General features: G+C 33.2%; 3 protein-coding genes and 1 pseudogene across 3 annotated transcripts; 3 read left to right on the top strand and 1 right to left on the bottom strand.

Moving 5' to 3' along the window:
• Positions 1 to 22,186: 22,186 nt before the first annotated feature.
• Positions 22,187 to 24,256, bottom strand: LOC120178143 (glycosyltransferase BC10-like). The gene is made up of 2 exons (XM_039184086.1): positions 23,558 to 24,256; positions 22,187 to 22,891 (listed from the first exon to the last, which is right to left on the bottom strand). The coding sequence occupies exons 1-2, from the start codon at positions 24,080 to 24,082 to the stop codon at positions 22,247 to 22,249; spliced, it is 1,170 nt and encodes a 389-aa protein (XP_039040017.1). The 5' UTR covers positions 24,083 to 24,256; the 3' UTR covers positions 22,187 to 22,246.
• Positions 24,257 to 35,493: 11,237 nt separating this feature from the next.
• Positions 35,494 to 36,353, top strand: LOC120178088 (aquaporin SIP1-1-like). The gene has a single exon (XM_039184038.1). It carries the CDS (start codon positions 35,566 to 35,568, stop codon positions 36,292 to 36,294), a length of 729 nt encoding a protein of 242 aa, XP_039039969.1. The 5' UTR covers positions 35,494 to 35,565; the 3' UTR covers positions 36,295 to 36,353.
• Positions 36,354 to 47,752: 11,399 nt separating this feature from the next.
• LOC120178245 lies at positions 47,753 to 51,100 on the top strand (annotated as a pseudogene).
• Positions 51,101 to 63,567: 12,467 nt separating this feature from the next.
• Positions 63,568 to 64,507, top strand: LOC120178148 (zinc finger protein GIS3-like). Its single transcript, XM_039184088.1, has one exon. It carries the CDS (start codon positions 63,729 to 63,731, stop codon positions 64,443 to 64,445), a length of 717 nt encoding a protein of 238 aa, XP_039040019.1. The 5' UTR covers positions 63,568 to 63,728; the 3' UTR covers positions 64,446 to 64,507.
• The last annotated feature ends 7,582 nt before the right edge of the window (positions 64,508 to 72,089 follow it).

The raw sequence follows: 72,089 nt of genomic DNA, 5'->3' as shown, positions 1-72,089 counted from the left end.
TAATTGATATTAGAGTTTGACTCATTAAATTGTCTAACAACCTTGAGACGATCCTTGAAGAAGCTCTATCCATTTTTGACACAACCGAGAAGATGACTTCCACCTCTGGCTCGTTCCACATGGAAGACTCCTAACTAATCGAGAAGCCTCCATACTTCAATGGAGCTAACTACCGTCATTGGAAGAAATTAATGAATCTATTCATTCAATTCAATGATCTTGATCCATGGGAGATGATCAAGAACAACCACTTTTCTCCTAAGAAGAAAATGAATGAGTGAAGTGAACAAGAACAGAATAAAACTCAACTAAATGCCAAGGCCATGCACATTTTGTTTTGTGCATTTGGACCTGATGTATATGAAGGAAGTTCTTCATGTTCTAATGCCAAGGAGCTTTGGAATAAGCTCGAAGAGATCCATGGAAACAAGAAAGAAGAACCAACAAAGGTAGTGTGCTTAATGGCTTTTGAAGAGCCCAAGGTATCTTCTAACTCTAGCGAATATAATTCATATTCTTTTAATGAGTTACAAGATGCATACGATGAATTATTTTTGGAGTTGGAGACCATGAACTCCAAATACAAGAAAATAATTTCAAAACTAAAAGTTGAAAATGATTTTCTTTCGAAAGCAAAAGTTGATTTTGAAAAACAAAATGAAATTTTGAAAAAAGAAAATCTTGATTTAAAAGTTAAACTTGAATGTTTAACAGAAGAAAAAGAAATCATTTTAAATAATCCATCTAGCTTCATAATGAAAAAAATGCTCACATTGTCACAAGGAACATACTTGTCCTTTAAAGAAAAGAAAACGATTTAAAATTAGACAAGTATGAGTTCCTAAGGGAACAAGAGACTTTTGCACTAACATTCAAGGATCCAAAGAAATTTAGATACCAAAATCCAAATAAATGTCTCTTGTAGGTGCGTGGGAGCAATGGTGATGAAAGTGAAGATATTCAAATGCTCTAGCCACACTTGATATGGAATGAGTAACCTCTAAGGTTATTTTGATTATCTTGCATAATTAGTTGCTCATTTGGTTTAAGCATGCAAGAGTTTTGATTTTAAATGATTTTACGTTTTCTATCTCATGTATGTTCAAAAGTGTTGTGATGAACATTTTCTAAAGTTTTAATATTTTTCATAAATGTTTGTTTATCATAATGAATTTTGGTTAAAATTGGTTTTAATGTTTTGTTTTTACCAATTTTAATTTTTGACCTTAATTTAAATGTTTATGCATGTGATTTTATTGACTATGATATCTCTCTAACAATTGATGTCAATATTGAATGCATACATTTTGACATGTTTTATGCATATGATCTATAATGTCCTATTTATGATATTGTATAAAGTAGTTAGATTTGGATATATTGAATTTCTTGTGCTACTAACTTGCTTGTTCATTTTTTTTGAAATTCAATGTCTTTTAAGTTTCATGTTTTTAAAGTCAAAATTTTTGTTTGGAATGCATTTGTTGTGGAGGAACTTTCGATTTTTCAAATGATTTTAATGCTAAGATTCTCTACTTACTCTCTATTGTTATTTTAGAACCTTAAAGCTTCAATTATTTTTTATATAACAAAAATGGGAGAAGTATAGGTTTGAAAATTCAATTTCAAAAATGAAAAATGGGAGCTTTAATATTTTCCAAAATATTTCGCTTTTTCATTAAATGTTTTATTAAGGAGGAGTTTTGCCAAAAAAAAAACCATTTTTCAAAGGTTTTTTTATATCAAAAAGGGGGAGATTGTATAACTTATATTTTGATTTAACAAATAACGACAAAATATTTTTGGACTAAATTGAATTTATTCAAAGTATTCAAAAATAATTCAAAGTCCAATTAAAAGTTAAAAATATGTTTTTAAATGTTTTTCAAACTTAGTCGAACCTTTTCAAAACATACTCGATCTTTTTCACGCTTTAAAGTCATGTTTTCAAGTTTCTCTGGCTCAAAGGATCGATCCCTTTTTAGAGGTTTTCTTGTGTACAATTCTTTTCCTTTGTAAAGGGGTTTTGGTTCTAGCTAAGCCTTTGAAAAGCTAGAGAGTTTGTAAAGGTTATCTCTTTGTCCTTGAAAAATAAAGAACAACTTAGTGGATTTGTTGGAAAATCCTAAGTGAGGAGCTTAGGTAGTGGATGTAGACTTCATTGAGGAAGTTGTGTAACATCCTCAATACCGGGTTAGTGATCAAATTGTAAAGTTTCATAATTTGATGACTAAAATAGAAGAATGAAATAGCTCTATGATTATTAGATGCATATGATGAAGGTTATTTTGTAATTGTTAAAGGAAATAAAGGGTAAAATGGTCATTTGATCATTTAAGGAATTATATACACGTGGGAAGAGAGCTATCTGGAAGCTTTCTTCTTCTTGCCTTCTCTTCTTCACGTGGGGCTAGCTTCAAAAGGTAAGTTCTTTGTTTGTAAATGAATTGTTGATTTTAAGGTTGGGTTTTGATTATTAGATGATAACTAAGCTTAAGGAAAGCTTAAATCATCTTAAAAACAAATGATGGAGAGGTTAAGAGAGATTAAAGATTTGGAGTTTTTATATGAAATTTTGGAAAGGAATTGATAAGTAGAATTTGAAGTTAAATTTGACTTGTCAATGGTTAAATTAAGAGATTTGGAGTGTTAGAATTGGAATTAGAACACATTGAAAATTTGGTATGATTTTTGAATCTCATATGGAAGATAGGATTTTGAGGTTTAAGATGAAATAAATGAATATAGATTGGTTTAAGTATGTATACTAGAGTTAAGAATGAAAAGGGGATGATATATGAAGGGTTTGAGTGGAAATGAAGTAATTTTCGGGTTGAAAATATGATTTCTGGGCAAGGGGAATCGGTACCCATTCAAGGGGAACCGATACCCCTTCAAACGACAGAATTCCAGAATGTCTTGAGGGAATCGATACCCCCATGGTAGGGAACCGATTCCCCCTAAAGAAAAATGTTAATATTGGTTTAATAAGTTCGTTTAAGTTGCTAGTATTCAATTACAAGGTGTAGGTATCTAATGATTACCTCGAAATGTACATTTATGTAGATTCTACGCATAAAGAATTCCGGAACGTTTGGCAAGTAAGATCGATCAAGGGGAAAGATAAGAGATTGGAATTGACTAGTGAGGCCAGGTGAGTGCATATTAATTAGTTTATGGTGCTAAATGGAAACAAGACTTGCGACAAGTCTATTTCCTCTGTTAGAATGCATGAATATATGATTATACGTATATGAATGACATGAATTGTATGTATGCATGATTATATGTGTTAACATGCTTTTGAATGTAATGTTATGAGAAGTATGTGCTATGTAATGTATATATATGAACATATGTGAAACTGAACTATGTGACTGCATGATAAAGATATGAGCCATATGACATGATATATGTGAACATGAGAAAACAAAGTATAAGATATGAACTATGTGATCCTATGAGAATATGAAAAGAAGCTATGTGACTACAAGTATATGTTATGAGATAAGATCTATGTGATTGCATGCAACATATGATATTAGATATATGTTTACACATACATGTAGTATGTGACAGAAAAGAAGGAACATGTGGTTATGAGATCAATGATTACACGTACATGTGATACGTGACTGAAAAGAAAAGATATGTGGTTATAAGAGAAAGAATATGAATAAGTAATGTGAACTGTTATAAATGATAATGCCCATGTTATGTGATATGAGAGCTAGGGGTATAGTTGGCATGCCAAGGGTCGAGGGTTACCTATGTTCTTCGGAACATATGGACTGTTTACCTATGTTCTTCGGAACATATGGACTGTTTACCTATGTTCTTCGGAACATATGGACTGTTTACCTATGTCCTTCGGGACATATGGACTGATTACCTAGGTTCTTCGGAATCTATGGACTGGTCCTTCGGGACATTGATCGAGCTGTGGTGACAGCATATGTGTGCACAACCTCAATGTACTCACATACCTTAAGTTCTCACTAGTGTACATGGGCTAATAAAGTGATTAAACAAGCATACTGAATGTGATATGTATACGATGGGGTTATAAGTGGTTTGAAATGTGTTACGTGAACCATATGATGTTGTGTGTGTATAGTGTTGATTGAAAAGGTTAACAATAAAAGTATGTGATTACATGATAAACTGTTAATGATGAATTATGTGTCTGTATGTATTTACTGTAATTAATCTGATATGATTTTATATGATACGAAGAATGCATGGAATTGCTATAACATGATAGAAAAGAACATGCATGTATCGATATGTTTTAAAGTGCATATAAGTCGTTATGCCTCACTAAGTCTTCGACTTAGCGTGTGATTGTTTCACGCGTAGGTTCGAGAAGAGTAAAGAGTAATGCGGAGCAAGACAGGTCAGTTTTCCTTACCAAATGTCAGATCAGAAAATGTATGTACTGTTTACAGAGTGTAGTTGGCATGTATTCTAAAGATATAAATGGTATGAACTCTGATATCTGTTGTAAACGCTTTGAAATAAATTAAATGTTATCAAAGTTTTAAATTACCCACTATTTTATACGAATGAATGTTTAAAAAGTCAATGTGACACTTCGGACTCGTATCCGGGTCGGATACGGGTTGGGGGTGTTACATTTAATGGTATCAGAGCCAAGGTTTAGCGATTCTCGGCATAAACCGAAGTCCAAAGTGTCATAAAAGGTGTACATGCCAACATAGATTGAAAAATTTCTGATCTGATTGTGTAAGGAGTATGTTGTCTTGCTAATAGAATAAGAATAGTTTAATACAGTAGAAATACGATCGTAATAATTTCAAAGTAAGTGAAAGGTGATATTCCTGATTGTGATAGCTATTCACTTGCCCTGGCCAGGCAGGATGAAGAGCGTACACCTCAGGAAATGCCTAGTAAGATCAAAAGTTGATTTCAGAAAGCTGAAATCATATCTGAATAATGATAGAAAGTTTTCATCGTTTGAAATCGGAAAAACGATATAGATTATTATGTGGATAAGATAGAATATGGTGAACGGGTGTCACCATAAGAATGTTAAAAGATCTAAGGACGTGATGAGTACGTATAGAAGAACTTAAGGATAAGTGCATCAGTGACAAGTGTATAAGATGTATAAGTCAGAGCTTATAAGTTCAAAATGAAGGAATAACATTGTGTATAAGCAAGAGCGTTTATATGATAAGGGTTTGCAGTTAAGACGGAAAAGTTAGCGTTAGCTAACGAGAATATGCGATGGGAATGTACTGGAATTATAAGATTATAAGATATTGTCAGGATATGAGAACCAAATCCGTAATGGATCTGGATACAGTTGCATATTTGGATCATAGTAATGTGGTATAGTAAAGGAAAAGGAAGTAAGAATTTGTATTTTAAGTAAAGCTGAGGATTGATAAGAAGAGTTGAGAATATGTATATCGATGATCAGATTATAGGACACAGGAAGTCAGAATGTTGAGTTTGAGTAAAAGAAATTTCAGGATGTATGAGAATAGAGGTGAAATTGATAAGTTGAGTAAGCGAATGTTAAGATAATTTAGATTGGAAAGAATGTATATGATTGGTATAAGAGGGCTTGTGCCCTAGACTGAACCAAAGTTATTATCTAGCTGTCAGAGTAAAGGTGCTAGAGTTATAAGATTGGAGGAAAGATATAGTGGAGTTAATTGATTATGATATGAATTTGAATATAATTGTATATTCTGAGCAGATAGCTATGATGTAGAAACAGAGATAAGTATTTGCATGGAACCTTCAGGAAGGAAAATACAAGTATAAGAAATGAAAGGGATTGATTTAAAAGAATCAGATACGATAAATATGGAAGTACAGAGGACAGTTTTGATATAGAGTGATGAGATGAATGTTATTGTCAACGTGATGAGTGACATTATATGGAATTTTAGAAAGATCAAAGGAAAAATGCATAATCGAATGAGAGAAAAGACAACAATGGATTGGTATTACTGGTTATTGCTTATATGATAAACAACAGAAGATGAAGGTATAAACGAAAAAGATAGTCGAAAAACTAAGGGATTGAAAAGTAAGTTTCTGATGATGACAAGAAAGAATAAGTCAGGGAAGCAACATAAGAACATTAGAAGATATGTTCCTATTAAGATGTGCAGTGAAAATTCGAGGACGAATTTTCTTATAAGGAGGGGAGATTTGTAACATCCTCAATACCGGGTTAGTGATCAAATTGTAAAGTTTCATAATTTGATGACTAAAATAGAAGAATGAAATAGCTCTATGTTATTAGATGCATATGATGAAGGTTATTTTGTAATTGTTAAAGGAAATAAAGGGTAAAATGGTCATTTGATCATTTAAGGAATTATATACACGTGGGAAGAGAGCTATCTGGAAGCTTTCTTCTTCTTGCCTTCTCTTCTTCACGTGGGGCTAGCTTCAAAAGGTAAGTTCTTTGTTTGTAAATGAATGTTGATTTTAAGGTTGGGTTTTGATTATTAGATGATACTAAGCTTAAGGAAAGCTTAAATCATCTTAAAAACAAATGATGGAGAGGTTAAGAGAGATTAAAGATTTGGAGTTTTTATATGAAATTTTGGAAAGGAATTGATAAGTAGAATTTGAAGTTAAATTTGACTTGTCAATGGTTAAATTAAGAGATTGGAGTGTTAGAATTGGAATTAGAACACATTGAAAATTTGGTATGATTTTTGAATCTCATATGGAAGATAGGATTTTGAGGTTTAAGATGAAATAAATGAATATAGATTGTTTAAGTATGTATACTAGAGTTAAGAATGAAAAGGGGATGATATATGAAGGGTTTGAGTGGAAATGAAGTAATTTTCGGGTTGAAAATATGATTTCTGGGCAAGGGGAATCGGTACCCATTCAAGGGGAACCGATACCCCTTCAAACGACAGAATTCCAGAATGTCTTGAGGGAATCGATACCCCCATGGTAGGGAACCGATTCCCCCTAAAGAAAAATGTTAATATTGGTTTAATAAGTTCGTTTAAGTTGCTAGTATTCAATTACAAGGTGTAGGTATCTAATGATTACCTCGAAATGTACATTTATGTAGATTCTACGCATAAAGAATTCCGGAACGTTTGGCAAGTAAGATCGATCAAGGGGAAAGATAAGAGATTGGAATTGACTAGTGAGGACAGGTGAGTGCATATTAATTAGTTTATGGTGCTAAATGGAAACAAGACTTGCGACAAGTCTATTTCCTCTGTTAGAATGCATGAATATATGATTATACGTATATGAATGACATGAATTGTATGTATGCATGATTATGTGTTAACATGCTTTTGAATGTAATGTTATGAGAAGTATGTGCTATGTAATGTATATATATGAACATATGTGAAACTGAACTATGTGACTGCATGATAAAGATATGAGCCATATGACATGATATATGTGAACATGAGAACAAAGTATAAGATATGAACTATGTGATCCTATGAGAATATGAAAAGAAGCTATGTGACTACAAGTATATGTTATGAGATAAGATCATGTGATTGCATGCAACATATGATATTAGATATATGTTTACACATACATGTAGTATGTGACAGAAAAGAAGGAACATGTGGTTATGAGATCAATGATTACACGTACATGTGATACGTGACTGAAAAGAAAGATATGTGGTTATAAGAGAAGAATATGAATAAGTAATGTGAACTGTTATAAATGATAATGCCCATGTTATGTGATATGAGAGCTAGGGGTATAGTTGGCATGCCAAGGGTCGAGGGTTACCTATGTTCTTCGGAACATATGGACTGTTTACCTATGTTCTTCGAACATATGGACTGTTTCCTATGTTCTTCGGAACATATGGACTGTTTACCTATGTCCTTCGGGACATATGGACTGATTACCTAGGTTCTTCGGAATCTATGGACTGGTCCTTCGGGACATTGATCGAGCTGTGGTGACAGCATATGTGTGCACAACCTCAATGTACTCACATACCTTAGTTCTCACTAGTGTACATGGGCTAATAAAGTGATTAAACAAGCATACTGAATGTGATATGTATACGATGGGGTTATAAGTGGTTTGAAATGTGTTACGTGAACCATATGATGTGTGTGTGTATAGTGTTGATTGAAAAGGTTAACAATAAAAGTATGTGATTACATGATAAACTGTTAATGATGAATTATGTGTCTGTATGTATTTACTGTAATTAATCTGATATGATTTTATATGATACGAAGATGCATGGAATTGCTATAACATGATAAAAACATGCATGTATCGATATATGTTTTAAAGTGCATTATAAGTTGTTATGCCTCACTAAGTCTCGACTTAGCGTGATTGTTTCACGCGTAGGTTCGAGAAGAGTAAAGAGTAATGCGGAGCAAGACAGGTCATTTTTCCTTACCAATGTCAGATCAGAAAATGTATGTACTGTTTACAGAGTGTAGTTGGCATGTAGTCTAAAGATATAAATGGTATGAACTCTGATATCTGTTGTAAACGCTTTGAAATAAATTAAATGTTATCAAAGTTTTAAATTACCCACTATTTTATACGAATGAATGTTTAAAAAGTCAATGTGACACTTCGGACTCGTATCCGGGTCGGATACGGGTTGGGGGTGTTACAAGTTGAACCACTATAAATCATTATGCAATTTTTCCTATCATTATACTCCTTACTCCCTAAATCTCAAAAAGCCAATTCACCCCCTCTTGGCATATTTCGGTTGAACGAACGAGCTTCAACAAACCCAACACTAACACACGGAAGAAAATCAAGACAAAATAAAACAAAACCCACCAACCCCTAAGAAAAAATTTCCCAAGCAATACAAAACTACTAGTTTACATAATCAAGACTATCAATGCACTTCCAACTAAATTGAATACCAACAACCTCCCTAATTACGTGCAAAACAACATCAGTAGAGCGAGCTCAGCTTTGGAAAACCCTTCAATTCTCTTCATACCAGACAAAATATAAATGTGCACTTCAAACAAATTTCAAAATGCAAGAAATCAAGGATTTACCTTTAAGAAAAGATAGAAACCATTGAACTTCTCGATCTCAAGTCATGACATGTCGTGTTAAACTATACATGTGCAAAACACCTTCCCAAATAGCCTTCGAAAAAGAACAAGATAAGAAAAGGTTGTCCCTTATCTCCAAGTGGTAAAAAAAACACAATAGTCATCCACAGCAACACCCTACTACAACAATTGATCCTTAATGGAAATCCTCCCCGGACAACAAGCCAAGCAATAATTGTTGCGGAAGACGGGATAATTTGAGAAAATAAAAATTGAAGATAAAAGAGACATAAAATTTACGTGGAAACCCCCTGAATAATATAGGGTAAAAACCACGGGCAACGGTAGAAGAATTTCACTATGAGAAAATAGGAATTACAACTTCTCTCAATCGACCAAGGAGAAAACAATGATAATTCTCTCTTGATAAAAAGGAGAAAACAACTCTCAAGAAACTCTCTAAATTCTCTCTAGTATTGGAAGAAAGCTAGAATGCTTTGGGATGATATTGAAGCTAAATGAGCTAGGGTATTTATAGTTGAAGTTGTAAGGACTAATTTATAAATACCCTAAATTACAATGACTAAAAATGAGATTTTACCATTGCTGAAAATTCAACAATAACTGCTGCCCCCCTTTTTTTCAAGCAGCACCGAAAGTTGCATTTATTATGCACACTTTCGGTGCATAGTCAACAATCTCCCACTTGAAGATTTGATTGGAACAATCATATCTTCACACCATTCTTTCTACCTTGTACCATCATGTTGCTTACGTCTCTAACAGGCCACAAGATGATTGACACCAGGTAAATTTATCAGCATTGATCGCCTTCGTCATGAAATCTGCTATATTGTCTTTGGTATGGATCTTCTGCATATCTACCGTTCCTTCTTCCACCTTTTCACGAATGAAATGATACTGAACTCGTATGTTCTTTGTCCTTGAATGAAATGTTGGATTCCTTGCTAGATGCAAGGCGCTTTGACTGTCACAAAATAGAGAGAGACATACTCTTGATTGTGCCCAAGCCAACCAAATTGCCTCTTTACTGGCTTGTGTAGCTGCTACATATTCTGTTTCTGTTGTGGATATAGCCATAATTGACTGCAACTTAGAAACCCAGCTTACAGCTCCACCAGCAACTTTGAACACATATCATGTAGTAGATTTGCTTTTATCCAAATCCCCTGCATAGTCAGAATCTACATACCCATTGATTAGTAAGTTTGATCATCCGTAACATAATGCAATATTTGAGGTCCCTTTGATGTATCTCATGATCCTCTTTATTGTATTCCAATGCTCTTTGCCTGGATTCACCATGTACCGACTAACCACTCCCACTGCTTGTGCAATGTCTGGTCTTGTGCATATCATAGCGAACATTAAACTTCCCACTGCTGATGCATACGGTACTCGAGACATCTCCATCCTCTCTTCTTCACTGTTAGGGCTCATACTGGAGGATAATTTGAAGTTAATAGGAAGAGGTGTAGAAATTGGCTTACAATCTTGCATGCTGAATCGTGACAAGATCTTCTTAAAGTAATTCTTTTATGAAAGCCAAATCTTCCTATTACTTCTGTCTCAGTGAATTTGTATCCCTAGAATCTTGTTTGCTGATCCCAAGTCCTTCATTTCAAATTCCCTAGCCAGTTGTGCCTTCAATTCTTCAATATGATCTTTGTTGGGTCCTGCAAACCAATATGTCATCCACATACAATAGCAATATAACAAAATCTTTATCACCAGGCCTCTTGAAATAAGCACAAGGGTCTGCATTAAGTCTGTTGTATCCAAGACACATAATGAAGGAATCAAATCTCTTATACCAACACCTCGGCGCTTGCTTTAGACCGTACAAAGATTTGTTCAACCTGCAAACCAATTTCTTCTTTTCTTCTTCTTCAAAACCTACAGGCTGGAGCATATAAATCTCTTCTTCAAGATTTCCATGAAGAAAAGTTGTTTTAACATCTAGCTGCTCTAGATGTAAGTTCAATGTAGCACACATTGCCAAAACTACTCGAACTGTTGTTAGTCGAACCACAGGAGAAAATATTTTATTGAAATCAATACCTTTTTTTTGAGCATATCCTTTGACCACCAGTCTTGCACGATACCTCTCAACTTGATCGTCACCATTTCGCTTGATTTTGAAGACCCATTTGTTACCAATTGGCGTCCTTCCTTGTTGTAGTGGCACAAGGTCCCATGTATTATTTTTATGAAGGGCTTCAATTTCTTCTTGCATCGCCATCATCCACAGTGAAGCATCTGAGCTGTTTATTGCCTCTTGGTATGTTGATGGCTCACCGTCCTTTGTTAAAAGGCAGTATGCAATATTACCTTCTATAACATAATCTTAGTGCCAATTGGGACGTCTTCTCACACGATCTGATTGACGAGTTGTTGGAGCTTCAGAACTCTCTGGTTCTTGTTCATCATGTGCTGGTTCTGCTTCAGAAAAATCTCTTTGTTCAAACTCTTTTTCCACATGTATCTGAGTAGTCTCTGACTTTTCAGCGCTATCATCGTCTTCTTTTCTTTGTAGTTTATCTTCTATAAAGATAACATCTCTGCTGATGATCACTTTGCGGGCAGTGGGATCCCACAAGCGATACCTCTTTACTCCATCAGCATACCCCAAGAATTTGTATTTCCTGGATTTTGGATCCAACTTTGAAATTTCTTGGGAGTTGTACATCACATACACAATACTTCCAAATACATGGAGGTTTGAATAATCAGCTGGTTTACCAGTCCACATCTCCATTGGTGTCTTCAGCTCTATTGCAGTTGATGGAGCTCGATTCACTAAATAACAGGCGGTATTGACTGCTTCTGCCCAGAATGATTTTTCTAGGCATACATCCCTCAACATTGCTCTTGTTCTTTCTAACAAGGTTCTGTTCATCCGCTCTGCCACTCCATTTTATTGAGGAGTGTTCGCCACTGTGAACTGTCTTTTGATGCCTTCTTTCCTGTAAAAGTCATCAAATTCTTCGCTTGTGTATTCTCCTCCATTATCTGTTCTGAAACACTTGATCTTATTTCCAGAATCAAGTTCCACCCGCGCTTTGAAGTTTTTGAAAGTTGAAAACACGTCCGACTTCTTTTTAATATGGTACACCCAACATCTCCTAGAATAGTCATCAATAAATGAGACAAAATATTTTGCTCTGCCTAGGGATGTAACTGGTGCTTTCCATACGTCAGAGTGAATCAATTCTAGAACATTTTTGCCTCTAGAATTTGATGTGTTGAATTTCAACCAATGCTGCTTACTTGTTATGCAATGCTCACACAAATGACGTGATACCTTTATTAAGCCTGAAAGTAGCTTTTGCTCCTTTCATTTCTTGCTCTGACATGTGTCCAAGTTTCTGATGCCATAGCATTGTAGAATCTAAACTACATGAGGCAACAGAGGCTTCTGCTTCTAGCAAAGTCTCTCCCTTCAGTATGTACAAGTTTGCTGCTATCTTTTCACCTTTTAGCACCATAAGTGCTCCACGGAACACCTTCATGATTCCTTTACGTGTGTTTCAATCTTGCTTGCATTATTATCCAACAATCCGTAGGATAATAAATTTTTCTTCAGGCCTTTCACGTGCCGCACATCTCGAACAACTTTAATTGTTCCATCATACATCTTCAATTTGATGGTTCCCACGCCAATGATCTCTAAGGCATGATCATTGCAACTATACACAGATCCTCCTGAGACATGTTCATAATGATGGAACCATTCTCTTCTTGAGGTCATGTGATATGTTGCTCCCGAATCAATGAGCCATATGTCTGCATATATCTTTCTACCTTCCACGGTGGTTGACGCTTCACAGCATAGAGCATCTCCATCATCTGAAGTGTTTGCAGTATTGCCTTGTGGATTGGAGTTTTTATTTAGACTCCAACAATCCTTCTTCAAGTGACCCTTCTTTCCACAGTTGTAGCACTTTAAATTCTTCTTGCTTCTCGACTTCGATCTACCATGTTTGTGACTGCTGCTTTGGCCACGTTCAGTTGATCTCCCTCTCATCGTTGTCAACGCCTCTGCTTGTTGCAGATTTACTTGTCTGTCTTCCTTGTTCTTAAGCCGATTTTCTTCTTGTAGAACAGCAGCTGCAACGTCATCGAAGACTAGACTGGTGACATTACTGTTTGTCAAGTTGATGATGAGTTGATCATACGAATCTGGTAGACTTTAAAGTAGAAGTTCAACACGTTTTTGTTCTCCTATTGTACATCTTAAGGATGTAAGCTGAGAAAATAACGTGTTCAGTGTGTTTAAGTGCTCCGTCACTGAAGTAGATTCTGACATCCGGAGAGTATACAATTTCCTCTTAAGGAAAATTTTATTGTGCAACGATGTGGCCTCGTACAATTTGGTGAGATGATCCCATATCTCCTTAGCTGTCTTCTTCTCCTCGATGCTTGACAATACTTCATCTGCTAATGCTAGATGAAAGTTTGCCATAGCATTCCCATCCATCTCGTTCCATTTGTTGTCATCTATGAAATCCACCGGTCTTTCACTGATAGCTGCTAGACAACCGTCTTTCCTCAGGATAACCTTCATCTTCAATTTCCACAATGAGAAATTTCTCCCATTGAATTTTTCAATATCAAATTTCGTTGTCATAGCTTCTTTTACGGATAGCTTCCACTATTTCACTATCGTGAATAGTTCTATGGAACCTTCAAAGAATGGGTAATACCTTCTTACTTTCTTATGTTGGAGGATCCACCTTTTGGTGGCAACCACAAAGACAATAAGCAGATATTACACACTCTAATCTGGCTCGGATACCAATTGTTGCGGAAGACGGCTATCGGATAGAGCAAAAATGAAACTGATAATTTGAGAAAATAAAAAATTGAAGATAAAAGAGACACAAAATTTACGTGGAAAACCCCTGAATAATATAGGGTAAAAACCACGGGCAACGGTAGAAGAATTTCACTATGAGAAAATAGGAATTACAACTTCTCTCAATCGACCAAGGAGAAAACAATGATAATTCTCTCTTGATAAAAAGGAGAAAACAACTCTCAAGAAACTCTCTAAATTCTCTCTAGTATTGGAAGAAAGCTAGAATGCTTTGGGATGATATTGAAGCTAAATGAGCTAGTGTAACATCCCAAAATACGGGTAAGTGACCAAAATTGTAAAATTTCATAATATGGTGATTAAAGTATAATAGTTTAATAGTTTAATGATTTGTCAGAAATATTTCCTAAAAGTTTATTGTAATTATCTAAAGAGTTAAAGGGCAAATTGGTCATTAGACTTGAAAATATAATTAAATGATATATATATATGGATAAGGATGGAGATTTTTCCAGAAAAATCTCTTCTCTCTTTTCCTTCTTCATTTTTCTCTTCACGTGTGAAGCCAAGCAAAAGGTAAGTTGTCTCTTGAGTTGATTATGTGCTGAAATTTAAGTTTAGTTTTGATTATTAGATGCTAAGTAAGATTAAGGAAGGATTAATTTGCTTTAAAACAACAAAATGAAGAGTTTATGAGGATTTAAAGATTAGGAGTTTTGGAATGAAATATTGAAATAAAGTGTATATTGAGAATTGAAAGTTGAATTTGACTTGTAATCAAGTTAATTAAGGGATAGGAAGTGTTAGAATAGGAATTTGAACATGTTGCAAAACTAGTAGAATTTTTGTAATTACATAGGAATGACTATATTTGAAGTTAAAGAAGTGATTATGGAATAAAAATAAGTTTAAGTATGTGTATTAATGTTAGGAGTATTAAGGGAGGTAAAATAGGAAGGTTAGAATTGAAAATTGATGATTTTCGAGCTTAGAATGCAATTTCTGGGTAGAGGGAACCGATACCCTATGAATGGGAATCGATTCCCCTTCTTGAACGAAAAATTTCCAGAATGTTAAGGGGGTACCGATTCCCCTGGGGGGGGTATCGATTCCCCCCTAAATAAAAATTCAGAATTTAATTTATTAAACCGGTTTAAGTTATTAACATCAAGTTTAAAGTTTAGGCTTCTGATAGTTGTTTTGAAATGATATATTTATGTAGATATTGAGCCTAAACAAGTTCCGGAATAATCGAATCAAAGCAAGGCTAAGGTGAGTGCAATTTAAATTGTACTTATGTGATTGATCAAACATTGGCTTGCGATGAGTCAATGATAGAGTTACTATGGTAAGAAGTAACTTATATAATGTTATGTGATTACTCTGTATGCATTAGTACATAGAAATGGATGTTATGTTTATATGTTACATGATTTACATGCTTACATGAAAATGCAACATATGATATTAGATATGTGTTTACACATACATTTGGTATGTGATAAGAAGAGAATGAACATGTGATTATGAGATCAAGGATTACACGTATATGTGATACGTGACTGAAAAGAAACGGTATGTTTATAAGAGTAAGAATATGAATAAGTAATGTGAACGGTCATAAATGATAATGCCCATGTTATGTGATATGAGAGCTAGGGGTATAGTTGGCATGCCAAGGGTCGAGGGTTACCTATGTTCTTCGGGACATATGGACTGTTTACCTATGTTCTTCGGGACATATGGACTGTTTACCTATGTTCTTCGGGACATATGGACTGTTTACCTATGTTCTTCGGGACATATGGACTGTTTACCTAGGTTCTTCGGAATCTATGGACTGGTCCTTCGGGACATTGATCGAGCTGTTGTGACAGCATAGTGGTGCACAACCTCAATGTACTCACATACCTTGAGTTCTCAAAAGTATACATGGGCTAATACATGGTCTTTACAGAGAGTAAATAAATAAATTGATTTGCTACTATGTATGTTTTGTTGTGAAGTAGTATATGTGTTCCATGGTATGTAGAGAAATGTTCGATATATGTATTATATGATAAAAGGTACTAAAAGTACTTATATTATCTCAGGTTATCATGTATACTGAATTATATGTGACTCGATTGAATTCATAGATTGAATGTTTATATTTATGAGAAATGCATTATTGTTATTATGTTTTTGCTTCACTAAGTCTATGACTTAGCGTGTAAGTGATTTACACGTAGGTACTGAGAAGCAGAAGGATCAAAGCTAAGTTCAAAGTAACAACATATCTCTGCCCAAAGACCAGATCAGAAGTAAATTACACAGTATGTATTATTATGATAAATAGGTTGGCATGTAAATAAAGTAGGCAAATTAGGTAGTATGCTCTGATCGAGTTTTGTAATCTGTTAAACATATATATATAAGTACGAATGCAAAGAAATGAACTGTTAAATGTTTTACGAGTGTTATGTACAATTTACGAAAAATCACTGTAGCAGGTTACTGTATTACTGTTCATACCGTATTTCACCGTTCATAAATACGTTTTATCTCAAACTTTTATTCAACACACAATTGAATAATATTTGACTGTATTTTCTTAATATAAATTCAAATGTTCAATACTTTTACAAGAGTAAAGGTTTTGAAAATGTCAATGTGACATCTCGGACCCGTATTCAAGTCGGGTACGGGTTGGGGTGTTACATTTAATGGTATCAGAGCTACGGTTTAGCCGATTCTCGGCATAAACAAGAGTCTAGGGTGTCTTATAATGTATACATGCCAACAAAATAGTGAAAACTTCTGATCTGGTATAGTAGTGAGTATGTTGTTTTGCTAATAGAACGATATGTTTATTCTTAATAGATGTCCGGACATGATAGTTATAGAAGTCAAGCGGGAGATGATCGGCCCGCTGAGAGCAGTAATTCACCTGCCCTGGCCAGGCAAGGTGAAGAACAGACACCTTCTGGAGTGCCTGTAACTGATCAAGATGTGTTCTTTAGAACATTAGATGCGGTATTGACGCGTTATCAACCTCCTGTTACTTCAACTCCAAGAATGAATGTTGCAAAGGAGTTGAAGGGTTTAGGAGCTACAGAGTTTAAAGGTGAAGCCGAAGAAGGTCTGTTGCTGCGGACCTTTGGCTTAATGATGTAAAAATTATGTTAGATGGACTCCGCTGTTCTAATGTAGAGAAGTTAGATGGAGTGGTCTCCTTGCTTCGTGGGCAAGCGAGAATTTGGTGGACAAATGTCACTTTGAGAATGACCAATGATCAAGTGACATGGTCTTTGTTCTTAGAAGAATTTAAGCATAAGTATATAGGGGATCAATTTATCCGTCAAATGAAGCAAGAATTTTTGAATCTGAAACAGATGAATCACAGTGTATGAGTACGAGTGCGAGTTTAATAAGTTAAGTCGTTTTGCGGCTGAGTTGATTCCAACAGAGAAGGATGTGTGTGAGTGGTTTGTAGAGGGCTTGCACCCAAGGTTGAAAGAAATGCTAATAGTATTGAACTTGTCCTCATTTCAAGAAATAGTAAATCGTGCTAAAGCTCTAGAGAGAGCTCAGAATGAAAGGTTTGGGGATCAAAGAACCCAATCATCTAAAAGAACTGGGGCTTTATCGAGTTCTGCACCACCCAAGAGGGGTAGAGATTCTGGTACTCAGTCTCAGGCAAGGTCTGGAGGGGTAGAATCCTCCGTTAGAGAATCAAATCAGGGGAAAGTTAGACAGACCCAATCAGTAGGATTTGGTGAGGACAGAACCCAACAGAGACATTGTCAGACTTGTGGAAAATATCATGGTGGAATATGTAGGGTAGAATCCGGAGCTTGTTTCCGATGTGGTGAAATGGGACATTTTGTGAGAGATTGCCCATTGGGGAAAGGAGAACCAGTACAGTCGGAACGATCTGTTATGATACCTGGGAGAGGGAGAAGGAGAGGAAGAGGTAGGAGCCAATCTGAATCTTCTACTCAACAAGAAATACGCTCCACTGCTCGAATGTATAATATCAATACCAATGAAGATTTTGATGATCCGGAGATAATAGCATGTATCTTTCTAGTGTGAAATAAATACATTATGATAATGATTGATTTAGGCTTGCATGTTTATATATTAGTAGTAAATTGGTGAAAGAATTGAGAATTCAATTAGAAGTTATTTATAGTAATATGACAGTGACAAATATATTAGGGTACAGTGTGTGGATAAGTAAGATATATGGAAAGTGTCCCATTATAATTCGGAGAATTTAATTTCTTACTAAATTGATGAATTGTTATTCAATGAATTTGAAGTAAGATTGGAAATAAACCAGTAGTATAATGTTAGAGGATTTATATCGTTCTGAAATAGAATAGTTTCTTTGCTGCATTGATAAAATAAGGTATAGAGGGATGATTCTTATAAGGAGAATATTAAAAGATCGAATGATGCAGAATATTGTTATAGGAAAGTTTAAGAATATGTACGTCAGTGATTTACATTATAGATGGATTATTGGTATGGAGTGATGAGACTAGAGGTTACTGTCTATATAATGAGTTATATTATATGGATTTTAAGAAAGGTTAAAGTAAAATGCATTGGAGATGTGTAGACAATATCTTATCTCCTGGTGTAAGGAAAATTCGAGGACGAATTTTCTTAAGGGGGGAAGATTTGTAACATCCCAAAATACGGGTAAGTGACCAAAATTGTAAAATTTCATAATATGGTGATTAAAGTATAATAGTTTAATAGTTTAATGATTTGTCAGAAATATTTCCTAAAAGTTTATTGTAATTATCTAAAGAGTTAAAGGGCAAATTGGTCATTAGACTTGAAAATATAATTAAATGATATATATATATGGATAAGGATGGAGATTTTTCCAGAAAAATCTCTTCTCTCTTTTCCTTCTTCATTTTTCTCTTCACGTGTGAAGCCAAGCAAAAGGTAAGTTGTCTCTTGAGTTGATTATGTGCTGAAATTTAAGTTTAGTTTTGATTATTAGATGCTAAGTAAGATTAAGGAAGGATTAATTTGCTTTAAAACAACAAAATGAAGAGTTTATGAGGATTTAAAGATTAGGAGTTTTGGAATGAAATATTGAAATAAAGTGTATATTGAGAATTGAAAGTTGAATTTGACTTGTAATCAAGTTAATTAAGGGATAGGAAGTGTTAGAATAGGAATTTGAACATGTTGCAAAACTAGTAGAATTTTTGTAATTACATAGGAATGACTATATTTGAAGTTAAAGAAGTGATTATGGAATAGAAATAAGTTTAAGTATGTGTATTAATGTTAGGAGTATTAAGGGAGGTAAAATAGGAAGGTTAGAATTGAAAATTGATGATTTTCGAGCTTAGAATGCAATTTCTGGGTAGAGGGAACCGATACCCTATGAATGGGAATCGATTCCCCTTCTTGAACGAAAAATTTCCAGAATGTTAAGGGGGTACCGATTCCCCTGGGGGGGGGGTATCGATTCCCCCCTAAATAAAAATTCAGAATTCAATTTATTAAACCGGTTTAAGTTATTAACATCAAGTTTAAAGTTTAGGCTTCTGATAGTTGTTTTGAAATGATATATTTATGTAGATATTGAGCCTAAACAAGTTCCGGAATAATCGAATCAAAGCAAGGCTAAGGTGAGTGCAATTTAAATTGTACTTATGTGATTGATCAAACATTGGCTTGCGATGAGTCAATGATAGAGTTACTATGGTAAGAAGTAACTTATATAATGTTATGTGATTACTCTGTATGCATTAGTACATAGAAATGGATGTTATGTTTATATGTTACATGATTTACATGCTTACATGAAAATGCAACATATGATATTAGATATGTGTTTACACATACATTTGGTATGTGATAAGAAGAGAATGAACATGTGATTATGAGATCAAGGATTACACGTATATGTGATACGTGACTGAAAAGAAACGGTATGTGTTTATAAGAGTAAGAATATGAATAAGTAATGTGAACGGTCATAAATGATAATGCCCATGTTATGTGATATGAGAGCTAGGGGTATAGTTGGCATGCCAAGGGTCGAGGGTTACCTATGTTCTTCGGGACATATGGACTGTTTACCTATGTTCTTCGGGACATATGGACTGTTTACCTATGTTCTTCGGGACATATGGACTGTTTACCTAGGTTCTTCGGAATCTATGGACTGGTCCTTCGGGACATTGATCGAGCTGTTGTGACAGCATAGTGGTGCACAACCTCAATGTACTCACATACCTTGAGTTCTCAAAAGTATACATGGGCTAATACATGGTCTTTACAGAGAGTAAATAAATAAATTGATTTGCTACTATGTATGTTTTGTTGTGAAGTAGTATATGTGTTCCATGGTATGTAGAGAAATGTTCGATATATGTATTTATATGATAAAAAGGTACTAAAAGTACTTATATTATCTCAGGTTATCATGTATACTGAATTATATGCGACTCGATTGAATTCATAGATTGAATGTTTATATTTATGAGAAATGCATTATTGTTATTATGTTTTTGCTTCACTAAGTCTATGACTTAGCGTGTAAGTGATTTACACGTAGGTACTGAGAAGCAGAAGGATCAAAGCTAAGTTCAAAGTAACAACATATCTCTGCCCAAAGACCAGATCAGAAGTAAATTACACAGTATGTATTATTATGATAAATAGGTTGGCATGTAAATAAAGTAGGCAAATTAGGTAGTATGCTCTGATCGAGTTTTGTAATCTGTTAAACATATATATATAAGTACGAATGCAAAGAAATGAACTGTTAAATGTTTTACGAGTGTTATGTACAATTTACGAAAAATCACTGTAGTAGGTTACTGTATTACTGTTCATACCGTATTTCACCGTTCATAAATACGTTTTATCTCAAACTTTTATTCAACACACAATTGAATAATATTTGACTGTATTTTCTTAATATAAATTCAAATGTTCAGTACTTTTACAAGAGTAAAGGTTTTGAAAATGTCAATGTGACATCTCGGACCCGTATTCAAGTCGGGTACGGGTTGGGGTGTTACAGCTAGGGTATTTATAGTTGAAGTTTTAAGGACTAATTTGTAAATACCCTAAATTACAATGGCTAAAAATAAGATTTTACCATTGCTGAAAATTCAACAATAGCTGCTGTCCCCCCTTTTTTTCAAGCAGCACCGAAAGTTGCATTTATTATGCACACTTTCGGTGCATAGTCAACAATAATAGCATGCCTGGGAATATGAAGGGGAAACCAAATCAACCTATGCCATAAAACCACCTCCCCTTTGGAACGAGCCTCAGACCATAACAAAGAAGTGGTAACTACTCCCCAATTAGTCACAGACTCAAGCAAAGGGGAAGCCTCCTTACTCAAATTGAGTATCTTCTTCACACACCAACTAAAATGACTCTTAACGACTGCTTGTCACACATAGACACCCTTCAGGACATGGGCTTGTATCCAAGCAACCCACAATGAGCCTTATCCTAATAAGATACTTCTTATGATGGAAAAAAGACATGCCTTGTTCCAAATCTTCAACTCTCTCAACCCAAGCCCTCCCCTCGACTTAGGGGAACAAGTCTGCCGTCAGTTGACCTTAGCCCCAGCAATAAAAGAGTCAGCCCCCTTCCAAAAGAACTGTGCATATAGTTGCTCAATAATTTTGATGACAAACCGAGGCAACACAAGCTGCCCACACTAGTAATTGGTCCCACTAAACAAGACAACTCAGATGAGTTACCACCTACCTACGTAACTAAGATTAAGATTACATCAATGCCCAATCTAACTCTAATATATGCAATGAGATGATATTTAATTTAACCAAATTTTATTACAAGTAATGGGCATTATTTTTCATTTAGGTCTAAGTATTTTTCTTTATTTTTATTAGATAATTTATGGTATATGAGTATTTTTTTAGTTGGATTTGATTTTAGAACATTAATAAACTAATTTATTTCATTCATTAAGCTCATCAGTTCTTTAGAATGTGTTTAGAAGTTACAATATAATTATATGAGAAACATAATTACCACCATATTAACTTAATGATAAATATTTTTATATCTCTTATTAATAATTTATTTTTTAAAAAAGGTTTCATAAATTTATCTCTCCTAAAAGTTTATAAGTTAAAGTTACACTAAAAACAAACACGCTTTTGCTATAAAAGTTGAGAAGTGCATGAAAGAAAACCCCTTTTGAGACTTTGAACTTTCTCTGCTTATAATATTCATTTTGCATTGTGCATTAAAAATAAATGCTGTGCTAAATTTGTAGTCAAAAGGGTTCTTTTTAGTTCTTTCTGGGTTTGATACAAAAATGAATAAAGAATAGTTATCCAATTGTATGAATAATATATTATTCATGGAACTGCATAACTTTAGGCGCAAACTTCATCAACCTGTACAAAGCATCGGGCGAGAACTTTCTGGCGAACAAGTGACACACATTTGTTGTGTTCCCATTGTACTCGCATTGGCTTTGGCTCCTCAATCTCTCCAAAAATTCAACCGTCACATTTGTCCTTATGAACTTGGCTGGATGAGGCCCTCCTTTCGACCAATCAACCCATGTTAATGTTCTGTTGGAATTCTTGTTCCCGAATTTCGTGGTTATAAACGTCGGCAGATAATGCTCATCGGCATAGCATGCACCCCTGCAATACTTTTGGAACACCGGGAAATATACCTGGTCCGACACAACTTCGAGTGCGAGGTCTCGGTCCATCTCGAACCATTGGGCTCCTTTCCTCCATTGATGAAGCGTGACCTGAGGTCTCATTCTCCGATTGTAACGACCTCGGCCGACAGGGCCTGGTAAATCGTACGATTCCACGAAACTACGGGAGGAGTTGATGAGGTAAGAGTAGACGGTGGAGAAGTTAAAGAGCGGAATACATGCTTCAGATAGAAGAACGAATCTTTGGTTCGAGAAATCGAGGAATGCATTGGCTAGAAGCCGGCGCTCGGCTTCAATCATGTTCACATTGCCCCATTCAACTTCCTGTATGACGATCACCGGGTCATTGTTACAACCAGGACATAACTGTAGGTAAATGGACATGAAAATGAAAGTGGCAAGACAAAAGTGGAACCTAATTTGGCTGTCCTGTAATGCCTTTAATGCAGGGCATCTACCTTTCAATGTTGTACTTATTACGTATGCACATGGTCCTTTAAATGATCGTGAGCCATCAAATTCAGGGGATCAATGAATCTTCTCTCTTTATTTTAAGTACAAAAGGAGATTAAAGTCAACAAAATTTAAAACCTTTTTGGATTAAACCAAGACATTGTGAATCTGTTTTGGACAAAGAGAAAGAATGAGAATTCATTGCCGGCCAAAAGGATTTCATATTTGTTTTATCAATCCAAAAGTATTTTTATATTCATTTAAGAGTCCGACCCGATTCGACAACAAATATAATAGAGGCTTGTATGATTACCAAGACTAATAATTACTTAACGAAACAAATATTATTTATGATACAATCTTTATTATTATAATATTAATGGACTGTTAGCAATAAACAAATAACTTCTATGATGTTCTCCTAGGGCAGGATTCATTATGAGACTTAGCAACTGTGAATGCAATTGCAGATATGAATATATTATATGTTTGACATAAATGAATAAAAACAAATGAGAAGAGAATTAAAAATCTGACCTGGCTGGGAATTCTTCTGCCATGGAACACTGATCCCTCAGGCTCTGATAGATTAAAAGATGGATCCGAGTGCACATAGATAGAATACAGCCCTTGATGCCCTTTGAAGAATTTCTCCCACAATGGAGCCAATGTAACAGGCCCTTTCGTCAAGAACATGAAAGCCACCTTAGGAACTCGATCGAACGGATACTGCCCGATCCGAGGAGACATTGAAGCCCTCCATAGAAGCTCTTTATCGTCCATGTCGTGCATCGCATTCGGCGGCACGAGGAATTCCGTTAATCCAACACGCGAGGCTGTTTCATTAATCGGCGGAGGCGGCTGCGCCGGTCTCGAAGTGGAAGGCAACTGTGTGATGTGAAGAGCAAAAGAATAGTTCTTGAGTTGAAAACTGAGAATGACTCCGAGAGAGAGGCCACAACCGAATAACAAGAAACAAGAAAGGATATTGAAGAAATGCATTTGCGCATTGAAGAGCTTCCAGAATGAGATTACATGATTATTGCTGTTTTCACCCTTCATTTTCCTTTTTTTTATTAAAAAAAACAGGGTGTTTATTTCAGAATGAAACTCAGCTATATATATATATATATATGAAGAAACTGGAAGAAAGACTTGTTAAGGAGAAAAGGGATTTTTCATCTGTCACTCAAAAAACAGTTCTTTTCTTCGAGGACAAGAGATGCCAAATGCCAAAAAGGAAATTCCAGGAGAGATTTAGAGAAATGAAAACCCAGGAAGGAAATACTGAAAGAAGGGGTGTTGAATATTGAGAGGGATTGAAGAGGGCTCAGCTGGGTGGGATTTATGTCTAAATGGGGAGGCTTGACTGGCTGCCAGCCAGTCTAGACCATTGGAAAAACGCGATGGCCAAGTCGCATAAAAGATACAAGCCAAAACTGCCATTTAATTTGTTAAATTCAACGTTAAAGAGAAACTTTTATTCCAGGTTAAGCAATTAAAGATGAAAGCGGTTCAGTTTTCGTTACGTTTCTTGTTTTTAATTACGCCTGTTATGGGGAATCGGTGATTAAACCGTTTCTACGTGCTGGATCATGCATGGCTGCCGGTATTTGAAAAGTCCCATGTGCTTTCCTTTTTCTTTCGCCTAAATTATGAGTGTTCTGCTCTATTTTTTAATGATATTTTTATTAGTCTAAATTAGTTATAAAATAATACATGCTTAATTTATTAATAATATATATTCTACTAAAATTTTGGCCTGTAATTCCAAGCAATTGAAGTGGGTTAATTTGCGTGTTGGATTGACCAACAACCCCAAACGCAACACCATAATTGCATTCATGGCTCATGGTCCAGATTTCGTCTTGGAATTTTTGTCTTTTGGTTTTCGGTTTTCGGAGAAAAGACCGATACAGAGCCAAACGCGTTTCTTGTTGTATTAGACGAAATCCTGATATGACCCCTGGAGTATGTCAATCTTTTCATTTTGATACCAATTTTTTTTCACTTTAGTGCCTGAATTATCATTCACTATTCAAAAAGTTAACGGTTTAGTGCGATCCTTTTAACCTTTTTTTATTATTAATTTAGAGTAAGTATAGTACAGTATCTGTTTATAGATATATAACTTTCTACTATTTGAAATTGAACGTTCATATTCCTGATATTTTTAGTACTTAAATCCGGGATCTTAAGGAATACCACTGAGGTCGCTCGGTTCGTGCTTCTGAATATATTTTTAAATTGCTAGAATGAGATATTGTGATCCTTCTAACCTTTAATTGTTCCTTTTTTAATCAATTTAACCTAAATGTGATGAAATAATAACCATACCCTTGTAGAAATGGTTGTATTTACTCTCTTTCTTTTTCTTTTTTTAATTAAATTAAGGTGATTACAAAATAATATGTGTTTTAAATACTCTCAATCACCTACTACAATCGTTAGTGTTCAAACATGTGACTTCTAAAAACAACAACAATTTTTTTAACTACTGAGATAAGTTGGTTCGTGTTTGTTCTTCAATATATATATATATATATATATATAACAATTATGGTCGGTATATAACGGGCACGGCTGCTCTTTAGGGGAATCACGTGGGGAAATGGAGCAGACCATGATGTTAACTGTGATGTGCCCTATAATCAGTTACTATTTGCCAATTAATTATTAGAAAAGAAGAAGAAGATTAGCAACCTGGTCACATGAATATTATTGTGCAACCCTAAGGTTTCAGTTATATGTTGAATGTCGGCCGTGTTTTAATTAATCACCCTTAAAGAAAGTGATTTATGTAACTCTCATACGATTAGTTTAATATTATTTTAAAATGTTGATAAAGAAGTATTTTTAAATAGTGTTTCTAAATTATTTAAATTAAAATTTAAATGTTTAATATTATTATTAAAATATACTTTGAGAAGATAAATAGTTATTTTAAATATGATGTATAAATTTCACAAACTAATTTACATCAATGGTTAAAAGAATCGTTGTTGTTCTTAAAAGTCACGACTTCGAGCACAATTATAAATATTGTGCTCGAAAGGATGTGATTACTGATTAAGATATGAGTTCCACATTTATAATAAATATCATATCACTGGAAAGAAAATTGGAAGGAAGGGCTGAAATATTTCATTACTAGAATACGCACTTTTCAAAATATAAATATATAAGAAAATATAATATCAAACATATTTAAATGATGAGTTTCTTTTCGTTTACGGATAGAAGTGCTTTTTCTGAATAATCTAGAATGTTTATAAGATAATATATGTTTATAATTATTAACAACGCGTACACACAAAATAGACGTAATTACTTGAATCTAAGACTTCTGAAAAGAATAATACTCTCTTTTACAGATGAGACCACTTAATGAGTTAATAATAGAAAAGACTTGAATAATACATGTATTGTATCAAATATATAAATTTAAGTTGATTAACATAATTGTCGGTATAATATACCAAAAAACGTTATATATGTTGTAACGGTCCTTAAGCTCAACGACTTCGATAGTTTTGAAAATGCATGCGAATTCGTGTTTCATTGGAGAACTCGATTTTTGAAAATAAGATTTAGAGTTGTCACGATCATTTGAGGATATGTATAATCGAACACCTATGAAATCATCCTTTAAAAGAAAATTTTGGAAACCTCTTATTAAAATATGAATTTTACCAAAAATTGAAAAAGAGTTCAAGAGTCATTATGTAACACTCTCGATTCGGTCTAGAAGTCGAACAAGAATCAAAGAATATCACATTACTAAACTTTTAAGTATTTTTTTGGAAACTTAAAGCGTCTCATTAAAAACTCCTCCTAACCAACACTAAAGTGTTGGATCTATGAGAGAAAAAGAATACCTCTAAACTTATAAGCTCATCAAGAGTGAGCAACTCCAAATTTTTGGCTTCTTCGATGGCGGTAGCCTTTCCTTCCCAAGATATTGGTAAGGAAGAGTGTTTCTTTGTCACTACTCCTTCATTGGATAAACCTTCCCAAAACCTTTAAGCTCGTTGATGATTGAAATAAACTGATCGGACATCGTCTTTATGTCTTCGTCGAGCTTTATCTTGAAGTTCTCATAGTTGAGAGTGAGAATGTCAATCTTTGAATTCTTTATTTAGCTTAATTCTTCATTTAGCTTGTTCCTTCATGAGTCACCTCGAACTTGTCCCAAATATCTTTGGCGTTAGAGCATACAAATACTCTACTCTATTCATCAGAGCCAAGAGCACAAAAGAGAATGTGTGTGGCTTTAGCATTGAGTTAGACAAGCTTCTTATCTTTATTTGTCCATTCCGATCAATTTCTTGGAGAGGTGGGAGAACCATCGATGATAACATCTCAAACTGTAAGACCAGTGCCTTGGATGAAAAATATTATTCTATTCGCCTGATAGGAGTAATTTGCTCTATTGAAGTAAAGAGGCATTGTGATGGAGTGGGAGTTCTCAAGATAATTGGGGTTGAATATGGAAGTCATCTTTTTGGTTGCGTTGAGAAATTATAGAGCTTCTTCAAGGATCGTTTCAAGAGGTTGTAAAACCTTTAAATGATTCATGCTATGATACCGATTGTTAGGATTTTTGAGGCTCTATGAACAATCAAAAATATAGCCAAGAGATGGTAAATTGACATTTTGAACATTTTGGGAATATAGTAAAAGATATATAATAGGCATAAGATTTAGAGTGGTTCAACTTTTTCAATAAAGTTAACATCCACTACCTTAGCTTCACATTAAAGATTTTCTAACAAATTAACTAATTTGTTCTTTCTTTTTCTAGGCTAAAGAGTAAATTAAAAAACCTTTTAAAGGCAGGTGTTTACAAATTGTGCTCACAAAAGCATACTATGTACAAGAGAAAAGAAAGATTAAAGAATGAAAAAGATTTTGTAGCACCCCAACTCGTATCCGACCCATATCCGAGTCTGAGGTGTCACATTGACTTTTCAAAGCTTTCTCCTTTACAAATTGGTTAAAATTTAAATTCACAATTCAAGAAAATGAATATTTTACATTAATTAAAATCAATTGGTTTTACAAAACATATCAGAGCTTATACAATTCAAATTTTTAGACTACATGCCAACTACATTCTATGTAACAAAATACATGTATTCATATACATTTCTGATCTGATCTTGGAAAGGAGAATCTGACCTGTCTTGCTCCTCTTCGCTCCATAATCTCGTCGAAACCTACGTGTGAAACATTCACACGCTAAGTCTATGACTTAGTGAGGCATATAAAACATATAATGTAAACTCTAACTCATATCAATGCATGAACAATTAATACTATCATATCATATAAAAGCATATATCCTTTCATATAACAAATACACACATGCACATATATCATCATCTTTATTCTTAGCATAATCAATAATTTCTTTTATCATATGATCCTATACTTATCATTTATAACATCATATATCACACATATCACTTCAAAAGGAAATAAACATATTATCATATCAAGTTTATTTATATTATCTATTTATTAGCCCATGAACACATGTGAGACTAAAGATATATGAGCACATAGAGTTTGTGCACATATGCTGCCACCACAGCTCATATAATTCCCATTAGGGGCACATAAGATTTGCCCCGAAGGACCACATATAACACATATGTCCTGAAGGACCACATATAACACATATGTCCCGAAGGACCACTCCTTAAGGACCACACACATATTCTAATGGATCAAATAAGTGTACCGAAGTACCACATATATGTTCCAAAGGATTACATATATGTCCCGAAGAACCACGTAGAACCCTCGACTCTTGGCATACCAACTATACCTCTAGCTCTCATGACCCGTAACATGGGCATTATAATTATATTTATCACATACTCATCTATTCATATCACATAGCTCATATAATACTTTCATGTAATCACATATCTCTTTTCACGTGTCTTATCTCTTGTACTCATGTAATCATGTCACTTATTTTCACATAACTCATTGTCACGTGGCTTATCTCATATACATATGTTCACATACTTTATGGTCACATTGCTTATACCTTTTCATACATAGTCACATAGGTCAATATTATTTAGCTTATTTCACCTTTCATATATTCATATAATTCATTAGCACATAATTGATATCTTAATTACATAACATTCATTCACACAAATCATATAACATGTACAATAACATATCACACAAATACTCATTATCAATAACATGCTTATATTCAGGATTTCATGTATTCTAATATAGGAAATAGACTTGTCGCAAGTCTTATTTCCATTCATCGTCATATACTAACTAATATGCACTCACTTGACCTCACTAGTCAATATCGATCTCTTATCTTTTCTCGATGATTAATACTTGTCGACTTGCCCGGACTTTGCTCTCGATCGATATCTACACGAATACACAATCCAATAAATATCGGGATTCAAATTACTTGAAAATATTCTTACTATTATCAACTAAACCGAGCACTGATTCCTTAATTCCTTCTTTAGTAGTATCGATACTACAAGCACAGTACCGATACCTCTATGCTTGTAGTATCGATACCCTTCCACAGTATCGATACCCAATTTTGATTCTGCCATCCTTATTTCAAAATGGCATTGATACTTGCTTAATGGTATCGATACCCCAAGTATCGATACTGTTCCTTTGGTATCGATACCCTATGAACAATTATATAAATTTATGCCTTATTGTATCGATACCCAAGCACCAATTATCATTCATTTTCTCTTTAAAGTATCAGTACTGGATGAACATTATCGATACCTCCTGCCCAGAACACACTTCTTTAGCCTGAAAATCTTACCAAACTTACTTAATTCTTCTACCATAACCCCCTTTTAACCCTTTAAGCTTAAATACACATACTCTAATCAATTAATATTCATATAACACATCCTTAACTTCAAAATTCCATCTTATATCTTGAAATCAAGAATTCTACAATTTTTCCAACATGCTCTAATTTCAATTCTAACACTTTGAATTTCTTATTTCAACTTATGACAAGTCAAATTCAACTTCCAAATCCATCTACTCAATTTTTTTCAATAATTTACTTAAAAACACCTTTTATTTAATCTCTCATAACTTTTTCATCTTTGAGTTTTAAACCATTTAAAACTTCCCTTAAGCTTTCTTATCACTCTAAGAATCAAAAGAAACCTTAGAATTAAAGAAACAATCAAGTTGAATCCAACTCACCTTACCACTGAAGCCACGGGAGGAAGAAGATAACCAAGCCTCCAGAATTTTCTTTCTTTCCCTCTTAACTCCACGTGGTTATATCCTTATAAAAGAAAAAATAAAAATCTTTCTTATGAAATGGCCATTATACCCTTACTTCATTAAATATTTACTGAACAATCCTTCACAAAATATTCCCAATTTAGTCCCTAAACTTTTCAATCTTTCAAAACCAAACCTCAAAGTTTCAAAACTTCCATTTTAGTCAATATCCCTATTTTTTGGGATGTTACAGATTTTCTCTTGATCTTAATTGATTGGATAAGTGTTGTAACCTTTTTCAAGTGTTCTTAACTTGTTTTTATATGTTAGAATGAATTTGTAGCCGTTGGGAATGTTTTGAGGTTGTTGAGGATCGATTTTTTGCATAATAAAATAGCCAAAAACATGGAGTATCGGTACTCGAACTAAGAGCATCTATATTTCCTTTGTAATAATTAAATAAACTAGCTTTTAAAGACCATTGAGCTTATCAATATTGATACTAGAGTTTCATGATACCGATATTACTGTGTAAAGTAGTATAAATACTCCTTGACTATACTCCTTATGTAAAGTAGTATCAATACTCCTTGACTATACTCATTGTGTAAAGTAGTATTAATGAAATACATAAATACTAAAAACCAAACGTATAATTATATAAAACTGTTTAGCTACCAAGTCGTTAGTTATTTAAAAAATATTATATTAGGCTCATATATTTCTTTGATTGTTCTATTATTGTTGAAACGAATATATCTGAAATTTATGACCTTCCATTGAGACATTTTAAAATGTACTAAAAATTATTAATAAATAATCATTTTATAAATAGACATCGACATATAAATATGTTGATCTTATTTAAAAATAATAAAAAATCTGTTGATATTTCAAATTTTAAAAATAACTTCACTCTCTTATCGAAACAATAAATTTTATCTCTATTCTTATATCATCGTTAATAATTAATAATCTAAACTGAAACTCTGTAATATACTTACCGGTAATATACTTTTTATTGTAATAAAAACGGTGAATTGATTTTTTGGGTTAGATTTTGTTAAATTTTGGTTTTAGTTATTTTAAATATGGATAAATTATGCGTTTATTACTTAAATAATCAATTTTGATCTGTTTTAGTATCTAAACTTTTAATTTTTTAAAAACATATCTAAAATTTAGTTTTTGTTTCATTTTAATACCCCATTCAAAATTCAACGTTAAGTTTTGAAAGAGAGTGAAAGTTAAATGTATTAAAATGGACCAAAATTGATAGTTTAAGTACTAAACACGTTAAGTTTTTAACGATAGGGTACTAAAATGAAATTTTAAAAAAATTGAAAGTTTAGGTACTAAAACAAATCAAAATTGATAGTTTATATACTAAATGCATAATTTACCCTTTAAATATTTAAATTATTTAAATTTTATATTTAAAATGCCACCATTATTTTTTTAACTACTAAAAAAGAAAAATTCTACGACATATGTAACACCCTCAACCCGTACCCGACCCGGATACGAGTCCGAGATGTCACATTGACGTTTCAAAACAATGTTCTTACCAAGTAACAAAACGTTTGGACTTATATTAAGAAAATATAATAATATACTATCAAATTATGTTTTATTATAACAAATTTGAAGAAAAACGTTTTTATGAATAGTACTATACGAGTCCGTGAACAATGATGAACAATATAGTGAACAATACCGATGCTAAAAATTTTCCAAAATGCTACAGGTGTATCGATATCCTGCTACAGTGTACTGATACCCTTGCTACAATAATTTCGGTCCACTAATATAAAACTCATAAAATTTAAACTTTCATAACTATACATTTACCATTTACATAAATATGTTTAAAATATTCCCAAAACTCGATCAGAGCACACATACTTAATTTACCGACTTTGTTTACATGCCAACCTATATATTACATAACAAAACATACTGCATAATTTACTTATGATCTGATTTTTAAGTGGAGATATGTTGTTATGTTGCTTAGCTTTGATCCTCTCGTTATTCAGTACCTTCGTGTAAATCACTTACTCGCTAAGTCATAGACTTAGTGAGGCATAACATATAATAATAATGCATTTCATGTAAATATGAACATATCGTCTACTTATTCAATCATGTCATATATGATTCCATGTAAATAATAATAACATGATAACATATAATAATAATGCAAACACTTTTTTTACCTTTTGTAAGCCCATGTACATTACTGAGAACTTAAGGTATTTGAGTTCATTGAGATTGTGTACTATTGCTGTCACCACAGTTCATATGGGGTCCCACTAGGGGCATGTGAAATTTGTCCCGAAAGACCTATGTATTTGTCCCGAAAGACCTATGTATTTGTCCCGAAAGACCTCTGTATATGTCCCGAAGGACCGCGTAGACCTTCAACTCTTAGCATGCCAACTATACCAATAGCTCTCATATCATATACCATGGGCATTATTCTTATGTTTCATATGTTCATGTACTCATGTTGTTTCTCTTGTGATCACATATACCTTTTCTTCTGTCACGTACCACGTGTATGTGTAAACATCTATGTCATTTCATATAACATGTAATACATATTGCATATTCGTGTAAGCATGTAGATCATGTCACATATAATATCCTATACTCATTTTCATGTATTCATGCACATATAAGAATCACAAATCAAATAACATTTTAGGAGTCATTTCTTACCATAGTAACTCCATCATTGGCTCATCGCAAGCCAATATTCGTTCGATAACATAAGTACAAATTAAATTGCACTCACCTTAGCCTTGCTTTGATTCGATCCTAATTCTTTGATTGTTCCGGAACAGGATTACGTTTTATATCTACATAGTAATACATGGATCCATATTAGTATCCTAATTGATATACCCTAATTTCTCATTTCTTAAACTAAAAGAAAGGTTATTTTCATTTCTTGCTTAAAGTAGGTATCGATACCCTCTATAGGGTATTGATACACCCCTAACTGAGGTATCGATACCCTACCTAGGGTACCGATACCCATTTTGAAATCTGTAATTTTTTCCCAGAAATCACTATTCAAGTATGAAAATTCATTATTTCCAGCTTCAATTCTTCATGTTTCATCCTCTTTCATATTATTAACTCAAATACACATACTTAAACCAATTTATATCCATTTATCTCATCTTAAACCTCAAAATCCCATCTTTCATATGGAATCAATAATCATACCCAAATTTTTAATATGTTCTAATTTCAATTCTATCACTTCATATCTCTTAATTAAGCTGATGACAAGTCAAATTTAACTTCAAATTCAACTTATCAACTCTTTTCCAGAAATTCATTTAGAAACTCCATCACTTTAATCTTTCATAACTTCTTCATCTTTTGATTATAAGATAACTTAAGCTTTCCTTAAGCTTAGTTATCATCTAATTATCATAAACAAACCTTAAAATCAACTAAATAGAAAACTCACATTTGCTCTAGCTTGGACACAAGGAAAAAAGAGAGGAGAAGAAGAAGAAGAAGAAAAGAGTTTCCAGATAACTCTCCCCCCAACGTGATTCATTCTTATCAAGGAAAAAAATATCTTTCATGTCAAATGACCATTTGACCCTTTAATTCTTTTGATAATTACTAATAACTTTCAAGAAATATTTCCAAATAAATCATTGAACTATTCAACTATTATACTTTTATTATCAAATTCTAAAATTTTACAATTTGATCACTAACTCGGTATTGAGAATGTTACAACATACGTCGCACATCACAACACATCACTAAAGCGACACACCGAAACACACCACTAATTAAATTGTCTTTATTAAATAAATATTAAAAGAGTAAATTATATGCTTTGTACCTAAATTATCACTTTGTTTCATTTTAGTGTCTAAACTTCGATTTTTTTAAAATTATAACGATAATTCTTATGCGGCATAACATGCCAGTTCTTTATTATTTTTAATTACCACATCACAATTTTCTTTATCCATCAATATTTTATAATTTATTTGATTCAACCTACGAGGATAAATAAATATAAATCATTCTTGCTACTATAGTATGAATTGAACTTAGGTACAAATCACTCAACCATTAATCTAAGCTAGTCAATTAAATAAATTTCATCACGTTTTGTATCTAACTTATATAACAGTATCACCACAAAATTAATATTTTTCAATGATTATAAGATTCAAATATGAGACACTTTAAATTAATGACTGAAAGCTTAGACACTCAACTATAGTGTGAATATTTATTTTTTATATTGAACTTAATACATATTTAAATCATTATTAAATTAAAAAAATAATTTTCACTTTATTTAAAAATAAAAAAATAATTAAACAATTTATATATTTTTTATAAAATTTATATGAAATTATTATAAAAGCATATTTATAATATTATAAAAATATTTATTTAATTTTTAAAATTTTATTAATTATTTACTTAAAAAATATTATTTTTTAAATTTAAATAATTTAAAATTTAGGTTAAATTACACATTTAGTATCTAACTATCACTTTGATTTCATATAATAATATTTAAAATTAAACAGATAATTTATTATTTCAAATAAATAATTAATATTACTTAAAAATACAATATATATATATATATATATAATTTATTTATTATTTTTAAATAAAGTGAAATTAATGATCTAATTTAATAATGATATAAGTAAGTATTAAGTTCAATATAAAAAATAGATTTGCATTATAGTTGAGTGGTTAAGCTTTCAGCTATTAATTTAAAATGTCTTATATTCAAATCTTATAATCATAAAAAATATTGATTTTGTGGATATATCATTATATAATTTAAATACAAAATGTGATGAATTTTAACTAAGTATTTGATTTAGCTTAGTGGTTGAGGAATTTACATTTTATGTAAGAAACCTAAGTTTAATCCACACTAGGAGCTAGAATAATTTTTATATCTTTATCCTCAAAACGCTGACAAATAAAAAAGAGAATGATATATTTAAATTTAAAACAAAACAAAATTAATAATTTACATTTAAATATATCTTTTTAATGATATATTAAAGTATATAATAAACTTACTTAAATAATATTTTAGGGAAATTTTGGCCGGTAAAGCACGTGAAATTGCTAAACCCCACATAAACCGAAGATCAGTAGTCGGTATCTTGTTAATTGTTTGTTACCGGGCCGTGGTTTTTTTTTTCTTCTTCCAGAAAGCAAGCATAAAAGAAAGGGCAAAGTGCAAAACCTAGAGGGAGCTAAAGAAGATGGGAGTTATCAAGTCAGCCATGGCGGACGCTCTTTTAACATCCATGTGGATTTTCAGCATGCCCTTTCTCAGGGTTTTCACCATCCAAATATCTGCTTTCCTCGGCGTTCAGACCCTCCCTCCGGCCGTCTTCTTCATCACCACAATCGTGGTCACCCTCATGATGTTTATCTTCACCTTGGTCGGCGGCGCTCTCGGCGGCGCCAGCTTCAATCCCACGGCCTCCGTCGCTTTCTACGCCGCCGGTCTCAAGGAAGACATGTCCCTCCTTTCGATGGCCGTGCGTTTTCCGGCGCAGGCCGCCGGTGGAGTGATTGGAGTGAAGGCAATTATGGGTTTCCTTCCCAGGGAATTAACGGAAACCATGAAAGGACCTTCGTTGAAAGTTGATTTGCAGACTGGTTTTCTGGCCGAAGGGTTGTTGACTTTTGGGCTGTGTCTTGCCCTCTTGGTGATTTTGTTTAGGGGTCCTAAGAACCCTTTGGTGAAGCTCTTGTTAATGGCGGCCACAACTGTGGGATGTGTAGGGAAAGGGGCTAAGTACACTGGACCATCCCTGAACCCTGCCAATGCATTTGGGTGGGCATATGTCAACAATTGGCACAATTCGTGGCAACTTTATTATGTTTACTGGTTAGGTCCTTTGACAGGGGCAACTTTGGCTGCTTGGGTTTTCAGATTCTTGCTTTCTCCTTCACCAGCATCAACCAAGGAGAAAAAAGCTTGATTTTTGTGTAACAATTTGTCCACTCTATTTCCAATAAAAAAATCTCTTTTTTCTTTTCATTTTCCTTGCTCTGAGTTTATTCATGATATTGGGGTTATCTTAATCTTTAGCACAAAAGAATTTATCCTAAAATCTGATAAAAAAAATACCTGTGGAAACTTCTTTTGCTGATCTAGATGATCCACATGTAGCCTGAAATTTGATGCAGCAGCAATCCAGAAACGGTGGTCAAACCTGGAATACACATTAGCAAGCCAAACACTGTTTCTGCTCCATTTTCCATGGCTTTCAAAATACTTGCTTCTCTGTTGTTTGCAATTCCATCGTGCTAGGCTATTGAGACAAAATGATAAACGTTCGAACGTAAACACCATTTCTGACCTTCTCCGATGCAACACAGTATTTTCATGTGCGAGCAGTGCAGCATTAGGATTGCATTTTTGGATGACAGAAAGACCTGAAGAAAACCGTAAAATCAGTACCAAGTATAGACTACTCATGACAGCAAGGCGAATGGACCTATATCATGCATCCAGAAAAGAAATTTGAACCATAAATATTAAACTAAGAGCATGTTATTTCAGAAGAAATAATCTCAGTTGACATGGAAATGGTAATGAATAACCTCGTTTGATTGCAGTGGTGGATCTAGACTTCGTATTAAGTGGGTTTACGTGATGATCTGATGGATCAAGTGGGTTAATCAACTCTAGTAAGCTACACGTTAATCCGCCCCAAGTTGATTGTATAGCACCATGAGATAACATGGAAATTTGTTCCAAATACATCATTTTTGAATAAATAGTAAGCACCACCTAAAATTCATAAATAGAAGAGTTAGCATCTTTTTGGACCTCGTCATAGGAAGTGACTTATTAACCTCATAATCATACATGAGAAAACATTTAAAGCATACTTCCAAGAAGAGATTCATTGATCTAATAAAAATTACAAGGCATATTGTTCATTCACATCAGTCATCAATCCTATTAAACGGAAAAATATAAGCTAGGTATGAATCTAGAAGTTCATTAAAATTAACTTCATTCAAAATTCAAGTTTCATGCCCATCAAGCTCATATGTAAAAGTAAGTAACCAGCATTCAAGATTCATGCTTGATTTTTTTCCTCTCCACTGAGCAAAAGAAATTTATTGATGATAATTGTTCTTGATAAAAAGACTCCAAAAACAAAGAAGCATCAAAAGAGACCATAAAGGCTTAAAATGCAAAACAATATGAATCCACGAAATGCCACTGTAATAAAGCATAAAAGCACGCTAATTCCCACTAGGCAACAGAGACAATTCCTATAAAAACCTGTCCTTGCCAATGCATACACAATAAGCACCTTAGCATCGATTATACGATAATAAACACACTTGCACGATCAATTTATTAAGTGTTGAATATCAATACATAGACAATATGAGCAAATGCAAAATTTCTTTTATTCACCCAGTTTTTGGCATATCAAAGAACAAGTGAAGCATATAAAAAAGACTCCAAAAACAAAGAAGCATCGAAGGGACCATAAAGGCTTAAAATGCAAAACAATATGAATTCCACGAAAAGCCACTGTAAGAAAACATAGAAGCACGCCAATTCCCAGTAGGTAACAGACAGACAAGTCCTATAAAAAGCTGTCCTTGCCAATGCATACAGAATAAGCACCTTAGCATCGATTATACGATAATAAGCACACTTGCATGATCAATTTATAAAGTGTTGCATATCAATACATAGACAATATGAGCAAATGCAAAATTTCTTTTATTCACCCCGTTTTTGGCATATCAAAGAGCAAGTGAAGCATATCAAAAAGACTCCAAAAACAAAGAAGCATCGAAAGAGACCATAAAGGCTTAAAATGCAAAACAATATGAATTCCACGAAAAGCCACTGTAAGAAAGCATATAAGCACGCCAATTCCAAGTAAGTGTTGCATATCAATACATAGACAATATGGGCAAATGCAAAATTTCTTTTATTCACCCCGTTTTTGGCATATCAAAAAGCAAGTGAAGCATAATATTACTATTTGAAAATATAATTGGGAGAATATCAGTATAAAACAAGTGAAATTCATAAGATCCAAAATATAACTAAACGAGCATCCACGGAAGAGAAGCAGTCGTCCATATATGTATGCAACAATACGATAAATTTGAGGCTCGCTGGGGTGTTGGCAGAAACAAAAGAGGATGACTATGTACCACTAGTGATAGTATCAATGGAAGAAGCAGGAGGTGCTTCGCCAGATGCTTTGAATTGATCTTTGTTTTGATATAACAAATCCATAAGCTTAATTAGTTTTCTTTCTTTTTCTAAAAATAGTTCCAATATTGCATACTTTGATTAAGTATTATAAGTTGAAAACTAAGTATGTGCCTATGAAAGCAAGCCTTAAAACTCTTCTAATCAACTGGAAATCAGAGGCTTAAAATTTTGCAATCTTAAAACCAACACTTCAAATAAAAGTTTCTTTGCCAACCGATTTTTCATATTCATATTCTGGTGACAAGATAAACAAAATAATAATAACCCGTTGAATTTGAACAATAGCATTCTAACGACTTTTTGGTAAGCGTTGAAGATAAAGCATGCCCTGTTTTGGCAATCCCCTAAGTTGATCAATTTTACGGCTTTAACAAACAAGCACCTTCTAATGCATTTGAAATGTTGCTGAAACCTGGAAATCCGAAACAATCATCTACATATCTGCTCCTGAATCTCTTCCCAGGTCAAGTTAGAATTAAAAATCTTCAGCACATAGGCTCTGGAAGAATTAGTCCATAAAAATGTAAAGCGACTATATTTAGCTCGAAGCACGAGTAATATAAACGTACCTTAGAAGTTTGATTTGCATCAAACAATTTTCCCATAACAAACACAGTATTAACTGGAAACCCAGGTCCAAACTCAGCTTCCTCGACGTACTTAAACAAACTCAGATCCCCTGCATCACTCACCCGTAAACCCAATTTTCCCTGCACCTAAAAAGGAACCAATTAACCTCCATTAGATCACAGAAATTCGAAATATGAAATTACTTATTTAAAATGGAGAAATATTACCTGATTAAGAGCAAGTTGGGCATCAAATTTAGTTAAATAAATGTTCTGAGATGACTGGGCGCCATGGATAACGATCCCAGACTTGGTAATGATCATTTTGAGGGTTGAGAAGCGCGGAAGGAAGGTCCCAGAGATCATAATCCACATGTAGATTTATCGTTGTCCTTTCGTGTAATTCAATTTAAATCTCAGCTCAGAGTTTGAGCACCTATTGTTAAAATTAACCATTTTTCAAAATATAATTTTCACATAATTTTCCTCTCACTGCTATTATGTTCTGTTGTTTTGGTTACATAGACCATGTCAAAGGACTCGAGAGACGTAGAGTGGGGAGCTGGCTTTAAACTGTCTTAAATCAGATACAAGAGTGGATCGAACATTTCTCAGGTCATCTCACTCTCTTTATTTTTATCCTTCTGTAAATTCGAAAAGTTTAAAACCCTAGCTTATTCGTTCCTTGTAAGCTGGATCCCTACTTTCTCTCTTTCGATTTACTTTTGTCATTTGTTAATGTTTCTTTGCCTTTGCCTTTTCTCTAGAAAATGAGATGGAGAGATCCAATTCAGTGCTGAATTCCGTGTAATCCCTTTTTCCCTCTTTGAAAAATGCTGACATTTTATTGCCTTTTCTTTTTGTTTCTGTTTTTGAATCCGTAGATTTACACCTGTAATTCTGGCATATCAGAAGTGAGCTTTAGAAAAGGGTGTTTCCGATAACCGATGAGAAAAATGGCTCCGGCTGTCCGTCGTGACCCTTACGAAGTTTTGTGCGTTGCAAGGGATTCCACTGACCAGGAGATTAAAACTGCCTATAGAAAACTAGCTCTCAAGTAAGGATTTCGTTTTCTTGTTGCTCTTCTTATTGAATTTTTGTGGCTTTTTTACGAAGTTGTCTGTCGCTTTAATATTAGAGTAAATTTTGATCAAATCGTAAGTTTAGAATTACAAAAAATTTTGCACTTAAGTTTTAATTGCAAAATGCATTATAGCTCAATGAGGCTAATGGCTTAGTGGGGGAAATTTTGCAAACTGCATTATCGCTCAATGATGTGATCTTTCCTCTTGGTTGGCTCTTTCGTAGAATAGCTGACAATGAGAATGTACTTGAGACAGATTGTTAGAGGAACAAATGTGTGTTGCTATGCTTCCAGCAATTCTTTCTTCTACCGTCCCAGTTCCTCATCTCATTGAGTTCAGTGGGCAATTTATATTGTTTTCATTTACAAGTTGATTGCCTCCTGTGATTTTTCAGTTATTATTGCAAACATTTCATGCATGCGCTGTTTACGTTATAATAATTGCCCCCATACAGCAGCTAATTAACAAATCAATTAATAGAATTTAAAATGTGGATGTAACCTTACAAACAGGATCGTATTGAAGTATTCTTATCCATTTATAAATGATAAATCTATGGCTCTGACCTACAAGAACTATGAATGAGTTATTAAGTTCAACGCTAAAATCAGATGCTTTCGTGTTTGGCTTAACATTTTCCAGAATTTCCTTATATTTGTATTTTTGGTTCTTTAGGCAGGTATCATCCTGACAAGAATGCCAGTAATCCTGAGGCTTCTGAGTGTTTTAAGGAAGTTGCATATTCTTACAGCATTTTATCTGACCCAGAAAAGATAAGATAATATGACACTTCAGGTTTTGAGGTGTTATACTAATTAAAGATGTCACATCAATTCGACAAAAATTTACTGATTGATTAAAAATTTTGTTTCTTTTGAAACATCCTTATTTCTAACTTTAAAATATTTCCTTAACCATACGAAATCATGGATAATATTTTAAAATCGAAAAACCAATCCGTTTTCAGTCATAAACCATATAATACAGTCTAACAATAATAAATTTAAAAATTCTAATCCGAATAAACAAGCTAATAACATAAATATACATGACATTACTAGTTAAAAGTAACATTAGAAGTATCTTACTGATTACTGGTAATATAGACGATCTCCGAAAAAATGCTCGAGAGGCTCCTCACTGCACGTCTTTATCTTTATCTGGACATACGCATGAAAATCATCACGCGTTAAGTATAATTTAGTGAGGCCGTAATAAATCAAAGCGAAATAAAACATATAAAATACCATATGTATTTTAGAACATTAAAAAATAATTCAGATAAAAATCTCAAAACGTTCAAACCGATTATTTCATACTATTTCTTCATCAGAACTTTCATATTTCGTTTTTCATAATAATCAATATCAAACAAAATAATTATATAACATTTTTTCCAGTTATATAATTTTCAGAACTTTCATATTTCGTTTTTCATAGCCCACAATATATTTAATAGAATACAACGTACGTGAGTCAGACGAGTATGCACAATAAGCACTTCAGTGCTTTTATCAGAATCATACTATGCACTCCAAGTGTAATCATATAATATGCACCAACAGTGCTATACATAATATACCAATTAGAATCAGATTCACTCCACCTCATGGCATGCCAATTGTACCCAAGACTCTCTATGCAACATACATTGAGCTTTCAAATAATTTCAAGTTCATTTTATAGTCAACATTTTATTATCATAAATATTTTAATTTATCATCATAAAATATAAACTTGAGCAGTTCATACCCTAAATTATTCATAAATCTTGCTAAAAATATTATGAAAATAATACATAATTATAAATTATAAATCATATTAAAAATAATAATATAAAGTTGACTTATCGCAAGTCGTCCTCGATCAGAATAAATAAATAAATAAACTACACTCACATTTACCTCACTACCGAACCTTATGCGATATTTTTCACTCGCGCGCTGTTTCTTTTCCTTTTGGATCGCTAGGTTTATCTTAGTTTGATAATATCATAATAATAACACAATATTCAACCATATGTTAGTGTTGCACTAACATAATCAAAATTTAATAATAATAATAAAAGTCTATAAAATAAAAATTGATAGTAAATCGTCATACTAAATCATATACCAACATAATTTTAAACTTCTCAAAATATTCATTCAATTCCAAAAATATTTATTATCATCATAAACCCTTCAACTTGTTTTCAATTCCATAATCAAACCACTAATTATGAATTCTTTTTAGAATTCAACTTAACTTTTCCATTAACTTCATAATAGTCCTTCACCATTATGATCATTTCACCTTAATTACTAAATTTTCCAGTACCTTAATAAATTTTTCAAATCAATACTTTCACTTTTAATAAACTTGAAATCCAATCCCTATAATATCCAGACCTTTCAAATTCAACCCCAACCTTTATAACTTGCAATTTAATCCAAATTCAAACAATTAAACCTAAAATCAACATGCAAAATAAAATTTCCAGCATTATAATTTCTTGTTCAAAATAATGCCAACATATTTCTAAACTCACAAACAAGTCCCTAAAGCTTTAGGGCTTTTCGTATTTCACCATTAAAATTTACCAAACTTGAAATTTGGTTTCAACCAACTTTCTAACTTAAAATTCCAGCATATCAATGTTAGAAGTTAACATTAAACACCTCAATTACGCATTCTTGCAATAATATCCCACAATTCTCAAAACTTGGAAATTAGCTCTTTTCCTAAATCAGGCTTCTAAATTGACTCAAATTGATCTCAAAATCACATAAAATACTTCAAATAAAAATTCTAGACTATAGGAAAATTTTCAATATTTTCCTCCAATTTATCCCCTTTGGCTGAATGCTTATTACTACATAAGGTAGACTTTTTGTTCAATTCCAAGCATGAATTCAACCTCCTATGATCAAATTCATGCATTTCCAATAATCACAACATCAAATTGAATCAAAATCCAATAATTCCTTATAAACCCTGAGTTGGTCAAACCTCATACAAGCATGTATAAACAATTTCAATCATCTTACAAGGCTTAGAATTAATCTCCAACCTTAAAAACATAATAATCTTTAATCAATTCCTCAAAATCACCAAACCCTACATAAACCCTAATCACCAAATCTCAACACACAATCATCTTCACCATGCAATTTATATACCAATTAATAGAGAATTTTATGTAGATTAATTCTCTATCTTAGCTTAATCCAAAATCTAATCATATAACTTGAAAAATCAAAATGAAAATCTTACCTTAGCAAGCTTTGAAGTTTCGGCCAAGAGAGAGTTGAAGCTAAAAATTTTCTCTTCTTGATTACTAGTATAATTTAATAAGACATTTGTCTTAAAAATCAATAAAATTTAATTTAAAATTTAATTATTGAGAAATTCCATTTTTACAATTAGAGAGTCTTGAAAATTACCAAATGTCATTGCCATATTCTCTGTTAAAATATTCAATAGTTAAAGATAAATCAACTTAGCTTTGACTTTTTACTTTGGCTATAAAATTTTTAGAAATTGCATTTTAGTCACTAAATCTTTCACTGTTTGGCCAAATCTGAAAAATGAAACTAATATGCGCTAAATTTCTAAAATCTAAAATATGTAAATAACATTTCCAACCCCTATCCATCATCCTTAAAATTTTCGTGAAATTCTAACTCGATCCGATTATCCGATTTCTATGCCGAACTTTAACGCATTATAGCTTTTAACACAAATCATGTAGCTTAAATTCTTGTTTTAGGTTAAACTGTTCATTTAAAGGCTAAAATATATAACTTTTTAAAATGACATTTTTGGTCCCTGAATTTTTACAAAGTTTATACTTTAGCCACCAAAATTTCAAAACTTATGTTTTAGTCACTAGTCAAATTTTGGGTATTACAATCACGCCCTTTGTGTCAAGGTTCATTTTCCTTAGTTCAATGATACTGCTCAACTCATATTTAAGCATTCTTTATTTGAGTTCTACTTTCTTGTTGAGATACTAGAGTTGCATGCTCTAAATTTAGATTTTATGATGAATTTCAGTTCATAAAAAATGTATCTATGACTAGAAAATTTCTATGAGAACATTGGTTTTGTTTTACAGTTGTAAAATAAGAGTTACAAATTCATGTAGAAATGAACTATTGACTATTGATTAAAGGAGGAAGAAATGATTTTTCCTCGTATGTGTAGTTGACTATTATTAAAAGTTGGGTTCAATGTAAAATTGAAATATTCCTATTGACACTATCTAAATGTAACGTCCTAATCCAGTATGACCTGAAGATCTATAGACCATGATGTCACACTGACCACTGAAGTAGCCGGCCAAAATTTTTCGTTTAAAAGCAACACATTCATTTGCATAAATCCATATTTTGACAATCATAATCACATAAATTCATAATATCTGTTTACAAATTGGGAGCCCCAAAAATAACTTGAAGTTAAAGTTTACAAAACAATTTACATATAAGTTCAACTCGACATACATAGGTTCATTTACAAGGCATGCCTACTATTACATAAACCGAGACGTACTCAAGAGCTAGTAGCTGATGCTAAATGGTCTAGGCAAAGGCTCCTCCAAAAGCTCCTGCTCCTAACCTGCGTATGGAAACAAATTCCGAATGCTGAGCTCACAATCTCAGTGCCACACTAATAACCAAATTACACTATATGCATCATCTAATGTGCATACTTAAAACATATTTGTTAGCATACGAATATGCTAACCTAACATACATACATAGGTAGGTATCATGGTGCGGCTGAGGGGCTACATCTCGGAGCTCACGCACCCCTCTATCCTACCTAGGGTGGAAATCCGAAATTCTACATCGGATTGCGTCACCCGCTAACTTGCTCCGTTGAGCCTTGGGGCATTTATGCCCAGTTAGCAAAGATGTGCCTAATGCACTGTCTTAGAGTTGGCCATATCTTAACATACAAACGTTCTCTTATTCTAAATTGATTCAAGTGTCCGACTCATTTACCGAGCATCATACAAGGCAAGTATAATAATTCCCTAGAGTATAGAGTTTCTAAGTGAAATTAACTTTGTTAATATCATTCTCGCTTGATATCTTATTAAAGGAGTAATGAGTGGTTTAGGTCCCTCAATCGTATCTCTAAATTCCCCAAATTTATTATCTTTTCACATGAAGTGGTATCGATACTGGTTTATTAGTATCGATATTGACACAACCTTGAGAAAAAGAGTAGTATCAATATCCCTATAGGGAGTATCGATACTCAGCCCTTGGCTTCGACACTCCCATGAGTATCGGTACCAAAATTGCATTCTAAAAAATCGATATCGAAACCCCTCCTTTAGGTATCGAGATCGAACGTAGAGTATCGATAGTCCATACATAAGTATCAATACTTCCACCTAAAAACTTATATATTTTTCCCAGTATAAGAATAATATCGATACTGACACATACAATATCAATACTGGCACCTGAAAATGCCCTATTTTGGGCATCTTCAACCTTTCAAAACCATCCTAAAGGTCCTAAGGAGATCCCCAAACATTATTAAAGTCTTCTTTGAATTTATCATAAAGAGACATCATATAGCAATAAAACACATAAATATGAGATTTACCATGAACATACTCTTAATCATTCAAAAGCTAGTGCAAGCTACATAAATGCAAGGTAAGACTTATAAATGGTATATGAAGGTTAGAAGGGTGTTGCCTTGCTGTTATAGTTGATGCAAATTCCCCAAAATCACCCAAGGGTCGAGATCTTTTTATCCCTTGTCTTGGACCCTTCTCCAACTTCTTTCACTAATGCATAAGAAAAGATGTTACTACTTATTTATGAGACTACTAGGAACCTAAAAACATTTCTTGAAATTCATCCTACCTCAAACACAAGCTAGAATCCTTAATTTCATAAACCCCCACTAAAACCCATTTTTGGTTCAAATATTAAAACTTGACATATGAGTCTTGAAATGAAGCTTTTGAAATGGGGAATGATATCCTTACCTTAAATAAATTCAACCAAATGATGAACTCCTTATAGCTTCACTTGAATGAGAAGGAAATGAAGAGAGAAATGGGAGATACAAGGAAGAGTGTTTGGTGAGGAAATGGGAGCGGTTTACGCTAATAACTTAGAAAATAAGGGGGTTTTAGTTCTTGATTTGAAAAGGGAAAATCACACTTTAGGCCCTCTTCCTTTTTGCTTCTTAATAAACTTATCCCAAAAGTTCAACACTTGGGCCAAACCAAGCCCATTTCTTACTTAATTTCTACCCAACAAATCTAATGGGTCTTTTGGGCTCGAATTAAAAGTTTTGGGTCAACCCGAACTACTAACCCGGGATTTGGGGTATTACAATCTAGGATATATTTTGCATTTGGTTCCCTCTATCATTAGGTCTAAGGTAGGCCTGCTAAACCCAAAACCTAAGAAAACCGTCTACATAAGCAAATAGTTAGAGGAAGGTGTTATCTCTTACATTTTGTAGTTGTCTGGGTACTTATATCTTTTGGGATGAAATAATTGCATATTAAAGAGTGTTGGTTACTCAATGTGAAGAACATGTATAAAACATTCCATATTTAACCGAGTATTGTCAAGAGCACAAGGCACACTCTAGGTGCTAGAACCATTATATTGCTTAAAGTGCAGGGTGAAGAAAACCACTTGCTTGAGTAAAGCAAGGTGTGATATGTGTGCATATATTTGCATGCGCGTCTCTATATATAGAATAAGTTTTAAGATATATAATTATGATAAGACACTTTGAAAAGTGATCTAGTTTATCTTATAAAACTTTCACTTTTTGGTTGGCCAACATGCATGATTTCCTTATGGTCCCATGCAAGCATATTAGGTCCAAAGCGCTTTTGTTGTTTGCAGCTAAGGTAGCATCTAGTTGCACACCTTAACATCATTTACAATATAACCTAACTGGTCTTTATATCCTTTACATAAAATTCATCTTTGCTTTGACTTTTGGTGGAAATCCACTCTCCATAGACCATATTACTATAATATCTCCCCTGATCACTACTAAGGATTTTGGCTTTCATTTTCTTTTGAGCTTCCCTCTAGTTTTATTTTACCTGTAGAAACTAGAAAACCATCAGTTTTTCCTTAGGCTTAGTGTCCCATTCTATTCTTGTTTCAGATTATCTAATTTGCAACACAAGTCTGCATTATAACCTACATTTGCTATCTTGTGTCACATCACTTCTTATTCCCATGTTACTTGGTATTGCCTGCTCCTCTGCTTCTTTTCTATCTAATTCTGTGGGGTATTGTTGTGCAACTTTGTGCCACTGACTAAAGTTTTAAGAATCTATCTGCATTTATAATCAAAGGTACTATCTTTGTTCTTAAATTTCCTTGATGATTTTGTTAACTTATGATTTATCCATTTCCTCCAACTCTATTTCTTTTCTCTTTGTTCACGATTTCTTCCTTATATTCCTTTTATGATGGCAAGCCAAAACCTAAATCTTTTTCTCTTTTCTCGACAAATTTACAAGGCAGTTGAAGATTCGATGGATATGGAGGTTGATTTGTTCAATCTAGGAACTGTCAATACAATGTTTGCTGCATTATTCAGGTGAGGCATGAGACATCCATTAAATATTGCTACTTTTATGCCGCATTTACTTTTTACTAAGCCACTTATTCTTTCTTTTATCCTGCTTCTTAAATGTTTTAGCAAGCTTGGTGTTCCCATCAAGACTACAGTCTCAAGCTAATGTTCTTAAAGAAGCTTTAAGTGGAACCGTCACAGTTCGACCCTTCCTATTGGAACATCAGTTAGTGGAAAGGTGTTTTGTGTCTTTCTATCCGATTCTCCATATCCTTTCATACACTTTCCCTAATTCTCATACATTCTGCTGCAGGTAGACAAGCAATGTGCCCACTTCTTTGGTGTAACATTAAGTGATGAGCAAGCTGAGGCTGGGATTGTTGTCAGGGTAACTTCAGTCGCACAAAGCAAATTCAAGGTATCTATCTGTAAATTATTATTTGTTGAGTGGTCTTATGACCATTGCTCATGGGCATGCATCTCTTCTATGTGTAACTATGTCAGATGTATATGGTAGCTTACTGTTTCATTTATGTAATTCAGTTACTTTATTTTGAACAAGACGTCAATGGTGGCTACGGTTTGGCCCTACAGGTACTAAGCACTTGTTTTTAATTCTTGTCCTTTCCAGTTTGTATGATTTAACTATAACTTTCGTACTAGCATGTTCAATTTTAAGCGTTAATTTCCAGGGTAATCCATGCATATTTTATTTCACTTATTTATTTGTGACGTGATTGTTTTTGCTATATCCTTTTAGTAATATGAGTGTGGAACCTTTTTAAGTGATAGAAACAAAAAGACTATATGTAGTCATCTTGTTACCTTTAAGGTCTGTGTGGAAACCTTGTTATTGATTTCTTAAAATTACCAGCTATGCTATTTCCTATGGTAACAATGCATAATCTTGTGAAGTTTTGATGGTATATATTGTACATTTGTGTTTTTTTGGTCATAATGAAATTTGTAGAACTTGAAATTAATGGTCCTGAAGTTAACTTGTTAATGTTTATATTACTTTTTCACTGTTACACGGCCTCCCTCTCCACCCCCCCCCCCAACAACAAAAAAAATCTATCGTGAGCTCTCTCTGGAAAGTTTAATCTCTTAGCACAATGATTCTATTGCTCGGAATTGTTTGGATGCTATAATCCTATTTTTTCTTTTCTTTCTGTTCTCCAGTTTTTTAACGGATAAATATTAAATGAGTTGTTTAACCGAGCATACAAATTGGTGATGCTTCTTTTTCATAAAGCGGGAAAAAAAGAGAGAGAAATAAGGGAAACCATTTTGCTCTCAGAAATCACTTTTCTGATATTTCTGGATTTTCCCTAAAGCATGCTAGAAGCATTTAGGTTGGCGTGTCATGAGTTTAGAATCACTTTCTATTACTTTTATATGTCTATTATATTATCTGTGCATATGTCAATGTTTCTATTTCTACCTATTCCAATGATATTTGTAAAAAATTATCTGAATAAGCTGCTATTCTTGACTTCTAATTGTACAAGTCATACACAGTATTACAGTTCTTTATCCCCCCCCCCTCTTAAGCTTGAGCTTTCAATTTCCCCTTTCAGTTTCCATCAGAATGCCATTGGTTTTGACATGGTTATTGTTATACTAGTGCTTTATGGTTCTATGAAAGCTCGTGTTACTAATGTTTCGGTGGTTGTGCAGAAAAAGCTCTTGTGGTAAAATCAGGGATAAGTAGTATTTATTTTTCTAAAGTAATTGGCATTATCCATACATTTATTACTTTTCCATTTATGATTTCACTGCCTTGTGTCCAGGAAGACAGTGAGAGGACAGGCAAGGTGACATCTGCCGGCATGTATTTCTTGCATTTTCAAGCATACAGAATGGATTCGACTGTAAATATGGTGTTTTAGTTGTCATTTCTTACTTATCTTCCTTGTATCTGGTCTGTGTTCGGCTTCTTGTTGTGATAAGAGGTGGTCATATATTCCATGCTTTATGCAGCTAGCAATAGCTAAAGACCCTGAATCTGCTTTCTTTAAAAGGTTGGAAGGTCTTCAACCTTGTGAGGTTTCAGAACTAAAAGCTGGCACACATATATTTGCTGTTTATGGTTGGAGCATTTTGATTTTTTGTTAATTTCGTTTGAAGTATGTTTGGGTATTTGCGTTTTGGGTTGACTGGTTTGGCTGAATTTTCTCAGGAGATAATTTCTTCAAGACTGCTTCTTACACAATTGAGGCACTTTGTGCAAAGTCTTTTGAGGATACTACTGAGAAGCTTAAGGATATTGAAGCGCAGATTTTAAGCAAGAGAAATGAGTTGCGCCAATTTGAAACAGAATATAGAAAAGTATTAATCCAGCTATGGTTTGCCCCCCCCCCCCCCTAATCTTGATGAAAATAGTATTGTGCTATTTCAAGATAGTTATACGTATGGCTTGTACACATTTGATCTTATGGTGGGATATTTTGTAGGCATTGGCACACTATCAAGAAGTGACCAACCGGTACAGCCAAGAAAAGCAATCTGTATGTTTTAAAACCACGTTTTCTGTATTTCTAGTTTTATTTTTAAATTTTACTTTTTCTTTATCTGTTCTTATCTTCCGGTCATACCGGGGTTTTTTTTTTGTTTCTTTCTTTCTTGCTGGAATCATGAAGTCCTTTAAATTTAGCAAATGGCTTTCATATATGCATGATGATGTGATTTTTCCTATTTTACTTGGAGACTTCATTTTTCATGAAGCAACTTAGACACTTGGATATGGGATATGACCTCCAAGGATCATCTAAATAAAAACTTGGAAAAATCTAGCCATATACGTACATATCCGTGTCGGACACTTACACCTGAGTCCGAGTAACATAGGCTTTTTCTGTATGTAAGCATATATAGTGCAACAGCTGGAACATACATATGCCATCTAAGATTTTGATAGATGCCTTCTAATATATTTCCGAGTGTAATTTTGCTCTTTTAGATTCTATTCATTCTATTATAATCAAAACTATGACCCGAGTTGTGTAAATATATTGATGATTTGACTCCGTGTTGTGGCATCCTTAACACAGGTAGATGAGCTGCTGAAACAGCGTTATGGCATCCATGCTTCATTCACTGTAACAAAAGCACCCCACAGTATCGGCGTTGATCTAAGTAATGGAAGTACCAGCAAAGTTCCCGGTGACGACGAGAGTCCACTGGAAGAAGAAAACTCGGACGGGAAGGACAAATCAAGTAAAAAAAAAGGTTTAATTTGAATCTGAAAGGATCGGATAAAAAGCTTGGTTGAAAATGGTTCAGGTTAGAAATATTTTCCACCACTCTGCTGATAAATCTTGAAGTCTTAATCTTGAGGTCGTGGGATCCAGTCTCATGGAGGGCATTTCATAATTTGAAGGTCTTTAACGGAAGTTGCTCTCAACCTAATATTGGGGCAACCTACTATCTTACCTCCCCTTACTCCATTACATATGGGAACAAGGGACAGCCGTTTCTGTTGATAAAGCTTGTTTTTTTATTATTTATTGGTAAAATTACATTTTTAACTCCCTTTACTATACATTTTTTAATAACTATAGTGATAAAAGTTATATTTCAACCCCTCAAAAGTTTCTAATTTAACCTTTACCTCATTTTTCTTCTTCTTCTGGTTTCGTACTTCGCTCGAATCAAAAACAATTCTTTGTATCATCATCAACAACAGACAATACATGTATGAACGTATGCATGTTATTGTGATGGCATGTGCACATGCTCCCTCCCAAATCCAAATTGAGTCTTGCTTCATTTGCTACCAACCAAAGCATGTTTGTTTTGTCTCATTGATTCATTCAAACTCCTATTGAGGTAAACAGTTTAGTTCTAGCCAGTGTTTTCAGGTAAGAGAAATCACTGTATCATAATCCAAGTTTTTTTGAGTGATTAGTGTCCATGTGAGATTTGTAATAAAATATAGATGTGAATTGATTAAATCAAATAGAAAGAGAGGGTGAGTTGATCACACGGCATGACTTAAAAGCTAACCCACCCAACCCTCCCCACCTTTAATATTTTATAAAAAGGGAAGTGTCACTTGGAATACATGGAGGGGTTTTAGTTTTGAGTCACATCCACATTATCTGGGGATTTTGCTTTCTACAAATCCATAAAAAAGAAAGAAAGGGATTTTCAACTTCAAAAGCTTGGATCATTTTTTAAAAAGAATTAGTTTAGGAAAGGGAGCACAAGATGATTACAACTTAATGAAGTCTAAAACCAGCACTCATGTCTCCAATACCTTTCTTTCTTCTACGCTCGACGAGTAACTGTGAGCACCAGTAACGACGAGCACCGTTAATTTAATTTATAAAAATTTAAATTCTAAAGTACTCAACTTATAATGGTAAGTTATTTAAAAATTTAAAGATAAATGATTTAAAATAAATGGTAAATTATATCAGTGACCACCTAACTATTGCCCCTTTACATTTTGACCAATATTTTTGAAATTTTGTCAATCAAGTCACTCAACTACTTAAATGCATTCAATTAAGTCACTTGTCGTTAATATTTAAAGGATAAGCTGGTGTGGCAGTTAAAATATTTGGTATAATTACACATTTGGTCACTGCTACTTATATATTCTATCAATTTGATCCTAATTTTAATAAATTAAAATAAACTTAACCCTCAAATCAAATGGTACCATGTATAATGACTCAAAATTTAACTTTTTATTTTAATTAATTTTAAAAGTTACGACATATTTTATATTTATAACAAAACATTTTTCTAAAAAAAAATTGAATAACTCAAACAATAGTGTAAAATTTATCGTCCTTTTGATATAAGTCAATCTCTTAGTGCAAAATTTTCTATGCTAAGTCCACCGAAAATCTTATCAGTATAAACTTTTATTAAAGATGGACATAAAAATTTTTGGTTGGAGAGAACATTTAAAATTTTAAAGGAAGACTGTGTCAAATGTGAAAGAAAGATGTCACAATTTTTTATTAGAAACTTATTGGATAAAAATTTCTTAGTTTTACAGGTTAGACTATATCACCTTTTTCTAGTATAATATCATTTACAAATAGTAGTAGGATAAAAAATTTGTCCAGCGAACTTTATATGTATGGGCTAATCAACTATATTTTCTTTAAAACCAAAAGAGGTTATGGTACCATTGATGGGATACTTCTAAGAACCATAAATTGAACTTCTAGTAAAATTTTTGTTTTGTTATAAATATAGAACATATCTTAACTTTTAAAATCTTTTAAAATTAAAAATTTGAGGTTAAGTTTATTTTAATTTATTAAAATTAAACCAAATTGATAGAATATATATAAGTAATAGTGACCATATGTGTAATTATACCAATTATTTTAATTACCACATCAGCTTCTCCTTTAAATATTAACGACAAGTGGCTTAATTGAAAGCATTTGAATAGTTGAGTGACCTGATTGACAAAATTTCAAAAATATTTGTCAAAATACTGGTATATTTACCCTTTATTTTAAATAAATTATTTTTAAATTTTTAACTAATTTATAATTATATATTTAGTACTTTAGAATTTAAAATTTTATAAATTAAATTAATGGTATTTATCGTTAATAGTACTCATCGCCACTCGTCGAGCTTGTAGAATTTTCCTCCTCAATATTGCAATGACAACTATATTAACTGAGTTAAAACCCGATCAATAGTATTCACTCACAATCTTTTTGAAAGTATAAATTATAATATTTATACTACTCATAATTTGTAACTCTTAAATCAGAGATAACTTTACGCAAGCCACTTAAATCTATAACTTGATTGTTGTAAGAATAATGATATCAATTATATTAATATTAATATCCAAAATTAAATGTTTTAGATTAAGATATTTGGCCTTTCTATTACTATTTTTTAACCTAATTTTATTTAATATTTTTGCATTGTTTTTCTTTTTTCCTTTGATTTTTGTTTAGTCGACGACGGCACCGATCTTAATGTTGTGATTTTTGTTTAGTCGACGACGCCACCTGTAACACCCCAACTCATATCCGACCCAGATACGAGTATGAGATTTCATATTGACATTTCAAAACCTTTATTTTTACAAAATAGCATATCATTTGGACGTATATTAAGAAAATACAATAATATACGATTAAATTATGTTTCATTATAAAAATTTAAGTCAAAAAGATTTTTATGAACAATAATATACGGTATGAACAATATTATATTGTATGAACAATACTGTGAACAGTAATAAACAGTACCGTGAACAATATCGAATGTTAAAATTTTCTAGAATTAAACAATGGTACTGATACCCTGCTACAGTGTATCGATACCCTTGCTACAGTAACTTTAGGCAAAACATATAAAACTCACAAAATACTTAAACTTTCATAACTATACATTTACCATTTACATAATTACGTTTAAAATATTACAAAACTCGATTAGAGCATATTGGATTCAAATCTTTTATATTACATGCAAACTAAATTCTATGTAACAAAATACATGTAATTCAACTACATTTCTGATCTGATCTTCGATAAGGAGAACTGACCTGTCTTGTTCCTCTTTACTTCTCTTTTTCGCTTTCCAAACCTACGTGTGAAACAATCACACGCTAAGTCAATGACTTAGTGAGGCATGAAAACGTGTAACATTACTCTACTCATATCAATGCATAAATAATTAATACTTTCATATCATATAAAAACATATATCCTATCATAGAACCACTGCATACATACACATATATCATCATTTACCTTCTTAGCATTATCCTTAATCCCTTAGTTATATGCTCTTGTATCTAACATTCTTAACCAAACAATACACACATCATCATATAATTTCTGTAACATTTCATATCATCAAAAACATATACATCACATATATTATATTTGTGTTATCTCTTTAATTAGCCCATGGTACACTTGTGAGAATTAAAGATATGTGAGTACATAGAGGTTGTGCACACTTATGCTGTTACCACAGCTCGTATAATAATCTGTCCATATGTCCCAGAGAACATAGGTAAATTGTCCATATGTCCCGAAGAACATAGGTAAACTGCCTATATGTCCCGAAAAACATAGGTAAATTATCCATATATCCCGAAGAACATAGGTAAATTGTTCATATGTCCCGAAGAACATAGGTAATCCTGTCCATATGTCCCAAAGAACATAGGTAAACCCTTGACTCTTGACATGCCAACTATACCACTAGCTCTCATATCACATAACATGGGCACTATCATTATAATTCATATTATTGCTCTTATAATCATATATTTCTTCTTTTCTGTCACATATCACATGTGCATATAATCACGTAGTTTACTTTCATGTAATTCATGTCACTTTTCATATGATTTCATATTCATATGTCACATAGCTCGTATCACTTTGCATGGTTTCACATAAACATATATATCATATCTCATTCACATATATTTCCCATATAACTTATCTTACATATTCATATAATCACTTATGTCTATGTCTCCTAACTTAAATATTGTTCTCGAATTTCATAACCTTTCTCGTGTACTCACTTATACCATATAGTATAACTTATACTTGGTCATCTTATATTCACATGTTCATTTCATTCCTTATGCCTTTATCACATAACTTATTTCATATTCTTTTACCATCATATAGATCATTTGTATTGTTTCATATGACTTATCACACTAACATATATTTATACAAATCATATAACATACATAACAATATATTAACACATATATTCATTCATACATATAAATCATGTAAACACGTGTAACTTATGCATGTATTGTAAATTAAATAACATTTTTGGAGTTATTTCTTACCATAATAACTCTGTCACTGACTCATCGCAAGCCAATGTTTATTTGATAATATAAGTACAAATTAAATTTGCACTCACCTTAGCCTTTCTTGCTTTGACTTGATCCTAATTATTTGATTGTTCAGGAACGCGATTACGTTCTATATCTACATAACAATACATATATCCATATAAATATTTCAATTGATATACTCTAATCTTTCATTTCTTAAACTAAAGAAAGTGTTACTTTCATTTCTTGGACTAAACGAAAAACTTAATTCCATTTTCTCTTAGGGTGGTATCGGTACCTCCCCCTAGGGTATCGGCACCCCTATCGAAATCTGTAAATTTCGTTTAAGAGTGTATCGGTTCCAATTGAATGGGTACCGATACCCCTTGCCCAGAAAAATCACTTTTTAAGGCCAAAAATCATCAACTCTTCACTCAATTCTTTTATTTTAAGCCTCTATCATGCCATTAAACTCAACTATCATTACTTAAACCAACTTATATCTATATAAACCATCTTTATCTTTCATATCTCATCATGATTCTTAAAATTAAGAATCTTACTAAACTTTCAACTTTGTTATTAATCCTTTCTAGCTTCATAAATCTCTTATTCTTAGTGATGACAAGTCAAATTCCTTCTCAAAATTCACTTATTAACTATTTTCCAGAAATTCATCTAAAAACCCATTTTCTTTAATCTCTTCTATACCTTTCATCTTGTTCTTTTAGAACAAATTAAGCTTTCCTTAAGCTTAATTATCATCTAATGATCATAACCCAACCTTAAATTTAACCAGAAATTAACTACATAGAAAACTCACCTTTGAGCTTGGAGATACGGGATGAGAGGAAGAAGAAAAAAGAAGAAGAAGAAGAAGAGAGTTTTCAAATAACTCTCCCCCAGCCCTACATGATTCATATTTATCAAGAAAAGAAAAATATCTTTCTTGTCAAATGATCATTTTGCCCTTTAATTCCTTTGATAATTACTAATAACTTTCAGGAAATATTTCCAAATAAATCATCGAACTATTTAACTATTCTACTTTTATAACCAAATTCTGAAATTTTACAATTTGGTCTCTAACCCGGTATTGAGGATGTTACAACACTGATCTTAATGTTGTGATTTTTGTTTAGTCGACGATGGCACCAATCTTAATGTTGATTGTGTAATTACGAAATTTGTTCGGATCCAATACTTAGGCCCGGATTCAAACTAACCCAAGCAAGACTATCGAGAAACGCTATGAAGAGGTGAAGCTTACTGTTGGAAAATGAGCTAAACCTAGAAGAGGTTTGAAAAAATATCTGCAAAGAATGTTGGAGGCTTTACAACAAGTTGAAAAGAGATATCAATTTGGTTTAGGGTTTAAGACTAATGCAAAACAAAAGATGAATGAGTTATGAAGAGGAGGGAACAGAGAAAAGAAAGGCTGGCTATGGAGATAGCTCTAGGAAAACCAAGGCATTTTCCTCACATTTCTAAAAGCTTCGTTTATCACTCAATTAAGTAGCTAAAGGACACCATGGTGGCATATATTAAAGCCTTGAAAGATTTGAACATTAATGCCATCGAGGAAAAGGATGAAGTAGCTAGAAGTCGGTCCTTGATCCGTCTGTCTCCTGGTTGGCTGGTTATGTGCTAAATAATTGAATCGCTATGGACCTCCCTATTGTTTTATTGTAAAGGCCCCTTTTATGGAAATTATTGGCTAAATAAATTTGCACAGTTTCCCCTTTTCAATAATTTTTTCCTTCCATTTCTTTTCTTTCATTGTACCAGAAAACATTCTTCATTTCCATTCTTCATTTGTTTTTCCTTTCTTAGATTTCTTTTTTCACACTTCGCAAGTCATCGGGTATCAATTGTATGTGCTAATGACACCATAACAAGTTTAGAAGTTGACTTCGAACATGATGTATGCCAAGGGGAGCTTGAATTCGATGAAGACTGCGAGTTCTCTTCAGATCTACTTAGATTAGTGGAGCAAGGAAAATGTCGAATCCTTCCTCACCAAGAGTTCGTAGACACAATGAATTTGGGAACCGAAGAAGATGTATCATAAGTAAAAAAATTGGCACCTTAATCTCCTATAAAGAAAAATCTCATTTCTTTATTGCAAGAAATGACTGATGGCGACTCCCGTTTTCAAAACACATTTTTGTCATGATTATTTTCAAACCACCTAAAAATGGTTTTGACTGTTTGTTGACGTCAGTGATTATTAGTTCTCTTGCTTTTTTATATGATAACTTTTATTTTCCCTTTTTATTAATTTTTTTTAATTTTGAATAAAAATCTTTGTCTTTGTGACACACTTTTCTATGCTCTTGTGTTACACGTTTTCTCTACTCTTGTGGCACGATCCTTATGCTTTTTGGTATGTTCTTTGAATATTTTTGTGGCCGTTTTAGTGCTCACACAAAGACCCTCACATCATTTATTTTCTAATTAATTTATTAGTGGTCACGTATAGTCAGATCTCCTCTTTGGTAAAATATTATTTGTCAATATAATCAGAATTATGTAGCGAAACAAATAGTTTGATTTGCTCACCACTCATTTATCACTCAATTAAGCCTCCTTCTCAACCTTCTTTCACACACCAATCTCCAACATGCACTAGCCAGTCTCGCGAGCATCTCATCCATGTGTTGAAAAAGTGAGACCCGAGCAGTGGCTGGTGAAGGTTGTTGGACTGCTTGAATAGGTTCTAAGCTATCCATTTCCAAGATCACAAGAGACGTAGCCAAATCTCATGCAAATCAAAGACCCAAATACTCCCCACAAAGCTCCGCTTCAATCACTGAACAACTACCCAGAAATTTGGAGAAACCAACCTGCCACGTACCCACACTGTCTCGAAGCGCACCACCATATGCAGGCAAGACCATTTTCTTTGTCGTGCACCACATTAGTGTTTACTTTAATCTTCCCTGTGGGTGGGGTCAGGAAGATACACATAAATTTACGTAAGAAGGTATGAATTTAAGAAGTTATATTAAAAAATTTAGTGGGTGCGAAATTATAAAATTTCGAGGAAGTAAAATTAAATAATCAATAGAAAATACAAAGATAAAATATAAAATATAAAAGAATTTAAAAATTTTAGAGGATGTGACCGCACCCCTTAGTTCCCTCTCGGTCCATCCCGAGTGAGGGTTTCCATTTGTTAATTTCCATTGTCGATGTTCATAGAGCAGTATTACTGGTGCCTCCTCTAGCTATAGCTCTACTCATAGCGTTTAGCCATTGTCTGCTCCGTTCCAGCAGTGACCGTTCGTCGTCCAGTGGATTATCAAATGCAATCGCATTCCGCTGGATCCAAATATACCACACAATTGCTCCAAAGAGAAGATCCCAATTTTCAACTTGCCCAACATAATCCTTTAGATTGCCAATATTCAATGCTATCCATTCCTTCATGTCCATATTCAAAAGGCTCGCAATCGATCTCGTTTCACCAGTGCACTCCAAACAACCATAGTCGATGGACACATGCGTAGCATATGATTGACAACTTCTACATGATCAACACATAAAGGACAAAACTATCTAGCTACCTTGAGATGTCGTCGCTTCCGCTCCGCATTTACTAGCACTTTATCACAACACACTAGCCAAAGAAAAAGTTTAACCTTTGGTGGTCCTCGAAAAGTAGCAATGATTTTTCAGATAGCTTCTTCATTCTCGTTGTGCACTCCTTCTTTGATTGCATACACCGACTTCACAGTAAATCTTCGATCATCTCTTGGTTTCCATCCGAAAACATCTGAATTTAACGGTACATGATTTGATTGATTACTTTTACTAACTTTATTGATTTACTTAAAATTAAATATTCTAATTAAAAATGTATTAAATGAATCATGTTTTAACTTTTTTAAAATTAAATATACTCATTTACTAATTGAACGTGTTACATACGATAAAAACAAATTCGATCAATATTTAGATACTATATCTACAAATAATTATAAATGGGTACTAATTTAATAAATAAACTTTGAATTTTGAAAGGAGTTTGTTTTTAATTAAAGGGAAAAAAACAGTGAACTCCCTTCACCATTTTGAACCTGACCATTCACATTTGTTTAAGGTCACTTAAGAGCACAGTTACTTTTTTAGGACACCAACTCCCTGCTTGAGTCCCATAGTGGGTGATAATGGCCCAACCTGTGTTCATATATTTTCAATCTAATTAACCCTACAAGGACAAAGGACTGACCAAGGAAGAATGACTCAAAGGGAAAAACCATTGAATCCACACATAAAATAAAGCAAAAAGGTCACTAGGTTTTAATAAAGGCAAGTTGTTATTTTTTTTCCCTCGTCTGAGTTAATGAAGATCCCAATCTAAGTCCAAAATCTATGAGCATATTAATTTCAGGTCTCCTATGTATGTAACAAACATGCATGTTCAGAGAAGTTTCAAATAAATGAAAAGATGGACCCCACATGCATTGATGCATGGGATGGGTCATCACAACCATCACATCCCTTACCTGGTTGTCGAGACCAGCAAGAAATTTGTCCTTATAAAGGGCAAGAAAGAATCTAAGAGCATTAACTTATAACAGAAGTTAGGTTGGACATACATACATATATGTTTATGAATTTCTTTCCATTTTAATGTATAAAAGAATCTAACTAAGATTTTTAAATAACAAGATCTATACATCTACATGTATCTTTATAATATAAAATAGGTTAAATGGTTACTCACAACATAATATTTTTGAAACTGTTCATATACAAATTTAATTTTTAAAAAGTTTAAATAAAGATTTAATACTTTTAGATTTATCTAAATAAGGACATGATATTTTTTAATATGCTTAATTATTATATTGAAAAAAACTATTATTTCAAAACTAGATCCTTATTTGACCGTTATGAAATGTAAAATCATGATATGAACAATTTCTAAGAGGTTAGGTCTTTATAGGAACATTTAGTCTATAAAAATGTAAAAGGGTAAAGTATACCATAAATTATTGAATTATGTCAAAATGAATTTTTTTATAAGTGAACTTTCAAATAGTGTAAAATGATCATTAAACTTCCTAAACGATTACAAAATGGTCATTTGATTTATCAAATTATCACAAATGATCATTAAATTCATTAGAATTTAATATTATTTATAATGTTGTAGGGATCATTTTGTAACAATTTGACAATTTTAATGATTATTTTATATTATTTAAAAGTTTAATAACTTAAAAGATCGTTTTAATATAACTAAATGAAATTTAATATATTTTACCTAATACAAAAGGAGGGGGCACATGTTGATCTTAGTAATAATCATGAAATGGATCTAACGGCCGAAAAGAAAAGGAGAGAGAGATGGGTGGGTGTGGGATGTTGTTATGGGGGAAAGGACAAAAGTGAAAGGTGTTTGAATGGAACACACATGAGAAAGGGGGAGACATAGGTAGGTCATGTCATGTGTTTGGAGTTGTGACCAACACTAACACTTGGTAAGAGCTTTTGCATAATATAATACAAATTTTCAGGTGAATTTGTGCAACAATATAATTTGTACTTATTATTATTAATAGTACAACATTAATTATTCTCTTTGGAAGTGGGAGGTAAATTATTGAAGAGGTTATAATTAAGAAAGAAATCCCAAATATGAATCAAGTGATCTCCGTAGTAAAAGAATTGTTATTATTTTTTGAGAACATATGTTCGAGCACTATATATACAAGGAGTGTGAGTGTTCAATATTAAAGTGTTGAGAGTTATATTTGAATAAATATTATCTTATACTTACCTCGAATTAATAAAAAAAACCACAACTCTCTCTCCCTCTCTCCCTCTCGTAGTTAGTAAGATTCGGATAGATCTTGGACAAAGGCAAAGCAAGAAAATTACATAAACAAACATAGATTTCAACGTCAATCACGCTAAATAATTATTATTCATTATCAACGCATAAACATGGGTCTGTTTTCCTTAGTTTTAAAACCCCTCAACGTTCCGTCATTTTCTTCATCTCCATCCGTTGATTCCGATGCCCTAAACCCTATATATATATATATATATATACAGAGAGAGAGAAAGAGCAAGTGAGAGTTTTACCCTAGCTTACCATGGTTGAGTTGACTAAACTCCCACGAAACTGCTGCCATGGCTAGGAGTTTAAGGTTTATCTAATGTGAAACATGTTGCTAGCCCTAGGGATTCAGCTGGTCCACAACCCCATCACTATATTACTTTTTATCAGAATTCTGATCATAGTTACTAAAGCTGCTTTGGTCTCCATCACTACTTCCACTTGTTTCTTTTTCCAAAATCATTCAAAATTTAAAGTTGATTAAAATAAGTGGATTTTGACCATTATAGACAGTTAATCCTATTTAATTTTCATTGAAAATCAAAATAGATAATGGAACAATTGTAGCTCAGTGTCCAAATCTTCTGTCTCCGTAAGGAGGTAGAAGATGGATCCATGAAGAGGAAGAATATAGTTCTCTCACTCCTAGTTAATATGTTTTGTAGTGACTCTTAGTGTTAATATCTTAAAATTATTATCACTACTCATATATTAACAGACTAAGTGGATATAGTCGATTAATATTAAATTTAGCTCTGGTATGTCATATGGACTTATCAAAGGGGGTCGTGACTTTTTAAAGTGTGTGTTAGGTGTTTAAGGTTCCTTATCCGGAGATATTTTTCTAGGGTTTCAACTGTGAAAGGATTCTCTGAAAACTTTGAGGTACGAAGATCTATCTTTGGAAGTTTAGAAAAAGCATAAAGAAATACACATATTGTACATGCATAGATGTATGCATGCATGTATGAATTTTACATGCTAGATATAATTTGACTTTTTCTTTTAGAGAGAAATGGGAAGCGAAAGTGGCGGTGGGCGGCGGTATCGGCTCCTGAGATTGAGCTGAAGTGAAACGCAGGACAGAAAGAGAGAGAAAACAAAACAAATGAAATCAAGATTAACAGAGAGAAAATAAAAGTTTTTTTTTTAGCAGAGATTTTGGCAGGGAATTTAAGAGAGGCAACACGGCGTCCCATCGGAGACAGTTCCACTAACATTTCCCATCACTGTTAACACTTAATTAATTGATTAGTTAGTATAATACTTGATTAAACAAAGAAAGGTCCCCAGTTTTCCAACATGTGTCATCATTCCGGATGGGATCTTTTTCATTAGTACACCTCGTTTTGTTTGTTAGTGTTTTGTTTAATCCTAAAGCCATGTTGATGCCCACCATTAACACAGCCATCGACCTATCTAACCTATACTCCATAGACCTCAAAATTACCCATAACCACCTCCTTGGAATTGTACGTGTCGTGTAAGAACATTGTTATTTTAACACACCCAATGTCTGAAAACAACTTTGTTTGCTTCTGATTGGCCATCCAAACCTTTTATTCTTACACCAAAGTAGTCTACATCACACTCCCCTCAACCTCCTAATCTGCTTTAATCTAACCTCATTGCTTCACGTTCTCAACAAAACTTCTATTATAAATACGTATAAGTGGATCTATAAGTATTTTTCAAGGGTTCACACATATATATATATCAATAATAAAAAACTATATGAGTATAAATAAAATTTAATATAAGCATCACTATTAAAATAAACAATTAATATAAAAAAATTTGATTCCCAAAATAAATACATGCTCACACTCTAAATAACACTTGGATCTGTCGGTGTAAATAAAATAAAATTATATTATAAATTAAAAAAGATAATTTTTTACTTGTATAGAGTGATTACAACAAAATATTTGTTTGAAAAACTATTTATTATTTGATAATGGACGTTTAAACAATTTTTCTGACGTTGTATTTAAATCTAAAATTTCTAAAAATAACAATCCTTCGAATATAAATTTGAATCCCCATAGGTGAGGGTCCCAAGTCAAGTGTGTTCTTGGGTCGTGTCGTGTTCCCTTATACTCTCTTCTTGGGATATACGAAACATTATACTGTTCATGTCCCAGAAAACCCTTTTTATCATGTATATATACCCCATACATGCAACTCTTTCCCTTACATTTTGCATTAAATTACTAGCCCTACGCTTTGTTCATTTCTCGTTCTATTTTTTGGGGGGTTTTCTCTGTCATGGCGGAGCTAGAATACCAAGGTGATAACAGTACCAAGAGCAACAACACTACGGCGCGTTTAAAGCTATTCGGATTTAACTTCTCGGAAGATGATGATGTTATGGAGTCTAGTGGTACGAAAGATCCGTCTTCTGGGTCATCTTCCGAGCCGGGCGGGTTCGCTGGTGGTGCTGACCGGAAATACGAGTGTCAGTATTGTTGCCGCGAGTTTGCTAACTCTCAAGCTTTGGGAGGTCATCAGAACGCTCATAAGAAGGAGAGGCAACAGATGAAGCGTGCCCAACTTCAGGCCACGAGAAACGCGGCCGTTCCGTTTGGTTGGAATCCTATTATCTCCGCCTTTGCTCCTCCGCCGCATCTCTTGGCGTCACCTACACCCGTCGTGGTGCCGGCTGGGGATGGACCGTCGTGGGTTTACTTGCCTCGGGGAGGTCCACCTCCTTTCCAAGTGTCACACGGTTGCGTGATCCCAAGCGCCGGAGGCGGTGGTGGAGTGGGGAGGGGGCCGGCGGGGGTATCGTACGGGGGTGGTGCTAGTGGTTTGGGGAAGCCGGGGGTAGGCGTTGGTCCGGTGATGCAAGGTGGTGCCCACCACCATGGACGGGCGGTTGATGGGCCATCGTTGCGTAGGTTTTCAAAGGGAGACGGTAGCCCCAGTTTTGACGAAACATTGGGCTTAGATTTGCACCTTAGTCTTGCTCCGGCTAGGCCTTGACTCGGGCTTTGCTGCAAGGGATCTTTGTACATTTTCAAAACAATTTTATTTATTTATTTATTTGGAAATTATTTGTTTCACTTGCACATACTTTTTTTTTTAATTTTTAAAAATTATAATCACTTAAATCGATTCAGCAATATGAATTTTGTATCTTAAGATTTAAATTTACAAGCAAAACTTAGTGATGTACGTATATAAGTTTATAGTTTCTGCTTTCTATTAATATTATTATATTTCTTGAAGTCGAATAATAAATCTTTGATGACTATAATTTCAACTACAACATATACACGGACATGAATTTAAATCTGATTAAGGAAAAAGTTCAAATTCTAGAGAAAAAATCTGTATATATTCAAATTCGTTCCTTAGAATTTAAAATTATCATATATTAAAAAAATATGTATTTTTTAAATTAAAAAACTGTTTTCGCCCATTGAAATTTTATATATTCAAGTTTATTCTCTATAATTTTATAAGTTCAAGTTCTCCCTCCTAACATAAAATCTTGTGTCCGTCTCTGAAGACGAACACAAGATTTTATGGCTGGAAACAATAGCAATGTTAATAAAAATACAAAATATTTATTCTATATGAAAATTTAAAATTTTCAGAAAAATAATTGCCTGTTAATCCCTTGATTCATCCTTTGTATGGCAACGTGATCCATCAAATGGAACACAACCTACTTCTTGGCTGGTTTGGTTGGCCATTAGCGGTGTGCAAAAATACCAGACCCGCCGACCCGAACCTAAAAATTAGGTAATTTTTTTTAAAATAATACCCTTTCGGATTGTGTCCGGATCACAAAATTGAGTTTTTCCGAGTACCCAGTTAGTTTATATATATATATATATATATATATATATATATATATAATCCAATTACTAAACCATTAACATGATAATTTGTATAAATATTGATATTATTTGTAATTGAATTATAATTGGATTAAGTTTTGATAGTTTAGTAATTGGATTATGATTAATATGATATTATTTTAATTGGATTATAACTGGATTAAGTTTTGATAGTCTAGGTAATTAAATTATATAAATGAGTTGTGATTATAATTTAATATCATAATTAGATTAAGTTTTGATAGTTTAGTAATTGGATGTTAATGACTATCATAATTCATATTTACCCTAGTTAGCTATGAATTTTTATGTTTTATTTATATTATGGATTATTAGATTTTATATTTCGAACTTTTAAATTTTATGTTCGGATGTTGGAGTATGTAATTCGAAGTTTCGAACATTTAAATTTATGTATATATTTTTTAAAATTAATAATTTAAAAATGGAAAAAAAACGGGTACCAGGTACTCGAATTATGAGTACCCGCAAAATCCAGATATCCGATTACTGGGTGCCCGTAACATCCGGATCAAGTCTCAGGCCGACAAATCAACTATCCGAAGACTCGTGTCCGAAAACCTGGATACCTAGATTTGAACACCCTAATGGTAATTGATGATGCTCTCCAAAGCGTAACACCACACTTTGTACCTTACTTTATTTCTAAAATGTCAAAACGATATGACGAAATTCAAAAGGTGATGTCCAAAAATACTTTAGAAATCACAGGTAACATTTAATTTTGAGAGAATCTTTGCCTGCTACCTTGATGGGGAGGAACTCAAGTTGGAGACATAATTACCATCAAATCCAGCTCAGCTGTTTGTCATACAAGATGCCTTGAATTATGTCTGTTAGAAACCTAAATTTGCAACCTTAAACCTTATCGGTAAAGAATGCATGTAAAATTAACGGGTGATTTAATGTTATTGAATGAATTAAAATTTTAGATGATAAAATTATATTATTATTTAAAAAATATAAAAAAGTAAATTATATAAATTTAAAAATTTTAAAACCGATCCTACATTATACAGTAAATGGAGTAGGGTCGGAGACAAATCAAGCTGGAGTACAACTCGAAACCAAACCAGCATCTTTTCAAGCTTTTCAAAGTGGAGAAAAATCTATCTTAAACCGTTCCCATACATGAATGCATTAACAGTAAGTTTTCAGTGTAAGTACAAACAAAGACATGTTAAAGTGAATTGTAAAAAAGTCAAACCCTAAATTTGTCTTGTCACATGCTTAAAAGTTAAAATAAGAAAGCGGTATAAGTTGTAAACCCTTTTTTACTTTTCAGTGCTCTCCATTTCAACAACAGCAGCGTTTTCATATTAGGGTGTCATTTTTTTTTTACCATAAGTGTGTTTTCTATATCTAACGGTATGAGTCCTTTTGGTAATATTTTTAGATGTAAGGAGCGGATCCATCGAGTCGAGTAAAAAAAATTCAAGTTATTTGAGTTGACGAATCCTATTTTACAACTCGAAGTTGACTTAAAAAAATTTCAAGTCGAGTTTATAAAATTTGAGTTGAGTTGAGTCGAGTTGAATTTTCGAGTTTCTGTTTAAATTTAATTATAAATATTTATAATATTATGATATTATTTGATTCTAATTTAAATGGTTTTTTATAACTATATAAAATAAATATATATTTCTTCATATTTTTTCATATATGATATACATATATCATACAAATTCGAGGGACTCGACTCAAGCTTAAAAATCATTTAACTAATTACAAAAAAAATCAAGTTATTGTTCGAGTTGTATTTTACAACTCGGTTTGAACTTGATATTTTTTCGAGTCGAGTCTGTAATGTCCCGATTTTTGAGTTAGTAGTTTCGAGTAAACCCTGATGAGCTTTAGATAAACCAAGAGACTGTCATAACCTTTTTTTTATAATTTAAAACCCGTACAAAAACGGGTGTCTACAAAGACCATTTAGAAGATTTGGGCTAAGCTTGACTTGTTTTGGTTTGGGCTTGAGTCCATTAGGACTTAAAAAATATGTTTTTGATTTGGGCATGAAAGGAAGATGGCTAGAAGAGCAATTAACCCCCTAATTGTTTTAATGGTTGATTTTCATTCAATTTTTGTGATGTCACAGGAGAAGAAATAAGGAAAAGTGAAAGTCTCATTTTCACCCCACCTCTATCTTTTTTTTCATCTACATTCTTCATTTTCCCTCTTATGGTGAGCAAAGGTGGTAGATTTGTGAACCTATCTTTTCCATTCCGAAAATCTAAGGTAAGTGATGAAATCCCCACCTCTTGAGCTTTCATCCAAACCCTATTCTTCAAGTTTTAGCTATGGAAAACATGGAAAACGATAGTGGGGTTTATATTGGTTTTGGCAACCTTTGTGAAATTAATTTGTTTCGAGTAGATTTAGGCCCTAGGAAGTTTATTTAACTTTTTATCAAGTTCCTAAAAGAGTGGGTAACTCATCTATTTGTTTTTTGATTAGTGCAAGAGGTGGGAGAAAGCTCCAAGGGCAAGAGCAAGGGCAAGATTGTTCTTGGGTGAGCTCAAGGTGTTTATTTTGTAGCTTAGGAGTAAGGTAACACACCTATGACTCTCTTATACAATATGTAGGTCCTTGCATGTGTTTTTTTGCTTGTATTAGTTCAATGAGCATGTATGTACATTTCCTTTTGATCATGGGTTTAGATGTTTTTAAGGTGAACAAAGTATGTTATATGATTTATAATGATCCCTTATAACTCCATGAGCATTAAATAACGTTTAATGGCCTTAGAGGAAATGATGGTAGGGTCAGGGGTTGTATTTCCGTGGAACCAGAGCATTTTTGGGTTTAAGTATCGGTAATAGATGAATAGTTTGATATTATTCTTCAAATAGCCTAAAACAAGGGTTTTTGGGCTATGAGTATCGATACTTGTTATTCGGATATCGATACTCAAGGGAATTATTATTACCTTATTTAGATTACATACTCCAGTAGCATATTTTGATATCGATACTCATGGGAGTATCAATATTGAGTTTGGAGTATCGATACCCTTAGTAAGAGTATCGATACTTAATTAATTTTTAAAACATTGAAGAAAATTTTGTATCAATACTCAAGATAGTATCGATACCCTAGTATATGAGTATTGGTACCCTAGTTTAGGATATCGATACTTCCCGTTCCTTTATATTCCAATAGTCATTATTAGTATCAATACGAATGGTAGGTATCGATACTCAAGTGTTCGTACCGATACTAAAGGGTTTAGTATCGGTATTAACGTACCAATTTGGGTAAAACCCTAATTGATCACATATTGGGAAAAAAGGTTCCAATAACACTATAACTTAACTAATAAGACCACAAGTGAGAACAAGAAATAAGTATCGTTATAACGAATACGGCATAAATTAATATCGTATAAAACTAACCTTGTGTGACATTCAGGAAACAGTCAGGATACCCGAGTTACTTTAGAAGTAAGACGATTGTCTTGTGTGATTAGATATCTGAATATGTTAAGTCAGTGCTTATGCACTTAAAACGCTAGTTGAACGTAGGCTCTGATGCTATGTAACCCCAGAGGCGTTCTAAATAATCTAAGGAGTAGACTAATAAAACATAGGCTTCGATGTTGTGTAAAACTGGAGGCGTCCTAGGTACTGGGCAATGAAGGTCTTCCTAGATGAAGATTCTGATGCTAAGTGGCACGGGTCTTATCTAGGGTACCTTAGATTAGGGTGTGAGTCCCGAGATGTTGTATGACCCTCCGACTACACCATGATGTCTACATTTGATTTTGTATAGATGTAATTCTATTTTCATGCTTATACTTGTTCGTATGCCCATGTAATGAATGCATATAATATGTTAGAGTTATTTTTGTGGCACTGAGCTCATGAGCTCAACATTCAGAATGTGTTTCTATCTACAAGTTCTTAGGAGGACGGGTCAAGGAGTTATCGCCAGATCAAGATTCTAGTTTTAGATCAGTTGATTAGGATACGTCTTGGACATATAATTTGTGAGCATGTACTACTTAGTGACCTTATTTGTATTGAAGTCGTAAAATTTGTTTTATTAAACTTATGTATTTTGATTTCACTGATATAAGCTCTTATTTTGTAAATAATGTGTTTGAATGTTAAACCTATGATTTTATTATCAAGTTCTAATTTGACAATGTTGCACACTGCTTTTAAAGGAAATTTTTGGTTTAGCCACTTCGGTGGTCCCGTATAGTGCTATAGTCCTTCGGTCTTCGAGACAGAATGGATTAGCGTATTACATTTAGTGATATCAAAGCATCATGTTTAGCCTTTCTTAGGACCTGCGGGTTTGAGTCAATAAGTGTCAGCAAGTACATGTCTATAGAGTGAAATAGTACTTGAATATCTGGAATGACGATAATAATCTTTTTTTTTATTTTTAGAGTATGACCAATGATATTGCCCCCAGTAATGAGGATAAGGACAAAATTCACGCATCGTTAGCATATGATTTAGGTGATGAATTCATGTTGGACTCGAAGAAGTTCGAGATTTCAACTGATGTGAAGGTTGATGAAGTGACATTCTTCAAAGATTTGACATTTTCCTTTAGGCACATAGTGCGTGTTATTCCTAGAGCCTCCACCTCTCCACCCGTACCGTTAGTCCCTCATGTAGCACTACTGTAAGAGTCATAGGTCAAAAGGCTCCACCGATACAAAATAACAGATTTTAGAATACATGCTTAGGTGTTATGTTTTATATCTAAAGGGTAGTTGGGAGGATAATCTTCCATTGATAGAGTTCGCCTATAACACCAACTATCACTCTAGTATCCAAATGGTTTTATTCAAAGCTTTGTATGGGAGAAAATAGAGGGCCCTCTTATGTTGGACATAGCTTAGTGAGAAAAAGATATTCGGTCTGGAATTAATCATAGAAGCGGAAAAAAGGTCAAGTTGATTGAGGGTAGACAAGGAAGCCTCCAATAGGAAAAGGTCATATGCGGACTTAAAACGTAAGGAGATTGAGTTCGCCGTAGGAGATAATTTTCCTTAAGGTGTCACTTTAGAGAAAAGTGCTTCATTGGGCGTAAGGGGACGTTGACGCTACAGTTCATTGGACCATACAAAGTACTTGAGAGGGTAAGCCTCGTGGCTTACCGACTAGCCTTACTACATGAGATGGATCGCATCCACAATGTAACATCCTCAATACCGGGTTAGTGACCAAATTGAAATATTTCAGAAGTTATTGGTCAAAGTAAAATAGTTGAATAGTTCAATGATTTATTTGTGGATATTTCCTGAAAGTATTTAGTAATTATCCAAAAAATTAAAGGGCAAAATAGTCATTTGACAATAAAGATATTTTTCCCTTATATGAATGAATCAAGTGGGGGAAGAGTTATCTTCTTCTTTCTCTTCTTGTCCTTCTTCATCGTGGAAGCTAAGCAAAAGTAAGTTTTTGGTTTAGCTAATTATTTGTTAATTTTAAGATTGGGTTATGATCATTAGATGATAACTAAGCTTAATGAAAGCTTAAGTTATCTTAAAATCAAAAGATAATGGAGTTATGACAGATTAAAGAAAATGGGTTTTGAAGTGAAATTTTGAATAAGAATGTTTAAATGAATTTGGAGGATGAATTTGACTTGTCATCTATGAGAATAACAAGTTAGAATTAAGTTTGGATAACATGGAAAATTTGGTATGATTATTTATTTCTATATGGAGAATGGAATTTTGAGGTTTAAGATGAAATAAATGGATATAAATTAGTTTAAGTATGTATATTTGAGTTAATAATATGAAAGGGAATGAAACATGAAGCATTTAAGTTGATATAGTGAATTTTCATGTATGAATAGTGATTTTCTGGGCTTGAACAAAAATTCCAGATTACGCAGGGGTATAGATTCCCCTTTGGGGGTATCGATTCCCCCTAAATAAAAAATGGAATTTTGGTTCATTAAACTGGATTAAGTTATTAACATCAGGTTTATGGTTTAGGCTTCTGATAATTGTTTTGAAATGTTATATTTATGTAGATATTGAGCCTAAACAAGTTCCGGAATAATCAAAGGATTAGGATTGAATCAAAGCAAGGCTATGGTGAGTGCAATTTAAATTGTACTTATGTGATTGATCAAGCATTGGCTTGCGATAAGCCAATGATGGAGTTACTATGGTAAGAAGTAACTTATAAAATGTTATGTGATTACTATGTGTGTATTAGTACATAGAAATGGATGTATTTTATTATATGTTACTTGATATGGCATGCAAGGTTACATGAACAAATGAGAAATGATAAAAGCCATATGAAATGATCTATGTGAATACATGCATTTGTGATACGTGTTATATGATATTAGATAAATATTTACACATACATGTGGTATGTGACAGAAGAAAATGAACATGTGATTATAAGATCAATGATTACACGTACATGTGATACGTGACGGAAAAGAAAAGATATGTGTTTATAAGAGAAATGATATGATTAAGTAATGTGAACTGTTATAAATGATAATGTCCATGTTATATGATATGAGAGCTAGGGGTATAGTTGGCATGCCAAGGATCGAGGGTTTACCTATGTTCTTCGGGACATATGGACTATTTACCTATGTTCTTCGGGATATATGGATTATTTACCTATGTTCTTCGGGACATATGAACTGTTTACCTATGTTCTTCGGGATATATGGACTGTTTACCTATGTTCTTCAGGACATATGAACTGATTACCTTGGTTTTTCAGAATTTATGGACTGGTCCTTATGGACATTTATACGAGCT

The sequence above is a fragment of the Hibiscus syriacus genome, unplaced genomic scaffold, assembly GCF_006381635.1.
Source record: "Hibiscus syriacus cultivar Baekdansim isolate YM2019G1 unplaced genomic scaffold, ASM638163v2 tig00112344_pilon, whole genome shotgun sequence".
NCBI lineage: Eukaryota > Viridiplantae > Streptophyta > Magnoliopsida > Malvales > Malvaceae > Hibiscus > Hibiscus syriacus.
Note: the sequence above shows the minus strand (reverse complement) of the source record. Positions and strands in the feature narration are given on the sequence as shown.

Coding starts and splice junctions, on each gene's coding strand:
- LOC120178143 (XM_039184086.1), bottom strand. CDS start 24,082: ATGAAGGGTGAAAACAGCAATAATCATGTAATCTCATTCTGGAAGCTC. Junction 22,892..23,557: donor GCAGAAGAATTCCCAGCCAG/GTCAGATTTTTA, acceptor ATCGTCATACAG/GAAGTTGAATGGGGCAATGT.
- LOC120178088 (XM_039184038.1), top strand. CDS start 35,566: ATGGGAGTTATCAAGTCAGCCATGGCGGACGCTCTTTTAACATCCATG.
- LOC120178148 (XM_039184088.1), top strand. CDS start 63,729: ATGGCGGAGCTAGAATACCAAGGTGATAACAGTACCAAGAGCAACAAC.